General features: G+C 43.0%; 1 protein-coding gene across 1 annotated transcript; it reads left to right on the forward strand.

Moving 5' to 3' along the window:
* Window positions 1-26,331: 26,331 nt before the first annotated feature.
* Window positions 26,332-41,691, forward strand: RAD21L1 (RAD21 cohesin complex component like 1). Its single transcript, XM_070940262.1, has 13 exons — window positions 26,332-26,475; window positions 27,169-27,298; window positions 27,814-27,913; window positions 29,441-29,544; window positions 29,722-29,886; window positions 30,520-30,618; window positions 30,702-30,824; window positions 33,363-33,592; window positions 35,975-36,056; window positions 36,685-36,806; window positions 37,805-37,897; window positions 39,269-39,346; window positions 41,503-41,691. The coding sequence occupies exons 1-13, from the start codon at window positions 26,332-26,334 to the stop codon at window positions 41,689-41,691; spliced, it is 1,659 nt and encodes a 552-aa protein (XP_070796363.1).
* Window positions 41,692-72,089: the final 30,398 nt, after the last annotated feature.

Below are 72,089 nucleotides of genomic sequence, written 5' to 3' on the forward strand. Positions count from 1 at the left end.
GAGTTGGGTTGGGGAAAAAAAGGACTGGCTCAAAGTTACCCAGCCCACTTTTGTGCCTAAGCCGGGACTAGAACTCACTGTCTCCTAGTGATTGGCTCAAAGTCATCCAGCCCACTTTTGTGCGTAAGGCGGGACTAGAACTCACTGTCTCCTGGTGATTGGCCCAAAGTCATCCAGCCCACTTTTGTGCCTAAGGCGGGACTAGAAGTCACCATCTCCTGGTGTTTGGCCAAAGGTCACCCAGCTGTCTTTCATGACTGCGGTCTCCTTGTGATTGGCCCAAAGTCACCCAGCTGACTTTCATGCCAGGCAGGACTAGAACTCACTGTCTCCTGGTGTTTGGCTCAAAGACACCCAACTGTCTTAATTATGCCACCTTGGCAGGATAAATTAATCTACAACTAATGTAAATAAATAAGAAATAAAACAAAATTAGTAGGCAAAGAGATGTTAGCTATGATGGAGACACCTCACCAGTTCCACTGTCCCACTGTCCATACGTCTGCTGCCCTAACCATGTATGAAAGATTCTTGGAAGCTTAAAAGTGATGAGGTCTCCTTTACTTTGGAGGGCAGCAAGGAGAAAATTCCACAGCATGGGAGCCACAGCAGAAAAGCCCCCCCCCCCCCCCCGCACACACACACACCCCACTCCATCCTGTGCATACGTGGCAGAGACTCGAAGACCAGCTGGCCGGCAGGAGGTACATGAGCACATGCGGCGGAGCTGAACTGGGGCGATGGCTTGCCACCTCTGGCATGCGTGCCATAGATTCTCTGTCTGCAGTAGCCTGCAATACTGCATTTTAATCATTGCACCACCGTGGCTCTTGAATTTTTTTAACGATTCTAAGCCCCACCCCAGAATTATCCTGGGGTTAAAATGGGCGGCCAATAAATTTTATAAGTAAATAAATGAAGAATGGCTGCAGGATTTGGGTTTGGCTAGTCTAGAGAAAAGAAGAATTAGGGGTGACATGACAGCAGTCTTCCAGTATTTGAGGGGCTGCCCCAAAGAAGAGGGGGTCAGTCTATTCTCCAAAGCACCAGAAGGCAGGACAAGAAGCAACGGAGGGAAAGTAATCAAGGAGAGAAGCAACCTGGAAATAAGGAGAAATTTCCCCACAGTGAGAACAATTAACCAGTGGAACAACTTGCCACTAAAAGTTGTGAATGCTCCAACACTGGAAGTTTTAAGAAGATGTTGGATAATCATTTGCCTGAAGTGGTGTAGGGTTTTCCCAGCTAAGCAGGAGGTTGGACTAGAAGACCTCCAAGGTCCCTTCCAACTCTGTTCTATTCTATCCTATCCTATCCTATCCTATCCTATCCTATCCTATCCTATCCTATTCCTATTCTATTCTATTCTATTCTATTCTATTCTATTCTATTCTATTCTATTCTAATTGCTTATTCTATTCTATTATTTCTTATTCTATTCTATTCCCTATTCCCTATTCTCTTCTTCTGTTCTAGTTCTAATTTTATTCTATTCTATTCTATTCTATTCTATTCTATTCTATTCTATTCTATTCTATTCTATTCCATTCCATTCCATTCCATTCCATTCCATTCCATTCCATTCCACATAAATGAAATACTGACTAAACAACTGCAGTGATTCAGTTACACAACTGTGGCAAGAAAGGTCATAAAATAGGGTAAAACTCACTTAACAATTGTCTTGCTTTGCAATGGAGGATTACCTGCACCCAGCTGATCTCTTAGCTGCAAACCAGGAAAAGCGGGGAGGCAGGGAACCCTGCGGGCCCCATCCCCGAGGGAGATACATCTGGTGGGACCCAGAAGAAGGAAGGGCCTTCTCTGTGGTGGCTCCCTCTCTCTGGAACATCCTCCCCACAGAGTTTAGAACCATCCCTACTCTAATACTCCTCTGGAAGGCACTGAAGATCTGGTTCTGCCAGCAGGCCTGGGGAACCCCGAGCAGGATGGAGCCCATTCAATGGCTCGTGTGATTGGCTGTCACTGGGGCACAGGGATGGGAGGTGGGGGGCTTATTTTGTTATATTGTACTATATTAATTTGTTTGATTCTCTCTTTTTTTAGTTTTTATTGTCTTAAATGTGGTTTTTATGTTCTGTAAGCAGCCTTGAGTCTCCATGGGCAAATAGGCAGCAAGATAGATAGATAGATAGATAGATAGATAGATAGATAGATAGATAGATAGATAGATAGATAGACAGATACATAGATGATAGATAGATAAGTAAGTAAGTAAACAAATAAATTAAGTGAATGAATGAAATGAATGAATAAATAAGTAAGTAACTAAGTAAGTAAGTAAATAAGTAAATAAATACATAAGTAAATAAGTAAATAAGTAAGTAAGTAAGTAAGTAAGTAAGTAAGTAAGTAAATAAGTAAATAAGTAAATAAGTAATAAATTAAATGAATGAATGGAATGAATGGATGGATGGATGGATGGATGGATGGATGGATGGATGAATAAATAAATAAATAAAGAGCCTTGGTGGTGCAGCAGACTAAAGCGCTGTTAACTAGCACCAGCTGCCCGCAATTACTGCAAGTTCGAATCTCACCAGGCTCAAGGTTGACTCAGCCTTCCATCCTTTCGAGGTAGGTAAAATGAGGACCCGAATTGCGAGGGCAATAAGATGACTTTGTATAAAAAAGAACACCGCTTAGGGGGGGCCGAAAGCCCTACTAAGCAGGTATATACAAAAGTATGAAGGCTATTGCTTAATGCATTGTAAGACGCCCTGAGTCTCCGGAGAAGGGCGGCATATAAATTGAACTAATAAATAAATAATAATAAATTAATAACACCCCTCCTCCTCAGAGAGAATGCATGAAACACCAAGACCTGTTAGGAGCTCTCCGTGGTCCTGAAAGCTCTTTGCATTGGAAACCCCCCCCCCCCATCCTTTTTCAACTCCACTCCGTCTGGTTGACATGTGATGTGGGATACAAACATTAGAGTCCAATTCCTCCAGGCTTGTAGCCAAGACCGGAAAGCTATAGCATAGCTTGACAGGTAAAATATAATTGTAATTACAGCCATTATTGTGAGAGCAACCAGCCAGTCTCTAGCTTTCAGTATTCCCGAGGGGAAAAGAGTTTTTGCAAAACCTTCCTCAATGAATCGGAGACACAGACAGAGACGAGATTGAGAATAGCCACTCCCTAGAATCTCCTAGGCATAACTTTAGTCTGGCAGGATTCTGTCTACCTACAGGAACTGTGGAATACCTGGTGCTCTCTGAGCTTGGTTCTTTGCTTGCAGACATTTCATGACCCAGCTAGGGAGCATCATCAGTTCCAGAAGGGTGTGGTATTTGTGGAGAGGAGGAGGAGGAGGAAGAGGAGGAGGAGGAGGAGGAGAATGACGATGACTGTGGGGTCCTTGGTGCTCTCTGAGCTTGGTAGTTTGCTTGTAGACATTTCATGACATTTCATTTCAAGAGCTTGGTGGCGCAGCAGACTAAAGTGCTGTTAAATAGCACCAGCTGCCTGCAATTACTGCAAGTTCAAATCTCACCAGGCTCAAGGTTGATTCAGCCTTCCATCCTTCTGAGGTAGTTAAAATGAGGACCCGGATTGTGGGGGCAATATTTATTTACTTACTTACTTACTTACTTACTTACTTACTTACTTACTTACTTACTTACTTATTTATTTATTTATTTATTTATTTATTTATTTATTTATTTATTTATTTTTATATGCCGCCCTTCTCCGGAGACTCAGGGCGGCTTACAATGCGCTAAGCAATAGCCTTCATCCTTTTGTATATTTTATACAAAGTCAGCTTATTACCCCCACAAACCGGGTCCTCATTTTACCCACCTTAGAAAGGATGGAAGGCTGAGTCGACCTTGAGCCTTGAGCCTGGTGAGAATTGAACTCGCAGTAATCGCAGGCAGCTGGATGTTAAATGCTGCCTTAGTAGGAGGCATTAGCCTCCTACGCCACTCAGGCTCCTGAGTGACTTTGTATAAAAAAGAACACCGCTTGGGGGGGAGGTCAAAAGCCCTACTAAGCAGGTATATACAAAAAGTATGAAGGCTATCGCTTAACGCATTGTAAGCCGCCCTGAGTCTCCGGAGAAGGGCGGCATATAAATCGAACCAATAAATAAATAAATAAATAAATAAATAAATAAATAAATAAATAAATAAATAAATAACCCAGCTAGGGAACATCATTAGTGCTTCTGACTCTGCCTAGATGATTTGAGCAATTAAAGAACTGAAGTATAGGTGAACCGTTTCAAGAATCTCTGTCGTCCGTGGGCTAGACCCAACGACATCCTTCCCAACTGTGTCCCTTGGGGGATGAAAGCAGCTGAGGCCTATAGGACTTCTCTTTCTGAGACGAGGCTTCCTGTCTATCGATCCCCTTTGAGTGTTTGTATCTTGTGTTAGACACAAGACAGGACAGATGGAGAATTTTGATGGGTTATCCACTCGCCCTCCTACCTACCTGAGCTGACAATGGTAATCCGAATAAAAGGGTTGGAAGGGACCTTGGAGGTCTTCTAGTCCAACCCTCTGCCCATTTTCCTGGTTGGAATTGGGGTATGCCTAGTTTAAGGAAAAGAAGGACTAGGGGTGATGTGATAGCAATATTCCAGTATTTGAGGGGCTGCCCCAAAGAAGAGGGAGTCAAGCTATTCTCCAAAGTACTTGAAGGCAGGACAAGAAGCAATGGGTGGAAACTCATCAAGGAGAAGAAGCAACTTAGAACTAAGGAGAAACTTCCTAACAGTGAGGACAATTAACCAGTGGAACAGCTGGCCACCAGAAGTTGTGGGTGCTCCATCACTGGAGGTTTTTAAGAAGAGATTAGACAGCTACTTGACTGAAATGGTATAGGGTCTCCTGCTTGAACAGAGGGCTGGACTAGAAGACCTCCAAGATCCCTTCCAACTCTTGTTATTCTGTTTTTCCACTGCCTTTCCTAGGCAAGGAAGGAGCAGATACACCTTAACCCAACTCAACGCAAAGACCCCGCCTTTTGTAGAGCGGGCTTAAGATGCTGAGGACCGAGAGAAGAGGAGAAAAAGAGCCACCCACCTCTATCCTCCCACCCAGCCTGGCACAGAGGCAGCATCGAATGCCCAGTGGCTTGCCATCTGCTGCCTCTACACGCTGTCGGAGGGGACGGTTGCGTAGCTGCTCGCAAAGGCTTCGGATCAGCAACAGCAGGAGAAGGAGGAGGAGGAGGAGGAGGAGGAGGGAGCTGTGGTGGAAGAGAGGTGCCAGCTGGCATATTCCCAAGGCCTACCTGACGCACGCACTGCTGGAAAGGAGGGGGGGGGATGCTCCCCCGAGGCGGAACGCAGCTGGCGGGCGAGCCAGAGCCGCAGATCGAAAGTGCGCTGGCGTGGCTGAGGAGCGAGCTGGTAGGTCCGTCCTTCTCTTCCTTTCACCCAGGGTCTTCCCAGGGGGCCAACATATGGTACACATAGACGGGGGGGGGGGATGACCCCCTTGTCCTTCCCACCTAGCAGGGCCACTGCCCCTCCAGTGCCCCTGAGCAACAGGCAGGCCTGGGCAGAGGCAGCTGTTCAACAGGTGGCAGGATGGGAAATACGGTACCTCACCTGGGGAAGGTCCGGCCATCCCCAGCGCTTCCAAGCTTGCAGGGGGGGTCAAGAAGGGGCATTTCTCACCTTCAGGGGACGAATGCATCTCCCTTCTTTCTCCAGCCTGGCTTTGTTGCTCTTGGCAACAGCCGTTTTCTCTCTAAAGGATGGATCCCTTTTTGTAGCATTGCAATGAAGGGTTGAAGGGATCGTAAGGATTGTCCTTCCTTCCTCCTTCCATCCCTCTCTTCTTTTCCTTCCTCCCTCCCTCCCTTCTTCCTCTTCTTCTCTCCTGTCTTCCTTCCCTCTCTTCTTTTCCTTCCTCCCTCCCTCCCTTCTTCCTCTTTTTCTCTCCTGTCTTCCTTCCCTCTCTTCTTTTCCTTCCTCCCTCCCTCCCTTCTTCCTCTTCTTCTCTCCTGTCTTCCTTCCCTCTCTTCTTTTCCTTCCTCCCTCCCTCCCTTCTTCCTCTTTTTCTCTCCTGTCTTCCTTCCCTCTCTTCTTTTCCTTCCTCCCTCCCTTCTTCCTCTTCTTCTCTCCTGTCTTCCTTTCTTTCTTTCTTTCCTTCCTTCTTTCTTTCACTCCCTTCCACCTTCCTTCATACCATACTTACCTAACGTACCTACCTTCCTTCCTCCCTTTTCCTTCCTTCCTTCCCTCCCTCCCTTCTTCCTCTTCTTCTCTCCTGCCTTCCTGCCTCCCTTTCTTTCTTTCCTTCCTTCTTTCCTTCACTCCCTCCCACCTTCCTTCCTTCCTTCCTACTATACTTACCTAACCTACCTACCTTTCTTCCTCCCTTCTTTTCCTTCCTTCCTTCCTTCCCTCCCTCTCCTCCCTCCCTTCTTCCACTTCTTCTCTCCTGCCAATCTGCCTTCCTGCTTCCATTCTTTCTTTCCTTCCTTCTTTCCTTCCTTCCTTCCTTCCCTCCCTCCCACCTTCCTTCCTTCCTACCTACCATACCTACTGTACCTACCTTCCTTCCCTCCCTCTCTCTCCTCCCTCCCTTCTTCTTCTCTCCTGCCTTCCTGCCTCCCTTTCTTTCTTTCGTTCCTTCTTTCCTTCACTCCCTCCCACCTTCCTTCCTTCCTACTATACTTACCTAACGTACCTACCTTCCTTCCTCCCTTCTTTTCCTTCCTTCCTTCCCTTCCTCTCCTCCCTCCCTTCTTCCACTTCTTCTCTCCTGCCAATCTGCCTTCCTGCCTCCATTCTTTCTTTCCTTCCTTCTTTCCTTCCTTCCTTCCCTCCCTCCCGCCTTCCTTCCTTCCTACCTACCTACCATACCTACTGTACCTATCTTCCTTCCCTCCCTCTCTCTCTCCTCCCTCCCTTCCTCTTCTCTCCTTCCTTCCTTCCTTCCTTCTTTCTTTCTTCCACCTGACCTGAAAAGTAGGCACTCCTGAAAATGAATGATCTGTAACCAGCTTTCTTTTCCCTCCCCATTTCTTCCCATTTAATGGCATGGCAATATCCCGGCACAGCTACCGGTAATTGCTGTGATTTCTCTTCTGAGAATGGTGGGTGGTTTCCATGGGGCTTTGAAGAGAGGGGGCGGGGCGGGGGGGGGGGGGAGAAGGATGTCCTTGCACAGAGATGCAGCCTGCAGGGGTCCTGCTGCATACACCCCCTGCAGCATCTGGCGTCTGGCCAGGAAAGGGGCCAGATCCTGTCAAGTTGCTTGGTCTACTTACACTTCAATCCAAGGAGTCAAAGGGGCAACATTTTAGCTTCAGAAGAGCCTCACGAAGAAGAGCTTCCGTTTTATTGAACTGCTTCCCTCCCTCCCTCCATTCCTTCCATCTTTATTCTTTCTTTCTTTCTTTCTCTACTTCCATCCATCTTTATCTTTTTATCCTTCTCTTCCTTCTTTTTCTTTCTTTCTCTACTTCCTTCCTTTCATCTTTCTTTCTCTACTTCCTTCCATCCGTCTTTTTATATTCTCCAATTCCTTCTTTCTTTCACTTTCCTTCCTTCCTTTCATCTTTCTTTTTCCTTTTTCCTTTCTTTATTTCTCTACTTCCTTCCATCTTTTTTTCTCTACTTCCATCCATCTTTATCTTTATATCCTTCGGTTCCTTCTTTTTCTTTCTTTCTCTACTGCCTTCCTTCATTTTCTTTTCTTTCTCCCTTCCTTCCTTTCTTTTTCTCTACTTCCATCCATCTTTATCTTTTTATCCTTCTCTTCCTTCTTTTTCTTTCTTTCTCTACTTCCTTCCTTTCACCTTTCTTTCTCTACTTCCTTCCATCCATCTTTTTATATTCTCCAATTCCTTCTATCCTTCTTTCTTTCACTTTCCATCCTTCCTTTCATCTTTCTTTTTCCTTTTTCCTTTCTTTCTTTCTCTACTTCCTTCCTTTTTTTTTCTCTACTTCCATCCATCTTTATCTTTATATCCTTCGGTTCCTTCTATCTTTTTTTTCTTTCTCTACTGCCTTCCTTCTTTTTCTTTTTTTTTCTCCCTTCCTTCCTTCCTTTCTTTTTTTTCTCTACCTCCATCCATCTTTATCTTTATATCCTTCGGTTCCTCCTACCTTTTTTCTTTCTTTCTCTACTTCCTTTCTTTCATCTTTCTTTCTTTCCTTTTTTCTTTTCTCTCTCTACTTCCTTCCTTCCTCTTTCTTTCTTTTTCTCTTCCTTTCTTTTTCTCTTTCTCTCTTTCTTTCTTTCTTTCTTTCTTTCTTTCTTTCTTTTTTTTCTTTCCCAGCCTGTAAAGGAATACACTTTGGGGAAATAGGGAGAGAGGGTTAAAGCATCAGTTCAAATTAACAGATAAGATTTTAACTACTTTTTATCCACACCTTCTTGCTGGCTTTATTCCTGCAATATACCTAAGCAGCTGAATACTGTTGTTATTGCTGTTACTATTCACACTTATACCTCTCCTTTCTGCTCATAAATCTCATTCAACGAGATTTAGCTGCCTTTATTTGCAATTAACTTGTTTGTTTGTTTGAATTTATAAACTATGCAACCCCAATGGATTCTTGGTTTACTTTTTGTGTCTGCAAATGTTATGTGTGTGTGTGTGAACCCAGCCAAATTGGTTCAACATATTGGGCCAATCCTGAAGCTGGATTAAAGATGAAAGTTCATCTTTATCCAAGTTAAGCATTTGGGGTACCACTTCCTCACCAATAGTCTGTGAACAGAAGCCCAGAATATAACTTTCTGGGTTGCATAATTGAACAGTGTTCGTATAGTTCTCTGCATTTTTTTTTAAAAAAGTATTGTTTTATTGTTGGCCTTAATGCAGTGTTTCTCAACCTTGGAAGCTTGAAGATGGGTGGACTTCAACTCCCAGAATCCCCCAGCCAGCGCTGCTGGCTGGGGGATTCTGGGAGTTGAAGTCCACCCATCTTCAAGCTTCCAAGGTTGAGAAACACTGCCTTAATGGGACAGTTTACCTATCTGGAATATAAAATAGCCAAATACAGGTAGTCCTTCACTTACAACAGTTCATTTAGTGACCAAAGTTACAACGGCACCAAAAAATGTGGCTTAGGACCATTTTTCACCCTTTTTCACCCTTACGACCATTGCTGCATCCCCAGTGATCAAAATTCAGACGCTTGACAACTGACTCACATTTATGACATGTTGCTCCCCTTTTGCGACTCGTGCAAAGTCAACGGGGAAGCCAGGTTCGCTTAACAACCGTGTGATTCACTTAACAACGGTGGCAAGCAAAGTCATAAAATGGAGGGCAAAGCTTGCTTAACAACTGTCTCACTTAGCAACAGAAATTTTGGGCTCGCTTGTGGTTGTAAGTCGAGGACTGCCTGTATAGAAGCCCACCTCTTCTGTAGCCAAATGGGAGTCTGTAGAGGTTCTCCGTCATCCAGGTCCCAGTTGTCTCAAAGATGCTTTTTTTCAAGAGGCAACTGGACTTTACTTGTTTTTTCTTTGAAGACGTTTCGCTTCTCATCCAAGGAGCTTCTTCAGCTCTGACTGAATGCTTGGAGGATGGAAGGATTTTTTTTTTATTTTTTTTTTAACATAAATATAAAATACATCTTTTCAAAACGAAGCATTGATCCGATCATAAATTGGTTACAAATCACTAACAAATCTTAATTTTCAATTAAGACAACTTAATATTTTACTCTATTTCCCTAAATTCTGTCTATTTAACAATGCCATTATCTCAAAAACCCGTTACTTAAATCTTTAAATCCTAACCGAATATCATTTCATTTTTCTTTTTCCTTTTACTTAGATGAATGTATTTTAAAAAATATAAACCATTACAATTACTATAAGCCTTTAAACAATATTTTAACTATTGCTCCCAACAGAATCACCTTCATTGCTGTTTATCCCAACATGATCATCCTAATTTTATTTATTAATCCCAACATAATCATCTTATTTTTACCACTACTCCTAACACAATCATCAATTATTTTAACTGTTTATCCCAACACATCATCTTCAGAGGATAGAAGGATTGATACTCCTTGCAGACTGCTGGTCATTTGCATCCTTTTAGAGGGTCGTTGAGGCCCCTTGGAGGTTTATCTGTGTCCTCTGGGTCACCTGAGTGGTGCAAATGGTTCCTGTAGTCTGCAATTTTTCCTCTGGAAATCCGTTCCCACTCCCACACCACTCCAAGGGTGTTCATCCCAAATTTTAGCTATACAATTTGCAAGACTATACAAGTCTTCAAAAGAAAAAAGAAAAAAGAAAGTCCAGTTGCCTCCTGAAAAAAAGCTTTGGTAGAGCTTTGGTAGTACAGTGGTCTAAAGCACCCTGTTATTAAGACCAGCTGCCTGCAATTACTGCAGGTTCGAATCTCGCCAAGGCTCAAGGTTGACTCAGCCTCCCATCCTTTCTAAGGTAGGTGAAATGAGGACCCAGTTTGTGGGGGAAATAAGCTGACTTTGTATAAATATACAAAAGGATGAAGGCTATTGCTGAGCGCATTGTAAGCCGCCCTGAGTCTCCGGAGAAGGGCGGCATATAAATCAAATTAAAAAAAAAAAAAAAGCACCTTTGGGACAACCATAACCTGGATGACAGAGAATTCTCACAGACTTTTAGCTATACAATTTGGGATGAACCCCCTTGGAATGGTGTGGAAGCAGGAATGGATTTCCAGAGAAAACAATTGCAGACTACAGGAACTGTTTGCACCACTCAGGTGACCCTGAGGACACAGGTAAACCTCCAAGTGGCCTCAATGACCCTCTAAAAGGATGCAAATGACCGACTGTCTGCAAGGAGTAGCAATCCTTCCATTCCTCATCATTCAGTCAGAGGTGAAGAAGCTTCTTGGATGAGAAGCGAAACGTCTTCAAAAGAAAAAAAAACAAGAAAAGTCCAGTTGCCTCCTGAAAAAAAGCACCTTTGGGACAGCCAAATGGAGATTTCTAACATTCTTTAGCTGCATTCACACATGTCAGATGCATCAAAAGTTAATTCCACAAGTGATAACCTTGGTTGGAGTAGGGCACCAACGCAACCCATTTCCTTAGTTCATGGACCCTTATATTGTGCGAACTGCAAAAACCGATTGATTTGATAACCAGGTTAAGAGTGTTGTGTGAATGCATCCTCTCTCTCTCTCTCTCTCTCTCTCTCTCTCTCTCTCTCTCTCGTCTGCTCCCTCTTTCAGCAGGAAATGCAGCTGCAGGACCAGCAACTGCTGGAGAAGCTGAGGAAACTACACACCACGTTGTGGGAGCTGAAACTGGTCTGCGTAGACTGGCAGAGTGCCAATCCCAGCAGGAACGGGTTCGGAGCCAGAGCCCGCTCGAGTTCAGAAGACATGGGGGATGCCCTTCCTCCTAGAAGGTCCCTCAAAATACAGGCAAACCGGAGAAATTCTCTCCCGTGACCAGCGTGGAACTCTGTGGAAGCACCTTGGTCTCTTACAACGAACTTCAACCAGACAAGTATCCGTTCCAGTTTTTCTCAACCTTGGAAGCTTGAAGATGAGTGGACTTCAACTCCCAGAATTCCCCCAGCCAGCCATGCACCATGACCTCTTGAAGATGGGTGGAGTTCAACTCCAAATAGCCATGCAGCTTGGCTGTCACCGTCTCAGCACTGACATATAAATAAAGGGAGAAGCCTGAACTTTTGCCTGCTAAATCCCTTTGAAGATCGGTCTCCTCGGAGATGGGGAGGGGGGAGACATTCCTGTGATCTGACGAAGAAGGAATCAGGAAAGTGACTTGGAAGATAGCCAATGAGAAGCAGAGAATTGAGGATCGGAAAGGGAGGGATTGGGGGGCAAAGGTCAGTACTGACCACGAAAGAGCCAGGATCAGATTGCTGCGCTCAAATAAAGAGAAAATTTCCTTCCTTCTTGAAGATGTGTGGACTTCAACTCCCACAATTCCCCCAACCAGCCATGCAGCTTGGCCTCTTGAAGTTGGGTGGACTTCAGTTCCCAGAATTCCTCAGCCAGCCAATCATGTTTCCACACATCAGCAAGCCAGCAATGCATTGTGGCTACTTGAAGATGGATGGACTTCAACTCCCAGAATTCCCCCAACCAGCCATGCACCATGGCCTCTTGAAGATGGGTGGACTTCAGTTCCCAGAATTCCCCAGTCAGCCATGCACCATGGCCTCTTGAAGATGGGTGGACTTCAGTTCCCAGAATTCCTCAGCCAGCCAGTTATGGTCCCACACATCAGAAAGATCCCAAGGGAGAGAAACACTTTGTGCCTACAAAGAAAAAAGTATTTGCACATAATAGTTCCTGCAACCAGGATTCATTTGTTCAACAAGTTGCCCTTCATTCTCCAAACAAAAGGCAGAAGAACTGGTCTCCTCCTCTTATGTCTGTATATGTGATGGACACATATCAATATGAGCATCCAGATATTTTATTTACAAAATAAAATTACTTGCCAATTTGAGCGAGGTAAATTGCAATTTTAAACATGTGAACCTGCAAGCAGCAAGTTTTGTCTGTATATTTGTCTGTGTATGTCTGACAATTCCTAACACAGAGGCTCAGACGTTTTTAAAAGATGGCTGCAATCCAAAAAGGCAAAGTAACAGGAGGAGGGAGGGAGGGAGGAAGTTCAGGGAGGGAGAGAGGAAGGAAGGGAGGGAGGGAAGATGGAGGGAAGGAGGAAGGGAGGGAGGGAGTTCAGGGAAGGAAGGATGAAGGGAGGAAGGGAGGAGGGAGGGAGAAAGGGAGAAAGGGAGAGAGAGAGGAAGGAAGGGAGGGAGGGAAGATGGAGGGAAGGAGGAAGGGAGGAAGGAAGGAGGGAAGGGAGAAGAGGGAGGGAGGAAGGTCAGGGAAGGAAGGATGAAGGGAGGAGGGAGGGAGGAAGTTCAGGGAGGGAGGGAGAAAGGGAGGGAGAGAGGAAGGAAGGGAGGGAGGGAAGATGGAGGGAAGGAGGAAAGGAGGGAGGAAGGAAGGAGGGAAGGGAGAAGAGGGATGGAGGAAGTTCAGGGAAGGAAGGATGAAGGGAGGGAGGAGGGAGGGAAGAAGTTCAGGGAGGGAGGGAGAGAGGGAGGGAGAGAGGGAGGGAGAGAGGGAGGGAGAGAGGAAGGAAGGAAGATAGAAGAGGGAGAAAGGGAGGGAGAGAGGAAGGAAGGGAGGGAAGATGGAGGGAGGAAGTTCAGGGAGGGAGGGAGGGAGGGAGGGAGGGAGGGAGGGAGGAAGGAAGGAAGGAAGGAAGGAAGGAAGGAAGGAAGGAAGGAAGGAAGGAATTAAAGGTTTATCTAATTCAGAATAAAAGGTCCCTCAAAAAAAAATCTCACAGGTTGAGCAATTTCTGTACAGCATCTCTATTTTATTACATCTAATTAATATCTTGCACTGGTATCTATCCAAACCACTCACTTTATTCGAATAGATGACTCAGCTCACATTAAGCCTTAAGCGTAGTAGCTAAGTAGAATAATGTTTGCCAGATGTCACCTTAGATGTGTTGCTTTAGATATCCCATCATTCTCGAATAGCTCGGCCGACGCAGCCTGGAAAATCATATCTGAGTGGGCAAGTTTGGGGAATTTTTACAATTTTTGACACAAGCCTCTTTCAGACGCAGGGAGAAATTTGACGCTCTGAATAGGAAAAGTCAGACCCACTAAGCAGATACCTCTGAAGTCTAAGAAGGATAACCATTGGTCTTCTCTTCCCCAGCTAACCCTGGTTAGTGGACACTGCATGGCCTGAGATTTTGACAAAACAGGTAAGAGAGTAACAGAGTTGGAAGGGAACTTTGAGGTCTTCTAATCCAACCTCTTGCTTGAGCAAGAGTCCCCTATACCCATGATGGCGAATTTATGGCACGCATGCCACAAGTGGCACGTGTAGCCATATCAGTGGGCACCCCAGCTCAGCTCTGGCACTGGCCAGCTGATTTTTGGGCCTTCTGGACCCACCAAAAGTAGGGAAACAGGCTGTTTCCTGCCTCCGGAAGGCCTGGGGGGGTGGGGGAGGCCCGTTTTTCTTTCTCACCTGTCTCCAGATCCTCTCTATGCGTCTGGGAAGGGCGAAAACAGCCTTCCCCACCACCTCGGAGGCCCTCCGGAGGCCCGAAAACACCCATTTCCCAACTTCCAGTTGGACAGGAAGTGACTTTTTTGCTGTCTCCAGCCTCCAGAGACTCCTAGAGAGGAGGTGGGGAAGTCTGTTTTCACCCTCTCCAGACGCATAGAGAGGATCTGGAGACAGGTGACAAAGAAAAACGGGCCTACCGGGCCGTCGTGTGCCAGGAGTGGGGGAAGGGGGGTCACGCACGCATGCGTGGGGCGCATAGAATTATGGGCGTAGGCACGTGTGCACGCGAACCTCCCCCACCCTTCCCTTCCTGGCATGCAATGGCAAAAAGATTAGCCATCACTGCTCTATACCATTCTGGATAAATGGTTGTCCGATCAAATGACACCTAAACGCAAGACAAGAAGCAATGGATGGAAACTGATCAAGGAGAGATGCAATCAAGAAATAAGGAGGAATTTCCTGACAGGGAGAACAATTAACCAGTGGAACAACTTGCCTCCAGAAGTTGCAAATGCTCCGACACTGGAAGTTTTTAAGAAGAGATTAGACAGCTACTTATCTGAAATATTATAGGTTCTCCTGCTTGAACGAGGAGGGGGGCTGGATGAAGAATGAAGGAAGGAAAATAAAAGAAGTTGGAGGTAGTTAACCTTGAAAAAAAAACAATTTGGGAACATAGGACAGCCCTCTTGAATCTTGAAAGGATGGGATCTTGAAATGATGCCTTTCTGGAAGTTTCTGTGGAATCTTAAAAGGAAGGAATCTTGAAGGAATGAAATCTTGAGAGGATTTTTAAAAGATGGAGTCTTGAAAGAATCTTGAAAGGATGATTTTCTGGAATCTTGGGTAGATTATTGAAGAGAAGTAATCTTGAAAGGAAGGAAGGAATCGAAAGGAAGGAATCTTGAAAGAATGACATCTTGAAAGAATCTTGAAAGGATGATTTTCTGGAATCTTGGGTAGATTATTGAAGAGAAGTAATCTTGAAAGGAAGGAAGGAATCGAAAGGAAGGAATCTTGAAAGAATGACATCTTGAAAGAATCTTGAAAGGATGATTTTCTGGAATCTTGGGTAGATTATTGAAGAGAAGTAATCTTGAAAGGAAGGAAGGAATCGAAAGGAAGGAATCTTGAAAGAATGACATCTTGAAAGAATCTTGAAAGGATGATTTTCTGGAATCTTGGGTAGATTATTGAAGAGAAGTAATCTTGAAAGGAAGGAAGGAATCGAAAGGAAGGAATCTTGAAAGAATGACATCTTGAAAGAATCTTGAAAGGATGATTTTCTGGAATCTTGGATAGATCATTGAAAGGATGGAATTTTGAGAGAATGGAATCTTGAAAAAACAAAATCTTGAAAGGAATTTTGAAAGGTTGGAATCTTGAAAGGATGCTTTTCTGGAATCTTGGGTGGATTTTTGAAAGGAAGGACTCTTGAAAGTGTCCTTGAAAGGGTAGAATCTTGAAAAAATGCTTGAAAGGATGCTTTCTTGGAATTTTGGATGCAATCTTGAAAGGAAGGAAACTTGAAAGGAATCTTGAAAAGATATCTCCCTCCCCCAAGAGCGCACAAAAGGTGTGTTTCTGGATGCAATTCAGGGTGCTGCTTGTCATCTTTAAAGCCATTTTTGTGGTCCCCTGAGGGACCATTTCTATCCATCCAGTCTGGTCTGTACGCTTCCCACTTTCTTCTGCTGCTGTTGTTGCTTTTCCTTCTGTAAAAAAAATCAAACAAAAAAACTCAGCCAAGGAGCACCTGGCAGGGCTGACCAAGTGAATTATTTTGAATGAACTATTTTAAGTGCCTGTAAAAAGAGCCTGTAGTACAGTGGACTAAGCACTGTTATTAACACCAGCTGCTTGCAATTACTGCAAGTTCGAATCTCACCAGGCTCAAGGTTGACTCAAGGTTGACTCAGCCTTCCATCCTTTCTAAGGTAGGTAAATTGAGGACCCAGATTGTGGGGGCAATAAGCTGACTTTGTATAAATATACAAAAGTATGAAGGCTATTGCTTAACGCACTGTAAGCCGCCCTGAGTCTCCGGAGAAGGGCGGCATATAAATTAAAGGAAAAAAAAAAGTGAACTATTTTAAATACTGAACTGCAAACTAGGGCTTACAAAACATTTGCCAGACCAATTCTCGAATACAGCTCATCTGTCTGGAACCTGCACTGCATATCGGACATAAATACAATCAAGAGAGTCCAGAGATATTTCACGAAAAGAGTCCTCCACTCCTCTGCTCGCAACAAGATACCTTATGCCACCAGACTCGAAATTTTGGGCTTAGACAACTTAGAACTTTGCCAACTTCAGTCTGACCTAAGCATAGTACATAAAATTATCTACCTGTCAATGAATACTTCAGCTTCAACCACAACAATACACGAGCAAATAATAGATACAAACTCAAGGTAAACCGCTCCAAACTCAATTGCAGAAAATACGACTTCAGCAACAGAGTGGTCAATGCCTGGAATGCACTACCTGACTCTGTAGTTTCTTCCCCAAACCCCCAAAACTTTAACCTTAGACTGTCTACTGTAGACCTCCTCACCCCATTCCTAAGAGGTCTTTAAGGGGCATGCATAAGTGCACAAGCGTGCCTTCCGTCCCTGTCCTAATGCCCCCTTTTATTCGTATCCATTTCATGCAATCATAATTATGTTTACACTTGTATCTGTTATCAAATACATGCTTGACGAAATAAATAATATAAATAAAAAAAAATAAAAATTAAATAAGTGGAGATGACCCAGAGCTGGCAGCTCAGTCAGTCTCCCTGCTGCCCTCTGGACTCTGCACGTCGGTAATTACACTCCTGGAGCGTCACACGGGCCATGCCAGCTCTCCACCTCTGCCAGGAAAACGTCACCCGGCACTGAGCATCTGACTTTCATGGCGGAGGCACCAGCTGCTCCAGGCTTTTTCTCTTCTCTTCTCTTCTCTTCTGCTGATGCGACGTCGAAGCCGCAGCTGCCTTTCCACTCGGCTGAACTGCTCTGACCTCATTCCTCAGTCTGCAGACTGCCAAGTCCGATGCCCAGCAGGGAGATTTCCATGAGTCAAGCAACCCCCAGAAACAGCCATAAAATTACAGGGTACAATGAGGAATGAAGCCAGGGAGGACTGGCTGGCTGGAGAAGGGAGCCCAAGTGAGAATAACAGAATAACAGAGTTTGAAGGGACCTTGGATGTTTTCTATTAAAACTGCCCAGAATAACATTGGGCTCCAGCTACCAGCCCTGGACGACATCTTCGAATCTCGCTGTTTGAGGAAGTTGCATAACATTCTCAGAGACTCTTCCCAGCCTGCTTACCATCGTTTTGGACTGTTGCCTTCTGGATACAGAACAATTAAAACTTGGACCACACGTTTTCCGAATAGTTTTTATCCCAGAGCAATAATGGCACTCAACTATGAACTAAAGGGCCACCATCCGTGAGCTGTTGGACAGCATTACTTGGTCTGTTGTGTGGATGTTTGGGTGGTTTACGGGTGGGGAATTGTGGTGGGTGGGAGTGTGTTTGGGGATTGTTATGTGTGTTGGACCTGGTCTTTGGGTGTTAAGTGAATTTCGTTATATGGGTATACTGTGTATACATGTACAATGACAATAAAGTTATTATTATTATTCTAGTCCAACCTTCCACCCAAGCAGGAGACCCCACACCATTTCTGACAGATGGCAGTCCAGTCTCTTCTTGAAAGCCTCCAGGGATGAAGCTCCCACAACTTCCGAAGGCGACTTTGTTCCATCGGTTGATTGTTCTCACTGTCAGAAAAATTCTCCTTATTTCTAGGTTGAATCTCTCCTTCATCACTGTCCATCCATTATTCCTTGTCCAGCCTTCAGGTGCTTTGTAGAATAGGTTGACCCTCTCTTTAACAGATTAACAGAGTTGGAAGGGATCTTGGAGGCCCTCTAGTCCAACCCACCCCCACCCAAGCAGGAGACAATTACTGACTGATGGCAGTCCAATCTCTTCTCGAAAGCCTCCAGTGATGAAGGCAAGTGGTTCCACTGGTTAATTGTTCTCCCTATCAGAAAATTTCTCCTTATTTCCAGGTTGAATCTCTCCTTGATCAGTTTCCATCCATTATTCCTTATCTGGCCTTCGGGTGCCTTGGAAAATAGGTAGGAGAATGTCATGGACAGCTGAGTATCTATGGAGATTCTCAGTCCAGAGATCCTATACCATTTCAGACAGATGACTGTCCAATTTCTTCTTAAGAACCGCCAATGTTGGAGCACCCATAACTTCTGGAGGCAGGTCGTTCCACTGGTTAATTACCCTGTCAGGAAATTTCTGAATTGCTTCTCTCCATGATGAGTTTCCATCCGTTTCTTGTCCTGCCTTTGGGTGCTTTGGAGAATAGATTGACTCCCTCGTCTTTGTAGGAACCCCCCAGATATTGAAATACTGATGATTGATGCAGACTTTTAAAAACCACTTTCTAGAACAAACTGCACAATCATTCTCTACATCCAGGCTGTTAAAATAAGCAAAACATCAGTAAACAGCAATTATCCTAAATCAGGCCCATTTAACAATATTGGTGTGATCAAAGACCACTGTTGTTTATTTATTAGATTTTTTTATCCTGCTTTTCTTGCCTCATAAGTGTTGTGGTCCACCAACAGCCTCCGGAGCTGGCAGCGGAGTCAAACAGTGAGGAAGCTAGGGTGGACAATGGGCCAGTCCTGGAGTCAGGGGAAGTCCCGGACAAGAGCTCTGCGCTGGAGGCAGAGATGGGACCAGGGCCATCTGGGAGCGATGCGCAGACTCCAGAGCCTCCAGAGGCAGACAACAGAAAGGCAGAGGAACAGGAGGAGCCTGTTCCTAGTGCACGCATGCGAAGAGCTGCCAAAAGGCAAGAGCAGCTGAAGAAAAAAGGACGACTCAGGAGTAAGGCCAAGAGATGATTGGCCCCTCCCATAAGGCTTAAAAGAGCAGCAACCAGCCGTTGGGTTCTTTGTAGAAAAGCAATGTTGATTCCCGTGCTTCTTGTCAGCATCTCTTGAACTTTGTGGGGTTTTTGCCAAGAAAAGCCTTTGGCCGGTTGCCAAAGACATCAAAGGTTGGTGATAAGGCCGACGGACTGGTTATTAAGAATTTTGTGTGGGTTTTTTTTGGGGGGGGGGAAGAATTTTGTTTTGGACTAAGCTGAGAATGAATTAATTCTCAGCTGTTTTAATAAAATAAGTTTGTTGAGGGCTGCAATTGTGTTTGATAATTACTACTTGGGCCTTGATCACAACAATAAGTAACTCAAGGCAGTGGACATACATAATACTCCTTCCTCCTCCTATTTGCCCCACGGCAAAGACAACCCTGTGAGGTGGGTTGGTCTGAGAGAGAGGGAGTGGCCCAAAGTCACCCAGTTGGCTTTCATGTCTAAGGTAGGGCTAGAACTCACCGTCTCCTGGTGATTGGCCCAAAGTCACCCAGCCCGCTTTTGTTAGCCATGAATGCCAACTGGGTAATTTTGGAACAATCCCCAGGAGACAGTGAGTTCTAGTCCCACTTTAGGCATGAGAGCCAACTGGGTAACTTTGGAACAATCACCAGGAGACAGTGAGTTCTAGTCCCACCTTAGGCATGAGAGCCAACTGGGTAATTTTGGAACAATCCCCAGGAGACAGTGAGTTCTAGTCCCGCCTTAGGCATGAGAGCCAACTGGGTAACTTTGGAACAATCACCAGGAGATGATGAGTTCTAGTTCTGCCCTAGCCATGAAAGCCAGATGGATGACTTAGATCAGTCACTGTCTCAGCCCAACCCATCTCATTGGGTTGTTGTTGTAGGAGAGATAGGAAGAAGAAGGCTTACGTATTATGTATGTTCACCGTCCAGTAATAATAAAAGAGGAATATAAATAAATAACAAAATAAATAAATGGTATAGATTCTCCTGCCTGAGCAGGGGGCTGGACTAGAAGGCCTCCAAGGTCTTTCTGTTCTGTTCTGTTCTACTCTACTCTACTCTACTCTACTCAGTTCAAATCTTTATTGTCAGTGCACAACATATGTACAATGAGATTGGTTGAGCTCCCTCAGTGCACCCCCCAACACAGAACAACTCAGTGAAGGCAGAAAATCCCTAACCCAATAAATCATATTAACAAAACACCCAGTCCTATTGCATTCCATTCCATTCCATTCCCTATTCTATTCTATTCTATTCTATTCCTATTTCTATTTCTATTCTATCCAATCCTATCCTATCCTATCCTATCCTATCCCATCCCATCCCAATATTCTATTCTATTCTATTCTATTCTATTCTATTCTATTCTATTCTATTCTATTCTATTCTATTCTATTCTACTCTACTCTACTCTACTCTACTCTACTCTATTCTATTCTAATATTCTGTTCTGTTCTATTTCTATTCTATTCCATCCTAATATTCTATTCTATTCTATTCTTCTATTCAAATAATTCTCTCAACACTGTCAAACTATTTACTAAGTCTGCACTACTATTAATCTTCTCATCGTTCCCACCACCCATCTCGTCCCACTTATGACTGCAGGACTGTAACCTTGTTGCTGGTATCCTTATGATTTATATTGATACTGTTTCCCGATTGCTTATTTGTTCCCTATAACTATCATTAAGTGTTGTACCTTATGATTCTTGATGAACGTATCTTTTCTTTTTATGTACTCGGAGAGCGTATGCACCAAAGACAAATTCCTTGTGTGTCCAATCACACTTGGCCAATAAAATTCCATTCCATTCCATTCCATTCTTCTATTCTATTCTATTCTATTCTATTCTATTCTATTCTATTCTATTCTATTCTATTCTATTCTATTCCATTCTTTCTGAATTCTATTCTATTCCATTCTATTCTATTCTATTCTATTCTATTCTATTCTATTCTATTCTATTCTATTCTATTCTATTCTATTCTATTCTATTCCATTCTTTCTGAATTCTATTCTATTCTATTCTATTCTATTCTATTCTATTCTATTCTATTCTATTCTATTCTATTCTATTCTATTCTATTCTAATTTCAGTCTTCCTTATTTGCATAATGAACGTTATTCTTAACAATAGCCACAAAGTAAACTACTAACTACAAAAATGAGATTGTAATACACTTGGAGTTGGATGACGTCATCAGGCTCCGCCCACCCCCACCTCCCCTTCGAACATGACAGTCCGAGGCTCCACCTTCCTGCCCCTCCCTTCTTCCTTTCATCCGGCCCGTCCTTCCCTCTTTCTCCTTTCCCTCGGCTCGCCTCAGCAATCATCTGCGCGTGCGCGTCGGATACGCGGCTCTCGGTCTAGCGCGCGGAAATGGGGGGGGTGGAGCCGGCGGGGGAAAAAAAATATAGATTAATCCAGCGCGCGCAGGCGCGCTTGGTTTTTTAGAAACACGCATGCGCTCTTTGCTTGCGCTTTTGGGCGGGAAGATTCCGGAGGTGAGAGATGGCTTTGTAAACGCCTGAGGAGAATGTGCATGCTTAAGTCTACAAACTTAATTAAATCCTGTTTTTTGTTTTTTTCTCCTCACATAGAAGCGCCTTCTCTTCCTTTTTTTGCTCCTGAAGGATTACGAAACGAATCACCTCAGCAAATGCCTTAATCCGATTTTTATAGCCGAGAGAGGAGGGGAAAAACACTTTCCTAATTGGCAAATAAGGAAAGGAAGGGGGGGAAAAAAACACACCATCCCTCAGGCTTCCTTCCGCAGCTTTTCTATCCGGTTGCCCGGCTGAGGATAATGGGATATGCAGTCCCCTGTGGAAGTTTTATTTTCTCATTTTTTTTCCTCACAAGTTGCCCCCTTTTTTTAGTGCCTCAATCACAGAGATTGGTTTTATAGTGTGGGTAAATTTATAAAATCACCCCAAGAGTTGTCAGTGAGATGGGTGACAAATTTATAATTGTACATTATAAAAATAATAAACATAAATTTAATAAGTAATCCTAGGGCTGGAAGGGACCTCAGAGGTCTTCTAGTCCAACCCCCTGCCTCAAGCAGGAATCTTCATTCCATCTGAAAATAAATGGTGGTCCGATCTTTCCTTGAAAACTTCCAACAAATGAACAGCCATTTGTTATGTTATACATTAGGAATGTTCTTTAGTTAGAATCATGGAATCTTAGGGCTAGGAGGGACTTTAGAGGTCTTCTAGTCCAGGGGTCACCAACCTTTCGGACCTCAGGGACCACTAAATTCATAATTTTAAATCCCGCGGACCGCTAATATGATCTGCCTAATGACCGGCTGGATGGGCGTGGCTAGGTGGTCATGTGACTGGATGGGTGTGGCCAACTTGATGTCACTCACATCAAGTGAGTGGGCGAGGGGCACCTCGCCAGCCTCTACTCGCCCCTTCCCTGCCAGCCACTCCTCACCTGCCCGCCTGGGCTCCTTAGGGCCCCAACAGGAAGCAGTTGTTGGAGCCTAAGCAGCCATCACAAGAAAGAGTTGGCAAAACAGCTGGCTCAGTTCAAGTTGGATCTGACCGAGAAGGAGGCTCAGCAGAAGTACGTCATTGAGGACTCCGAACATAAACTTTTCAAGCAGAGGGAAGACCTCCGGGAGTGCAAGGCCAGGTACCGGTGCCTGGAGGCTCAGTGGGCTGAGATGGTCAGCCAGTTCTAGGTCATGATACAGTCCCACTGGAACAAGGCCCTCTGGCTCTTCGCCACCAGCGGCACTTTCCTCCAGCCTTTGTCCAAAGCCCTGCATCAGGCTGAAGCAGAAGTTGGAATTTCTGCCCCCCTCCGACCTACACAAGAAGACCCCGAAGGGGGGGACTCTCTGCAGTAACACAAACATTCATTGCACATATCTTGCCCAGGGGCCATAGTTTGAGGACCCATGATATAGTGCAATATAAAAAATGCAAATAATTTTTCTGCAGACCACCAAAATTTTCTCACGGACCACCAGTGGTCCACGGACCACCAGTTGGTGACCGTTGTTCTAGTCCAACCCCCTGCCTCAAGCAGGAGATGGGCACAGTGTTAAAAATGACAGAATGATTGGTTTGAATCCAAGGCAAATCATTCAACATCACAGTAATCCGAGCATATTGCCCTACCGCTGATTCATATTGCAAAATTCAAGCTTAAATTGAAAAAAGTTGGGAAAACCAGTAGGCCTTTATGCATGGAGGTGATGAATAGATTTAAGAAATTAGATCTGATAGACAAGGTGCTTGAAGAACTATGGATGGAGGTTTGTAACTTTGTACAGGAGGTGGTAAAACAATCCCAAAGAAAAAGAAATGAAAGAAAGCGAAGTGGCTGTTTGATGAGGCTTTACAAATAGCTGAGGAAAGAAGGAAAGCAAAAGATGAGAGAAAGGGAAAACTATGCCCAACTGAATGCAGATTTCCAAAGAATAGCAAGGAGAGATAAGAAGGCCTCAAATGGCAATGCAAAGAAAGAAAGGAAAATAATAGATTGGGAAAGACTAGAGATCTCTTTTTAAAAAATTGGAGACACCAAGGAAACATTTCGTGCAAAGATGGGCATTATAAAGGATAAAAATGGTAGGGACCTAACAAAAATAAAAGAAATTAAGAAGAGATGGCAAAAATACACAGAAGAACTATGTGAGAATGATCTTAATGTTCCTGATAACCACGGTGGTGTGATCACTGAACTCAAGCTAGATATCCTGGAGTATGAAGTCAACTGAACCTTAGGAAGCATTGCCAACAACAAAGCTAGCAGAGGTGATGGTATTGCAGCTGAGCTATTTAAAATCCTAAAAGATGATGCTTTAAAAGTGCTGCACTCAATATGCCAGCAAATTTGGAAAACATAACAGGAGCCAGGGGATTGGAAAAAGCAATTTATAATCCCCAAAAGGACAAAGCCAAAGAATACCCAAACTACCGTACAATTGTGCTAATTTCACTTGCTGTCAATATTGCACTCAAAATCCTGCAAGTTAGGCTTCAGTAGTATGAGAGCCGAGAACTACCAGAAGTACAAACTGGATTTCAAAGAGTCAGAGGAACTAGAGATTAAAGTGACAACATTTGCTGGATTATGGAGAAAGCAAAGAAGTGCCAGAAAAACTATTCTGCTTCATTGACTATGCTAAAGCTTTTTTTATGTGGATCGCAACAAATTGTGGAAAGTTCTTAAAGGGATGGGAGTGCCAAACCACCTTACCTGTCTCCTGAAAAAACATGCAGGCGGGTCAAGAAGCAACATTTAGAATTGGACATGGAAGAACTGATTGGTTCAAAACAGGGAAAGGAGTACGAGAAGGCTGATATATTGTCATCCTTCTTATTTAGCTTATATGTAGAGTACATCATGCAAAATACCAGGCTGGATAAATTATAAACTGGAATTAAGATTGCCAGGAGAAATAACAACCTAAGCAGATGGTACCATTTTGATGGCAGAAAGTGAAGAAGAACTAAAGAGCCTCTCGACAGTGAAAAAGGAGAGTGCAAAAGTTGGTTTGAACTTCAACATTAAAAAAAAAAGCCTAAGATGACATCTGGTCCCATCTCATCCTGGCAAACAGAAGGAAAAGAAATAGAAGCAGTGACAGATTTTATTTTCTTATGCTCCAAGATCACTACAGACAGCAACTGCAGCCATGAATTAAAAGAGGCTTGCTCCTTGGGAGGAAAGCTAGGGCAAACCTAGACAGCATATTAAAAAGCAGAGACATCACCTTGCCAACAAAGGTCAGTATGGTCAAAGCTATGGTTTTCCCAATAGTAATGGATGACCATGAGAGCTGAACCATAAGGAAGACTGAGCACCAAAGAATTGATGTTTCTGAATTATGGTTCTAGAGAAGACTCTTGAGAGTCCCTTGGACTACAAGGAGAATAAATCAGTCAATCTGAAAATAATTCAACTCTGTTTTTTGGAAGGACAGATACTGAAGCTGAAGCTCAATTCTTTGGCCACCAAATGAGAAGAGAGGGCTCCTTGGAAAAGACCCTGATGTTGAAAAAGATTGAAGGCAAAAGGAGAGGGGATGGCAGAAGAGGAGATGGTTAGATAGTGTCATGAATGAACATGAATTTGAGCAAATGCCAGGAGACAGTGGAGGACAAGGGAGCCTGCCATGCTATGGTCCATGGGGTTGCAAGAGTTGGACACACCTTGGCAACTAAACAACACCTCACAAGGAGCAACTGTCCAGGGTAGAAGTGGGCAATTTCATGATATGTCCTTTTTCCAGAGAGAATTTGCTAGCCAGAATTCACCTATGTCCACTGCAATGCTCTCTCCACTCATCTGGGGATATCTAATTTGCCTTGAAGCCCCACCAGAAGTTCAGTCCTTCCTGGAAGTTGTGGTGATCTTTTATGCAAATATATTTGAATTATTAACAAGGATCACAGACTAAAGAACAGCTTGTTAACAGACCTGATCTTTGAAAGATGTAATGGTGCTCCTATTCTGAGACCATCCCTTGATTCAGCCATCTTAAACAACTATCAACTAAGCTCCAACTTTTCCTGTTGAAAAGTGCTAGAGAAGCTTAATATGTTCAGAAATATGTGTCTTCTCTAGAAATTTCTTTTCTTCTTTTTATCTCACCCCAAATAGGTAGCTCTTTTTTTTTAATTTACTTGTATGTTGTATAAAGTAACCTCTCATGAAAGCTTTGCTTGCATCCCAAACCATTCTTATATCTGTACCTTTAAGATAATTATTCTTAAAAAACCTCTCCCAGAAAAGTATTTCATTTCTTGTGTGTATTTTCTTTGTGGTTTCTAAAAACAAATGTTTGCACACCCTCATATGTTTGATTATTGTAGCTACTTGCTTACTTAATACCACATGAATAAAATTGGACTCACTTATATTTCAAATAGACTAAAATTTATTGAGAAAACAACAATTTTCTTATTTTTGCAACAAAAGCAAGGAAAACAACATTGTTTCAATATATTCACTTTGCCAAAATTAATTATGTATTTCAGTAACAATATTAGTTTGATTTGGAAACTGTTTCAGTACATAAATGTTGCATGAAGACAAATTAATTATAACATATACAGATTATGTATTGTAAACGCAAGTAGCCAATAGTACTTTAAGCAATTACCTAGACTGTACACAAGTCATGCATTTGTTTAAAAGAACTTGCAAGCATGAAAACATGAAAATACAAATGAAAGGGTTTCTCCTTTTTTGTAAGTCATTTATTTCAAATTAAGATTGCCATTTTTTTATTTTAGCTTTGAAAAATTACAAAACTATGTATTCAACATTTAAAATATTTTCTTCCCTCTAGCCTGCCAAGTTAAGGAATACATTTCTGGCAAAATGTTCTACATGCAGCTGCTTATAAATAAGCGTGGGCCTTTGTCCAAGATATGGCTGGCTGCTCACTGGGATAAGAAAGTCACAAAGGCTCATATATTTGAATGCAATTTAGAAGCTACCATTGAAAAAATGCTCTCCCCTAAGGTATGGCTCTCATAAAATGTCACCAAAAATAATGTCTCCTATTTTTATTCAGCACTGGGTGTGGCATTATAAATTAAGTTCTTATAGCAAGACCTTGAAGATCTAGATATGTTTAGTCTTTCAGAAAAAACAAAACTAAAAAGGGTTGTTACACCAAAGAAAGTCAAGAACTCTTATCACCTCAGTATGTAACATATAGAATAATGTTTTCAAGTTACAGGAAGGCAGATTCTAATTTAAGATCAAGTAACAGTTCCTAACAATAGGAGCAGTTCAGTGGTAGAACCAATTATCCAGAGTGTTGGTAGGCTGAGAGAATAATTGCCCTAAAAGTCACCCATCTTCTGATAATTGGTCCAAAGTCACCCAGCCAGCATTCATGCCTAAGGTGGGACTAGAACTCCAAGTCTCTTGGTGATTGGCCCAAAGTCACCTAGCTGTCTTTCATGCGTAAGGCGGGACTAGAACTCCAAGTCTCCTGGTCATTGGCCCAAAATCATTCAGCTGGCTTTCATGCCTAAGCACAACATGATTAACCCAGTATTTTCTGAAAGTGATGCCCTCTCTTCCCATTTGGATACCATTAGCTACTCTCTTGGACTGGTTTTAAGAAAAATGAGAACCAGAAAAATTACTCTTAATTCCATTGTGATCTTTTCCATAAATAATACCAACTTTCCTCCCCCCCCCCAGTTTAAAATTGCTCTTCGTACCTTGGGACACCTTTTGCTAGGAGTGGTGAGGATTTATCACAGAAAGACCAAGTATCTTTTGACAGACTGCAGTGAAGCCCTACTTAAAATGCAATCAACTTTTCAACCAGGTATGATTTTCCTCTACTTGTTATTAACAAGCAGCTTATTAATGGTAAAGAAAGGGCTTTAATTTTCAAAAACAAAACAAGTGGTTCTTCAGAATTCAGGAGATACTTGAAAGGCAGTCTCAAGATCATAATAAAGCTGGAAGGAACCTTGGAGGTCTTCTAGTCCAACCCCCTGCTCAAGCAGGAGACCCTATACCATTTCAAACAAGTAGTGGATCATAAACTACTTCATTTAGAGATTGCAATTCTAAAAACCAAAGTAGAAGTAATTTCCAAAGACTTATTTCTGAATAGAATTGCCCTAGCAGCAGAATATTTTTGTAATTGTAATGGTATTATTCAATTGACAAATGAAGTAATATTTTCTATCATATAATTAATGACCACCAGGTAAAAATAAAAAAAATGTGAATACATTTGCTGGATGCCTTCAAATACCTGCCCATTTTTATCTTGCAGGATATATAAAGCTACATCATCCCACAGTTAATCTTACGTTATGTATTTTTCTTTAGGGCTTGTTGACCTTCCAAAAGGAAATTCTGAGGCTAATTATGATGCCATCACGCTTCCTGAAGAGTTTTATGATTTTGACACCCAACTTCCAGACACGAAGTAAATATTTTCCAACATTTGTTTATTGCTAAGAATAGAGCAAGTGAAAAGGGAGTGAATTCCTTCTGAATTCCCTTTTCTCAGGGACGGTGAATCACTCAAAACTTTATAGCAATAGCACTTTGATCATTTAGACTCACTGCCCAGAGACCAGATGCGTCACACACTGGCCACGCCCATCCCCAATTTAGCAAAGGGGGGGGAAGTTGCGATACATCATGTGACAACAACATGTCATCGCGAGTTTGACATCTCTGACTTAGACTTACATACTGCTTCACAGTGCTTTACAGCCCTCCCTAAGCAGTTTACAGAGTCAGCATATTTCCCCCCAACAATCTGGGTCCTCATTTTACCAACCTCGGAAGGACGGAAGGCTGAGTCAACCTTGAGCCTGGTGAGATTTGAACTGCCAAATTTCAGGCAGCCGGCGGTCAGCAGAAGTAGCCTGCAGTACTCCACTCTAACCACTGCGCCACTGCAGCTCTTGCCTACTTCTGCATAATACATGTGGAGGAACAAAAACACAATCCTTTTTCTCTGCTACAGGAAGTCATCTAGTGTCCACTCAATGTTACATTGAAAAAAGTGACCATTTTTCTCACGATCATTGCAGCATCCCCCATTTTCATGTGATCCAATATTTGGCAACTGACTCATGATGGTTGCAGTGTCCTGGGGTCATGTGATCACCTTTGGCCATCTTCTTGCAAGCAAAGTCAATGGGGAAGCCAGATTCACTTAACAACGTTGTTACTAATTTAACTACTGTAGAGATCCACTTAACGATTGTGGCAAGAAAGTTTGTAAAATAGGGCAAAATTCACTTAACAATTGTCTCAGCAAAAAAAATTTGGGGCTCAATTGTGGTTGTATGTTGAGAACTACCTGTACTGCCCTACAGGTCCTTCCCCATTATAAATTTTATTTTTATGGTGATGAATTTGAACTATTGTCTCTCCTTGCCTGTCAAATCCACAATTCTATATAGCTATAGTTCATCTAGTGGTGGTGCAGTGGTTAGAGTGCAGTACTGCAGTACTACTTCTGCTGACTGCCGGCTGCCAGCAGTTTGACAGTCCGAATCTCACCAGGCTCAAGGTTGACTCAGCCTTCCATCCTTCCGAGGTCGGTAAAATGAGGACCCAGATCATTGGGGGCAAATATGCTAACTCTGTAAACCGCTTTGAGAGGGCTGTAAAGCACTATATAAAGCTAAGTGCTATCAGTTATTATGGTCGTAAGTCAAGGACTACCTGTACATTGTTAGTTTCTAATTCTTGAACTGTATTTTTGGGATGAAGACAGATGAATGTAGTAACTGAAGCAGCCCTTGTTGCTAAATCTGTGCTACTAACCATTTCTTAATCCCTTTATGGAGTAGTAAGTGAAAGGCGGTAGAAGTGCAATTTCATTAGGATCAAATATATTAAAATATGATATGTTTTGTGAATTAGGACATTATGGTCCAGTTATGTAGCATTTCCTAAAGCTCTTTCTTCAGTTCATTTTCTTCTTTTCCAATAGTGCCATTGAGGTCGCCCAACATTTTACACTGCACCAGAGCAAAACTGAGGACATCACATTGACAGAATTTTATGGGCTGAATGTTCTCCATAGGGGCAATTTTGGTGAGGTTGCAACTCTTTTTCCCCTTGTAAATCAAAATACAAAAGGTTTTTATTTTATTTTCAAAAGTTGCTTTCTGGATTCAGTTTTTATAAGCAACTGATTTTAACTCGCTGCAAAGTATTTGCATGTCCGAGATATATATACATAGCTGAGTTATTCGTATGTGTTTCTCACAGATGAAGACATTGAAATTCCAAGACACGCTAGCTTTTTCAGTGACAGCTTCATAAACAGCTCCAACAGCCTCTTGGCTGATCACAGTTCTTCGAATTTAACTGGAGACAAAATTGCATTAGAGTATGATGGATTTGGAGATGAAGGAGCTGGAAGAGATATGATTGGTAGGTATAAACAAAATCCAGTCTAACTATAGCTGACCAATAGATTTTCTAAGATGTGCATAAGTTACCCAAAAAGTTTAGTAGCCTGGTTATGTTCTAGTAAAGCTTTTGCTTTTTCCTACATAGTCCTCGACTTACGACCGCAACTGAGCCCCACGTTTCTGTTGCTAAGCCAGGCAGTTGGTAAATGAGTTGTGCTCCATTTTACGTCCTTTTGCCATGGTTGTTAAGCAAATTGTTGCAGATGTTAAGTGAGTCATGTGATCGTCAAGCAAATCTGGCTTCCCCCATTGATTTTGCTTGTCGGAAGCCGACTGGGAAGGTCGCAAACGTTGATCACATGACCTGGGATAGTGCAACTGTCATAAATACACGCCAGTTGCCAAGTGCCTGAATTCTGATCACGTGACCATGGGAATGCAGCCACAGTCATACAGTAAAAGTGTGGGAACTGGTCATAAATTGCTTTTTTTCAGTGCCATTGTAACTTCAAACAATTACTAAGCGAATGGTTGAAAGTCAAGGACTACCTATATAAAATATGTACATAAATATGTACATAAAAAGAGGGTTTTTTTAAAAAAAAATGATATACTATAATTATTTATTATATACTATAATTATTTTCTTAAGATGATGTTCTTGGAACTGACCAGAATGGCCTCCTTGCAATATTTGACATGGAAGAGGAACTTCCTTTACCCCCCAAAGATCCAGTTGATAACAGAAAAGGTGAGTTCATTTTAAACTGTTTTACTAGTGTGAATAATGCTTCTAGAAATTACTCCTAACTCTGTGATTATCTGAATCGGCAGGCCCTACTTTGGATCCAAACAAGGCTGTATCTAAACATGAAACAAGACATCACCAACTTGATGAAACAACGTTATTGTGCAGTGAGGAAGAGGGCTTTGTTCTTTATCCTATTGTTGATCCAGGTTAGAATTGTTTGTTTCTGTCAGGAATAAAAATGCAATATAGAAGTGATGACACATCCAGAAAAGCATTTCATGGAAACATTTTTTTTTTCAATAGAAGTGGTCTTCTTAGTCTTCTTTATTTTCTAAAAAGGATTGTCCTTGATATGTTACATTCATTTGTTTATTTATTCATAGGATTTGCCTACTGCCTGAAACCAAATTCTAAGCAGCTTACAGAAATTACAAAACACAGTTCAAAATAAAATATAATTAATTACAACAGTAAATCTAAATCTAATTTGCCCGTTTTCAGCTCCTAAAGTAAGCCAGCTGAAGAAACAGACTTACTGGGAATCTGTTTTATTGTTAAGAGTATATCAGAACCTTGAAAACCTAACAGACATTCTCTCTCCTTCACCAACCCCTAACCCATACGCCTTATACCAAAGTGTCTATGGAGATTCTCAGTCATCTAGGTCATGGTTGTCCCAAAGGTGCTTTTTTCAAGAAACATCTGGACTTTCTGGTTATCCTTTGGAGACGTTTCACTCCTCATCCAAAGAGTTTCTTCAGCTCTGACTGGAGGGTGGGGAAGGGAAGGATTTATATTCCTTGCAGACAGCCGGTCATTTGCATCCTTTTAGAGAGCCGTTGAGGCCACTTGGAGGTTTGTCTGGGTCCCCAGGGTCACCTGAGTGGTGCAAACGGGTGTGGAGCCTTCTTGGAACTGTTGAAAGGACCATGTTGTAGACGGGAGCTAGACGATGTTGTATCCCTCCCCCTCTGTTGAGAGAGGGCTGTTCAATTTGGACACAGATGGCCTCTTTGACACCCTCTTCCAAACCAGCGGTCCTCTCTGTCCAAAATGTGGACTTTGCTGTCTTCAAAAGACTGGCCTTTGTCTTTTAAATGCAGATGGATGGCTGAATCTTCTACTAGATAAAAGAATGCAAACAACCAGGTGTCAGTCAGAGCTGAAGAAGCTTCTTGGATGAGAAGCGAAATGTCTTCAAAAAGAAAAACCAGGAAAGTCCCTGGTTTTGGGGACCTTATAGCAAAGAGAAATAAAGCAGAGTAATCTTGAGTTTCTTTCCTACTCTCTCTTCCCTTTAACAGCTCAGTTGGTGTTTATGTAATGGGTGTTGAATTCCTCCTACAGGTAGGTAGTCTATCTATAGGTAGTCCTCAACTTATGACCACAATTTAGCCCAAGCTTTTCCTTGCTAATCTACAGTTAAGTGAGTCACATGGTTGTTAAGTGAATCTGGCTTCCCGATTGACTTCGCTGGTCAGAAGATCGCAAAAGGGGATCACCCGACGCCGGGACATTACAATCGTCATAAATATGAGTCAATTGCCAAGCATCTGAATTTTGATCATGAGGCCATGGGGATGCTGCAAAAAGCATGTCAAAAACGGTCATAAATCAATTTTCACTGCCATTTTAATTTTGAATAGTCACTAAATGAATGATTGTAAATGGAGGACAACCTGTATATGCCGGTACTCCTCTATCTAATTTAAATGCTACCAGCTGGACTTGCCCACTCAGGTAGGTGCAGAACACTATAGCACCTTGCCCCAACTCCCAACCTTTGCAGGAAACCCAAAAGGATACTATGTTGAGTAACTGGAAATGGAAAGAGGATAAAAATAGTCTCACCATCTCCATTTAAGCTCGACCCCAAGTCTTTCATGAAGAGTGACCAGTGTGGTTTACCTCAGGAATCCCCAAACCTCGGTCCATGGACTGGCACCAGGCCGGGTATGCCAGAAACTGGGCTACGCAAACAAGCAAAGCCCCATCTTGTGGGATACAGACAGCACATGAAACCATGACCTCTCCAGAACGCAGAAAAATCTCTCCCCAGGGAACCCCACCCTGTCGCCCCAAAGGCTTGGGGGCCATTGGTTTAACCTCATGCCCAGATCTGAACCTACCAAAGAGGTCTAGATCAGTGTCTGCCCCTCATCCACTTTTTTTTTTTTTTGAGTTTTATATTTTAACCTTGTCCTGAACAAAATAAATATAGGTAAAGGTAAAGGTTCCCCTCGCGCATATATCCTAGTTGTTCCCAACTCTAGGGGGCGGTGCTCATCTCCATTTCAAAGTCGAAGAGCCAGCGCTGTCCGAAGACATCTCCACAGTCATGTGGCCGGCATGACTCAACGCCAAAGGCGCACGGAACGCTGTTCCTTTCCCACCAAAGGTGGTCCCTATTTTTTCTACTTGCATTTTTTACCTGCTTTCAAACTGCTACGTTGGCAGAAGCTGGGACAAGTCACAGGAGCTCACCCCGTTACGCGGCACTCGGGATTCGAACCACTGAACTGCCGACCTTTCAATCGACAAGCTCAGCGTCTTAGCCACTGAGCCACCGCGTCCCTTTTTATGTATGTATATGTATGTAAAAAAAAGGTGGAAGGTTCTTTGCAATACCAACATTTTATTAGCCCTGCAAAGATAAATATGGATTAGTACGATGTGATAATTATCTGCTTAGCACTCCCTGGTTGGCATGTAACATGCCCTTTGTGTATGTCTCTTGTATGTAGCTCTCCTAAAGAAACAAAAAAGTAAAAAGAAAAGGAAGTTACTCATTGACCCGGTGAAGCAGCTCAGCAAAGCTACCATGCAAAAGCAGCTTACAAATTACGAGGATACGCTAGCCGCCTTGCATATTGCACCTCCAACCAAGAAGCTGATGGTTTTACAAGAGTTGGGCAGCGTAGACAAACTTCTGACCAGACCCACCCAGCCTTTCTTTAGTGAAGATCTGCAGAGGGTAACAATTTAGGGCCTTATATGTTATTTTCATTATTGCTATATAACACAAAGTAGGCATATGTAAGCCTTTACCATCCTAGATGGTTTCATAGATTTAAATGATGGGTGGAGGGCAGGTGAAGACCAAGTGAAGAGTTTCTCATAATGATGGCTATTTGGTTCTTTTGTGCCTTCAACACTCTTTTTGACTCCTGGTAACTGCCTGATCTAGTTCCTGTAGGGTTTTGGAAACCTTTCTCCAACGTAGTTTGCCATTGCCTCCTTCCTAGGGCTGAGAGAAAGGGTTTGGCCCAAGATCACCCAGGTGGCTTTATGTCTAAGGCAGGACTAGAACTCGGAGTCACCCAGTTTTTAGCCTGATGCCTTAACCGCTACATCAAACTGACTCTTCAGTTGCAGGGGAGTCAGAATTAAGAGTGAGTTCTTAAGGGTTACTTATGGGATTTCCTGGGCATCTAATTAGATACTGTAGAGCAGTGGTCCCCAACCTTTTTATCGCCGCGGACCAATCAGCCTTTGATAATTTTACCGTGGCCCGCTGAGCGTGCACCGGGGTGGGGGCTTTGGGCCACACGTGCGTACCTGCGCGGGGCTCTCTTCCCTGGAGCCTTTGCGCACGGCCCAGGAGCTTTTGCGCACGGCCCAGGAGCTTTTGCGCACGGCCCAGGAGCCTTTGCGCTGCAGCGTTCATGTCCCCCGGCCGCTGCGCGGCCCGGTGCCAGGTACTCCATGGCCCGGCACCAGTCCGCGGACCGGGGGTTGGGGACCACTGCTGTAGAGGCCTTTAATTTTATACACCACCATTTTTATGTCCTTGAAGTATTGCCAAATATTGGGCCTCTGCTTAGAAATTTATGTCAAATTCAGGGGTCTCCAAACATGACAATTTTAAGACTTGTGGACTGGGAAATTGTATCCTTCCTTTCCTTCCTTCCTTCCTTCTTCCTTCCTTCCTTTGCCTTTTTGCATTACAGCCATCTTTTAAAAACATCTGAGACTGTGTGTTAGGAGTTGTCTGACATACAGATACACACAAATATACACACACACCATTTGCTGCTTGCAGGTTCACACGTTTAAAATTGCAGTTTACGTAGCTCAAATTGGCTGGGGAATTCTGGGAGTTGAAGTCCACGAGTCTTAAAGTTGCCACAGTTGGAGACCCCTGATGTAATTGATGAATACTAATAGTGAAAGTTAGTGTTTAATGATCAGGACTGGTGATTGTCCTTTGCTGGAAGAGCAATTAAAGCCTCACTAGATGTGAATACATCAGTAAATGTAAAAGTGAAATATCCAACAATATGGCCACTCCATCGTAATTCAGGTAGGTGGTCTATGTTTCAGGCTTTAATGCCTAGTTTAACTTCACACATATCAAATATGACTGTTAGATGTATAACCTGCCTTTTATTCAGGAGTTCAAGGCGGTATATATTGTGCTGTCTTTTTCTATTTTTCTCTAAGATAGCATCGATGATGTAGGTTTAGCTAAGAACAATGATTGGCCCAAAGTCACCCAGGGAACTTTCATGTCTGAGGGTACAATTAAAATGCCTGTAGTGCTCAACGTATGACCAAAATTGAGTCCAAAACTTCTGTTGCTAAGCGAGGCAGTTCTTATGATTTTTTTACCCCATTTTACGACTTTTCTTGCCACCATTATTAAGTCAATCACTGCAGTTGTTAAGTCAGTCCCATGGTTGTTAAGTGAATCTGGCTTCCCCACTGACTTTTCTTGTCCCAAAATGTGATCACATGACTCCAGAACACTGCAACTGTCACAAATATGAGTCAGTTGCCAAGTGTCTGAATTTTTATTACCTAATCTTGGGGATGCTGCAACAATCATAACTATGAAAAATGATCACCAGTCAATTTTTTTCAGTGCCCTTGTAATTTCAAATGGTCACTAAATGAACTGTTGTAAGTCGAGGCCTTCCTGTATAATCCTTTTTCCAAACGATATCATGTTGACACACCAGGAAATGATTGGCTATTTTTTTCCTTCCTGTTTTAGTATAGTCTTGGCACTTGACATGCTTTTTCCAGCATAGTCAATGGTTATAGTCCAGCAGCAACTATAATGAAACCTAATTGATAGATTCCCGGGGCAAAACTGTTTCTAAATTGATCCAGCTGAACAGAGGGATCACTTTGTAGAGCAATAAAGAGCTTCTTGGCAAGATTAAAAAACAGATTGCAGTTTACGTGAAGGCTCACATTTGAAATAGCTTGACAGCTATATACCTAGACGTTATATTTAATTATGAATTAAACATTGCTCGGTAGCTGTAGAAAGCTTTCTGTAGCAACAAAAAGCTTAAGCAAAATAAGACTTATCAAATTACCTCGAGTTAATTTGTGGGTTTTTTTGCAGCTGTTTGCTAAATGTCTCAAGATTAGAAGAAAAAAATGGGAACAAAAGACTGAAGAAAGAAGCAAACAACAAAATGCCCAAGGCAGGAGTCTATATTTTTTTCCCCTTACAATTCTTTAATATCATTACAGATAGTCCTCGACTTATGACCCCAATTAAGTCCCAAATTTCCATTGCTAACCATTTTTGCAGTTGTTAAGCAACCACAGCAGTCATAAGTGCAAGCCCATTGTTTGCTGTGAGATCGGTTTTGCCAAAAATGGAAGTAAGCACCAGTTTTCCACAAAAGTATCATAAAATGTTGTTGAGTGACCGCAGGATATTGCAAACAGTCATAAATGTGGCTGTGCTGCCAAGGTTCCAAAATATGGTCACATGACCATGAGGAGTGGGGGGCAACCATCAGAATTTTGGATTCGGTTATAAATTCTCATTTTCAGATAGATTATAACTTCAGTCGCTAAGTGATCTGTCTTAAATCGAGGACTAGATGAAGTGGCACCTCATTGCTTCATGAAAAAAAAATCTTAAATGTTTGACTAGAATATGGTGAACTGCAATTTGGACACATTGGAAATTTCAAATTTCAAATTTTAAAACTTAAATAGTATAAACTGAGATTATATGCAAATGATTATTTATTGGTAATGGCAATTAATTGATAAGTACCTTGGACAAGAATTAACTACTTTCTCTTATTATCAATATAGAACTATCAGTAGCAGAAAGCTTAAATATACAGCAGGACATCCCCAAAAATTATCCCCCAAAAGAATCTGTGTTACAAAGTAGCAGAAATGAAAGGGGTGACAATACATTTTTTATAACTATGGTAAGTACTTTCAGAACAAATTAAGCTTTAATATGTTTAGGCAATAGGTGTATTTTGTTCCATCAAAATGGGTAAACTGGACTTCTTACAAAGTTGACAAATTACAGTTTAATCCTCCTAAACCTTCTAAAATGTTCATATTTAACATCACAGAACTCTAAAATTCCATCACACTCTTGAACAGGAGTGAGACGGATATATTTTTGACTTTCCAAACTTCATTCCTATTTGGTTCCTACTTATTCCTATTTGGTTAGTATTTTTACAAATATTAGCCAAATCCTTCTTTACTTAACTTTTAGAGATCACAAGCTTAACTGGGTACTGTCACTTAATTGAGCAGTTATTTATATTTACTTATTAAAGTATCTATTTCTAGCTCTTCTCATATCAAAGCATAATTCATGATGACTTAACAGCATTGAAATTCATAACAAGTTTGAGCCACAGTTAAAATGTAAATTTGGTAAAGAGACAGTTCATAAATATTATGGGCTATATAATTTCATTCACAAATGCCCAAATAAATGGGATTTATATCCCGATTTGCCTCCAGGCCTGATTACATGGCTCTTCCAGCCCTGTTTTATCATGATGTTAATCCTCTGGTTGGATTAAAAGATAAAGTTTGATCTCAAATTATCCAGTGAAGTGATAAGCTATCCAGTTGAATGGGGATTTTATAGCTTCAGTTCAACACTCAGTATACTGAAGGGGGGGGGGTGAAGGATCTCAGAAAAAAAAAAGAAGTCATAATATTCTGTGTTTCTAATTAAGAATTGCCTGAAACAGAATTGTTTGCAATAGGGTAGGTTGTCATGTTTTCCACCTGCAGCTTCCATTATTTTCTCATTTCTTTTTTTGTGTGAAGTATAAAATACAGCAGAGAAATACAGACTCCATTTTAACTATTCATTTTCTGCAGAATAATAAACACAGGAGCAGAACAGAGCTGACGCAGATTTGTTTCCCCCCCCCCACTCTTCCTTTAATACCAGGAATCAGTTAATGATGTGTCTGCTTTGTCCGATGACCTTTTACCATCTTCAGTACAACAAGAATTCGAAAACGGGCAAGCTGTCTTGGAAAATGTAATGTTTACAATCATCTAAACTTCAATACTGAATAGTGACCATGTAGCACTTGTGGAACAATATGAATCTGGACAATGGATCCTTTTCTGAATGGGGAAAAAAAAATTCAAAGATCTTTCCATTCCAGCTAGTTCTCGATTTACAGCCGTTCATTCAGTGGCCGTTGGAAGTAAAGACGGCACTAGATGAATGGTGGTTAAGATCGGTCCTTAGAGTTCTGGCAATCCCAGCATCCCCCCCCCGCCCCCGCAGTCACATGATTGCAATCTGGATATTTGGTAACCCGTTCCCAGAACCAATCGCCAAGCGCCCCCGTGATCGCAAGATCACAATTTGCAACTTTCCATGCCGGCTTCCCCAGAAACTCAAAAGGAGATGCCAGCAGGGAAGATCACAAATCGCTGGGGTAAGCCTCCCCTACCTACATACCTCTCCCCAGCCCTTCTTTCCATCCATCACTAAGCTTAACACTCCATGCACTCCCAGTTGCTATCGTCAATCCCACCGTTAGGCGATGCAACTTCCTGATCCACTTCCCACAACCAAAGTCAGTAAGGAAGCTAATAGGAAGTTGCATGACCCAGGTCCACAGGACAGGTGATTGCTGCTAAATGGGGGAAAAAGTGAGGGTGGGGAAGGATGTACTGGAGTGCACAAGAGAGGTGCAAGGGTGTGTGTACAAAGGTGCAAGGGTATGTGTGAGAGGTACTGCATAGTAAGGTGAGGATAAGATGAGGGGTGCAGGTTGGGAAGGGAGCATAGTAATGCATAAGAGTCACCATGTGGGTCAGGGAGCGTGCATGAGAAGTGCAGCATAAGGAGGGTGGCCGAGAGGCGCCATGGGGTAAACTCAGTTTTCATCCATTAGGAAAAGTTTCCTTTGGAGGTATGTTTTCTTAGAAAGTTTTATGTTTCTGATGCTTTCTTTTAATGAGTTTTTTTGCTCACCTGGTAATATCAGTAGAATAATAAATTTTTAATTTGTACTTTTGATTTGAATTCGATGTGCATTATTCTTTGCTCAGTGTGTGGTGCAATTTATTTCATTTTTTAAAAAGTCCTTTAAGAATAATCAGAGTTTTTAAAAATTAAATAACGTCTCTGATAGTTCTATGCTCTATGGGCAGTTTTACTGATACATTTAATCAACTTTATTAAAGAATGGCAAATTTAGGTACGTGGTCTGGTTTGCCAAATCAATTATGTAGAACAAATGTTCCTAGTGAAATTTCCTAGAGAAGATGATAACTAGAAGACAAGGCTTGGGAAGTCATATATGAGCTATGTCTATTCTTTATTTTTATGCTGCCTTTTATCTTCATTCAGGTGAATTTTATCAATAAGTAATTGTTTTGATCTGCGATATAGGGATCCCAGACAAGTAATTTGGACAATGAAGAACAAAGGAGAAGTAAGAGAACATTAAAGCTATTAAATACTTTCCGGGTAAGATATTACCAAACATAATAAACCTTTCTTCATGTTATTTAATCACTAAAATGGCCTGATAACTCCAGTTTAAAAGGATGTGAAACTGTTTTTTTTTAAATATAATAGTAACATATAGAAAACAAACAGAAAAAAACAAACATATGTTGATTAAGAATGAAGGAAAAACTCTAAATATACTAGGGTGATTAAAGCAAATTAAATGTGAGTTGGGAAAAGGCAGAAAGAATGACAGAAAAGACCTATATAATATCCATGGACATATTAATATAAATACATTCGATATCTAAACACATGATTAAATCTAAAACTATCTAAAACTTCTCATTTTAGGCCATGAAGAATTAAAAAAAAAAACAGATGCATACCCTGAATCTATTCCTTGAAATCAAGAGGATATTTGTCATATTTGCCATTCTATTTCTGTAAAATCATCCTCTTTGCTGTGCCCCAGGCTCAAGCCAAAGCTCTTCATGAAATGGCAGATAGCGTGTTTTAGCAATATAATCCAACCTCATGTTAAAGTCTTTATCATTTTACCCAGGCCGTAATTCTAGCCAGCTCTTATTCCTAAACTGCCAGTGACTCATCCTTATCCTGCGTTTTCTGGACTGAAAATCAAGAGGGCAAAAAGAATACTTTATCCTTATGCCAGCTGACTTGCGCTACTTTTTCCCCAATATTCAGTTGAAATGATGTGCGGATCTCTTCAGATATTCATACAAGTGGTCCTCAACTTACGACCACAATTGAGCCCAAAATTTCCGTTGCAAAGCCAGACAAGTTGTTAAGTGAGTTTTGCTCAGTGGAACAACTTGCCTGCAGAAGTTGTGAATGCCCCAACACTGGACATTTTTAAGAAGATGTTGGATAACCATTTGTCTGAAGTGGTGTAGGGTTTCCCGCCTGGGCAGGGGGTTGGACTAGAAGACCTCCAAGGTCCCTTCCAACTCTGTTATTCTATTCTATTCTATTCTATTCTATTCTATTCTATTCTATTCTATTCTATCACTTCTTGTGTCCTTTTGACAAGCAAAGTCAAGGTGGAAGCCAGATTCACTTTGCAGCCAAGTTACTAACTTGACAATTGCAGTGAGTCACTTAACAAGAAAGGTCATATACAATGAGGTAAAAGACACTTAACAACTGTCTTGCTTAGCAACAGAAATTTTGGGCCACATTGTGGTCGTAAGTCTAGCTAGCACTACCTGTATATAAGAAGCCCCATAAACTACTTAATACAATTAGGACAAAAATTTTAAAACATGAAGCATTATAAATTAAAACATTCCAATTGATATCAGACTGGACCAACGCATAACCAGGATGGAGATGGATCATCTAATCTATTAGCCACTTTTGCCTCTGGGCTCTAAATCAATTGGCAGAGCCAGAACTTCAGGCCATTCCAGAAGGACAAGAGGGTGGGAGCAGATTTAGCCAGTGGATTGCCCCTTGTGGCTACATGCTTGACAAAGTAGGATTAACAGATTAAGAGAGTTGGAAGGGACCTTGTAGGTCATCTAGTCCAACCCCCCCACCCAAGCAGGAAACCCTACACCATTTCTGACAGATGGCAGTCCAGTTTTTTCTTGAAAGCCTCCAGTGATGAAGCTCCCACAACTTCTGAATAACCGAATAATAACAAATTAACAGAGTTGGAAGGGACCTTGTAGGTCATCTAGTCCAACCCCCCGCCCAAGCAGGAGACCCTACACCATTTCGGACAGATGGCAGTCCAGTTTTTTCTTGAAAGCCTCCAGTGATGAAGCTCCCACAACTTCTGAAGGCAACTTCTGTTCCTTCGGTTGATTGCTCTCACTGTCAGAAAATTTCTCCTTATTTCCAGATTCAATCTCTCCTTGATCAGTTTCCATCCATGATTTCTTGTCTGGCCTTCATCAATTCTGCACATTTGTTCTTCCACCTTAGACTCTCTATCCCATTTTCCTATCGACAGTTCTTGGTCCGTATGAACCGCCAAAGGCAGACAGCCTCTCTCATAAAGCTGCTTTGTGGTCCATTCCAGATACAGAATTAGCCTCCGCTCATAATACATCCATCTCATTCATTTATTCATTCATTCATTCATTCATTCATTCATTCATTCATTTATTTATTTATTTATTTATTTATTTATTTCTCCCCTGCAGCACTTCGAACAACAAGGAGCAAAATCGTTCAGCTTTCTCTCCCTCTGCAAGGACCAGAACAAGAAAGAAGTGGCAGAGAACTTCTACAGCTTGCTGGTTCTCCAGAAAGAACAAACGATTGAGCTGGCCCAGTCAGCTCCTTACGCTGATATTATAGTGACCGCGGGACCCAGGTTTCGTACTCTCTGAAGGCCAGAGAAGGCCCCTCGAAACACAGATTGGAAACTGACTGTTCCCTTTAAGCAAAATTCAGCCTCCCTTTTCTGAGTCAAGTAGAGACAACTAGCAACAATTAAGATATAATGTAAGTAGCCTGCCTAGCAGTCAAGCTGCAAGCTGAAAGTTAAGAAAAGGATGGTTTTTAATCAGTATTAAAAGTTACACCGGCTACTTGTTTCTTCACATTAAGTTTGCTTATTTTTGGTTCTTCATGCTTATTTACCGAGATGCCTGCTTTCAGGCATTCCCTGGAAGGGATAGATACGGAGCAAGGATGCTGTCTCCAAAGTTCCACTTTTTCAAGCCAAAAATAATAGAGGTGGGGCGCCAGTTCTCCCCTTCTCTTCATCTTGGACCTTATCTGAATCTCCTGGCTGGCTCTTTTCTTCTTATCTAAAAAATAATAAAATGAAATAATTTGCCCATCAGAAAGCATTGGAGGGAGTAAGAATACGATGAAATAATGTGGAAAAGTTGTTAAGCTGTGTCTAATTACGATATTTATCCATGCTGGTTTAAACTATGGATTTTATTGTACCTTATTTTGTTCTTGAAAGCTTTGGACTATAATGTGGTCTTAATTTAATTTATTAAATCTCTTAAACACCACAGAGAAGCACAGTGTTTTTTTAAATAAAAGGTTAATTTGGTCATTATAAGAACTGTAGGACAAGTTTCAACTGCTGCTGTATCCATGCCTAATTCTGTCCAGCCTCTGTTTAAAGAATCCAAGGGAAGAAGAGTCTGCAACATCCTAAGGCAATCTGTTCTACTGTTGAACAGCTGACGCGTTAGAAAGATGGAAAGGATCTGTCTCAAAATCAGATCTCATTGCTCCTGTTTTCATATCTAATTTGGAATGACCCTAGATCTAGTTTCACTTGACTCCACATAAGAAAATCAGCCCTAAAATGAAATGTCCAAAAGGAACTTTTTTAAAATTCCACCAAAGGCTCTTGAACTGAAACCTTTTGTCTGTGGAGATTCTCAGTCATCCAGATCATGGTTGTCCCAAAGGTGCTTTTTCAAAAGGCAATTCGACTTCGTTTTTTCCTTGAAGACGTTTCGCTTCTCATCCAAGAAACTTCTTCGATTGGTGGAGGATGGGAAGATTCTGCATTCTTTCTGAGAGCTGTTGAGGCAGCTTAGAGGTTTATCTGTGACACTACCTCTCTCCTGTTTACAACATGGTCCCTTCAGCAGTTCCAAGAAGGCTCCACGCCCATTTGCACTATTCAGGTGACCCTGAGGACACAGATAAACTTCCAAGTGGCCTCAATGACTCTCAGAGAGAGTACTAATAACCAGATGACTGCAAGGAATGATAAATCCTTCTATCCTCCACCGTTCAGTCAGAACTGAAGAAGCTTCTTGGATGAGAAATGAAACGCCTTCAAGGAAAAAAACAGTCCAGTTGCCTTCTGAAAAAGCATCTTTGGGACACTTTGAATGTGTATGTGTGTTTGCATGCACACGTAACACCAAACTTACCCTATAGAATCATTTTTTTTCTTGTTTAAAGTTTGAGGGAAAAGAATACAGAATAATCCAGAAGTAACTCATATACCCCACATCTACCCCAAAGGGATGCTATTTATTTTAGTTACTATGCTGATAATTTTTTAACGTGTCTAAGCTTTTCATAATGCAGGATCCATTCAATAAACCAAAGCAAAACAGAATAGCCTGGTTTAATGCAGGGGTCTCCAACCTTGGCAACTTTAAGACTTGTGGACTTCCAACTTTATTTATTTATTGCTTTAACTGCTTCATCATTGCATTCTTTACCATTAGGTCCTTTTGGGGGTGGGATGGATCTCGAGTCTTTACGTTTGTTGTTTACAAAATTATAGAAGGCGCAGTTGGATTTCGTGTGCAGGAGGTTCTCTTCTTGTTTGGTGTGGTAATTGGTGCTTTCCGTCTGTCAACTTGCAAAGCTTTCAAGTTGCCATGAGCAGGAGGGAGGGAGAACTGAAGTGCATTCCATACATTCTTTCTGACCGCAATCAGAAGGAGGGTGTTAGGTTTCACAGCCAGCCAAAGTGGTTAATTGGAGAATGTGATTTATGACATGGCCAGAGAGGAGGGGAGAGACAGGGCCATAGGGGAACGTAAATCTACGTAGGATCAGTCCTAACTGCATCCCAGTATTGCCGGAATGTTGCTCCTAATAAATGACTATATTTCCTTTGAAGTTTGGATCATGGCTCATGAATTAATTAGGGCATCTTTCGGAAACTTGACACCGTCTTCATTTGGTGGCATATATTTTTGTAGCGACTTTTAAAGTTAGCTAACGTTAATTAAAATGTTAACGTTAATTAAAAGAAGGAAAACAAAATTCCCTCTCCCAATCCAGCTTTTCTTTCTACAACAAACTGCCGACGCTCTTAAGATTTTGGATGTATTGCTCAAAGATGCAGCACAACTGGTTTTTCTTTCCAGCAATATTTTGCTGAAGCTCTTGGAATATAGTTCTTAGGAGACTATTAAAGGGAAATCGCACCTTTCTTTCCAGACTAAACTTACTTGCCTCCACTTGGCAGCACAGAAAGCTGTTTTAAACTGAAACGCGTGAACGGTCCAGTTAGCTCAATTTTGCCCGGGGGATACCAGGCCATGGTATTACTGAGCTCGGAAGGCTCTATTGGGATCCAGCATTCGCCCCTTCCTCCTTTTCTTTTTTCCTCTCAATTTTTAAGAAGAAGCAGGCATGCCGAGAAGCAAGGTATCCATCTCAGCAAATGCCTAAATTTCCAAGTTGGTCTTAGGACTCCACTGAGACCCATCATCATCCTGGTGAAATAAAATCGCCAGCCTCATTATTGGAATGTGAGCTCACAGGCCCCGTTAAAGCAGCCAATTTAAAAGGAACCACAGCAGATTTCGACATTCCCAAGTGTGCCCCATTAAACGGCATCTAACCAGCCGTTTGGTTTCCCAAACTTTGCAGGAAAAATTACCGAGCTGTTTTTGTGAGCTTCCAGGCATAGCCCTAAATGCTTTTATTTCGATATCTTTTTTTGCAATATGTAAACACAGAATTTTTACTGGGGACAATGGCAGGGGAACGGAGCATTCCAGCTGGCTGTTGGAGAGCAATCCGAGGAGGAGGAGGAAGCCCCTGCCGTGAAGGGTTAATACCACTTTATAAGGCCTTGGTAAGGCCACACTTGGAATACTGCATCCACTTTTGGTCCCCATGATGTAAAAAAGATGTTGAGACTCTAGAAAGAGTGCAGAGAAGAGCAACAAAGATGATTAGGGGACTGGAGGATAAAACATATTAAGATAAGGTGGCCAGATTTTAACATTGGTAAAGAGGGACATTGTGGGCGTGGCTTATTTTGTGGGCATGGCTAGCTGGTCATGTGACTGGGTGGGCGTGGCTAGCTGGTCATGTGACCGGGTGGCCATGGCTATGTGTATAGGGACTACTCAGAGGGCTGAAAAGTCATTTCTGACAGGTCCTCACACTTTTGACTGGTCCTCACACTTATGACCATCCTCACATTTATGCCCATGCAGCATCCTTAACAACCATGTCACTCATTTCACAACTGCTTCTCTTCACCATGGTGACAAGATAGGGCAAAAACGTAAAATGTGAGGACAGTCGTAAGTTCGAGGACTGGTCAAAAGTGTGAGGACCAGTCAAAAATAACTTTTTCAGCCCTCTGAGTAGTCCATATGCACAAAAGGACTAACCAGAGGGCTGAAAAAATCATTTCTGACAGGTCCTCGCACTTTTGACTGGTCCTCACACTTATGACCATCCTCACATTTATGCCCGTGCAGCATTCTTAACAACCATGTCACTCATTTCACAACTGCTTCTCTTCACCATGGTGACAAGATAGGGGAAAAACGTAAAATGTGAGGACAGTCGTAAGTTCGAGGACTGGTCAAAAGTGTGAGGACCAGTCAAAAATAACTTTTTCAGCCCTCTGAGTAGTCCATATGCACAAAAGGACTAACCAGAGGGCTGAAAAAAGTCATTTCTGACAGGTCCTCGCACTTTTGACTGGTCCTCACACTTATGACCATCCTCACATTTATGCCCATGCAGCATCCTTAACAACCATGTCACTCATTTCACAACTGCTTCTCTTCACCATGGTGATAAGATAGGGCAAAAAACATAAAATGTGAAGACAGTCGTAAGTTCGATGACTGGTCAAAAGTGCGAGGACCAGTCAAAAATAACTTTTTCAGCCCTCTGAGTAGTCCATATGCATAAAAGGATACAGCAATAGAGAGGGATGAAGGAAGGGAAGGGAAATTAGAGTAGGAGTGAGGGTAAGAGGGGGAGGAAGAGAGGAGAAGGAGAAAGGAAGAGGAAGTAGGGAGGAGAAGAAGAGGGGGGGAAGAGAAAGTAAGAAGGAAAGAAAAGAGAGAGGTGGTAGGTTTGAGGAGAAAGATTGCTGTACAATAAAAAAGATGAAAGGGAAGAAAGCCAACCCCAAACAAATATAAAGATATTAAGATAAAGAATGAATTGTTAAACTTTAAAGAATAAAAGGGAACAAATATGAATAAATAGCAGTAATTAGAAACACACATACAAACATACAATTTATTTTCTTTGAACAGAGTATTTGGCCGGTTCACAAATTTAAACAGTGTTTAGTCACTTCAATTAAATTTACAATTTCTATATTTCCTTTTTGCCATATTTATTCCTCATCTATTTTTTTTAAAAAACCAATATTACCCTTCATCCTCATCTCTAATCTTAATCAAATTCAATTTTTCCCTTCTATTCTATATTATACCCCTTTCCATTGTCATCTATTTTTATATCCATCCTCACATTGTTTAATTATGTAATTATGTAATACAGTTGTTTAATACAAATTCAACATTTTAATATAAATCAATTAGTTATAAAACTATCTTTTTTGTATATTAATCAATATGAACATGAATATTCCAATTATTTCCATGCAATCCAATTTCTTACAAATCAATTAATTATATTTACCAATAATAATAAACCAAATAATTTCCCCCCTATATTCCTCTGAACCACAACTTAAACATTTCTGCTTTCAACACAATATACAATTAATAGTATCTCAATTATTATAATTCCCTAGTTAAATACAGCTTTTTTTTCTTTTGTGTTTTAAAATCTTGAACTCTCCTCCTAAATTTCCCATTGTTTGTAGTTTTTCACCTACCTTTTTTGGGGAGGAAAAATAAAAATAAAAATAAATCTCTCTCTGCCTCATTTTGTCACGTTCCACCAAAGATCCTGGTTTCGGTTTCGTTTCTGCAGCTTAGCTAGGGGGAAAAAAAACTGCTTCAGGAACTCTTTACACTGATTGCCTGTAGGGCGGCCCTTTGAAGCCCCGGGCAAGAGTTTAAACAGTTTTTTTTTCTTCTAGCCATCAGCTGGGGCTCAAGAGGCAGCGGGACTGAGGAGGCAGAACGAAAAATCGGGACTTTTTTGAAACGCCGCGGGACGCGGGACAAATTGCTAAAAAGCGGGACGTCTGGTCACCTTATATTAAGAACGGTTGCAGGAACTGGGTATGTCTAGTTTAATGAAAAGAAGGACTAGAGGTGACATGATAGCAGTCTTCCAATATCTCAGGGGCTGCCTGAAAGAAGAAGGAGTCAAGCTATTCTCCAAAGCACCTGAAGGCAGGACAAGAAGCAACGGGTGGAAACTAATCAAGGAGAGAAGCAACCTGGAACTAAGGAGAAATTTTCTGACAGTGAGAACAATTAACCAGTGGAACGACTTGCCTCCAGAAGTTGTGGATGCTCCAACACTGGAAGTTTTTAAGAAGAGCTTGGATAACCATTTGTCTGAAATGGTATAGTGTTTCCTGCCTAAGCAGGGAGTTGGACTAGAAGACCTCCAAGGTCCCTTCTAACTCTGTTATTCTATTCTATTCTTCCTGCTTAGATCCAGTCTCAAAAGTTGGAAGCGAGTAAATAGCAGAGGGACTGTCAACTGTCATAGTATCCTCAGAGTGAGGTGATAAATATTTAATTTAATTTATCACATTTCTATGCCGCCCAACTCCCAAGGGACTCTGGGCGGCTTACAGCAAAAATAATGTGAACAATGAACATAGAAAAATTATTTAAAAACATTATAAAAACATTTTAAAAACATTAAAAGCCCATGCACACCATTCATGGCCGGATCTCGCAAGATCGCAAGAGCGAGATCAACGGCCCCAGGCCTGCCAGAAAAGCCAGGTCTTCACCACTTTCCGGAAGGCCAATAGGGTGGGGGTGGTCCGGACCTCAGGAGGTAACTGGTTCCAGAGAGCTGGGGCAGCCACAGAGAAGGCCCTCCCCTGCGGGCCCGCCAGCCGGCATTGTTTAGCTGACAGGACCCGGAGGAGACCAACTCTGGGATCTTACTGGTCGCTGGGAGCTACGCAGCAGAAGGCGGTCTCGAAGATAGCCTGGCCCTGAGCCATGTAGGGCTTTAAAGGTAATAACCAACACCTTGAATTGTGCCCGGAGACCAATAGGGAGCCAGTGCAGCTCGCGGAGAATTGGTGTAATGTGGGTGTATCTAGGTGCACCCACAACAGCTCTCGCAGCTGCATTTTGGACCCACTGTAGTCTCCGAACGCTCTTCAAGGGTAGCCCCATGTAGAGCGCGTTGCAATAATCTAGCCGTGAGGTGACAAAGACATGAGTGACTGTGATCCAAGTAGGGTTGCAATTGGAGCACCAGGCGAACCTGTGCAAAGGTCTGCAAGGAACATAAATCCTTCCCTTCCCCACCATCCAGTCAGAGCTGAAGAAGCTTCTTGGATGAGAACTGAAACGTCTTCAAAGAAAAAGCAGGAAGTCCAGTTGCCTCTTGAAAAAAGCACCTTCGGGACAACCATGACTTGGATGACAGAGAATCTCCATAGACATTTCAAAATTTGGGTGTATTTATGACAGTTGCAGCATCCCAGGGGTCACGTGATCACCGTTTGCAACCTTCCCAGCTGGCTTCTTCCGAAAAGCAAACTCAACAGGAGAAGCTGGATTTGCTTAACGACCATCTGATTTGCTCAATGACTGCAGTGATTTACTTAAACCTGGCAAAAAAAGATTGTAAAATTGGGTGTGACCTCGCTTAACATCCTCCTTGCCTAGCAACATTAATTGTGATCCCAATTGTCATAAGTCAAGGACGACGTGTATACCGAGACATTCCACTTAGCCATCCTCAACAGCCGTGTTTCACCCTTCATTAACCATATCCACTAATATTTGATTAGCTTTTATTTTTCCTCCAAAGAGCATGACAACAGCGTAATAATAAATGAGTAAAGGAAAGGGGAGAATTCACACTGTGATGAGAGAAAGCTATCTAATAAAACATTTAAGAGGAGAGAACATTATTACTGCTAAGCAGGTGATGTAAACCTCCAGGGAATAGCACACAATGAGGAAAAAGACATCCCTGAATTTAGAAATGGAAGTGTTAGAGAACCATAGAATGAAACTCTTTTCACCAAACTACTACTACTAATAATAATAATAATAATTTTATTTCTATACCGCCTTTCTCCCGAAGGACTCAGGGCGGTGTACAGCCTATTTAAAAACACAAGACAAAACAACGGTTAAAAATTTAAAATGATTAAATAGATTTGGCTCAATTTAAAACCCCAGAAATTTAAAATACCCCAATTTAAAATTATTATATTGATAGCCCGGCCTGGCGGAACAACAGGGTCTTCTACTAGGAGTTAAAGGTAAACGTACAGAATAACAAGAATTGGAAGGGACCTTGGAGGTCTTGTAGTCCAACCCCCTGCTTAGGCAGGAAACCCTACACCACTTCAGACAAATGGTTATCCAACATCTTCTTAAAAACTTCCAATGTTGGAGCATTCACAACTTCTGGAGGCAAGTTGTTCCACTGGTTAATTGTTCCAACTGTCAGAAAATTTCTCCTCAGTTCCAGGTTGCTTCTCTCCTTGATTAGTTTCCATCCATCACTTCTTGTCCTGCCTTCAGGTGCTTTGGAGAATAATTTGACCCCCTCTTCTTTGGGTCAGCCCCTCAAATATTGAAAGACTGTTATCATGTCACCTCTAGTCCTTCTTTTCATTAAACTAGACAGACCCAATTCCTGCAACCGTTCATCATGTGTTTTAGCTATCGTGCGGTTTCCAAAATAACATCATATTTTATTACTTTTATTTTAATAAATGTATAAGGCACCCAACTCTGTGCCAGCTCTGGCAATTTATAAATTTGAATAAAGAAATAAACTTTGTTTTCCCGTTTGCAGGGTCTCCTGTATGATCCGGTACTACAAAGTCTAAGATCTCCAAGTGTAGCTCCTTCACTACAGGGAACTGTTGATGAATATAGGTAGTCTTTGACTTACGACCACAATTGAACCCAAAATTTCTGTTGCTGAGCCAAACAGTCATTAAGTGAGTTTTGCCCCATTTTTCGATCTTTCCTACCACCGTTGTTAAGTGAATCACTTCAGTCGTTAACATGGATGTTGTTACAAGCATCATAAATACATTCCATTGCCAAGTATTTGAATTTTGATCACGGGACCATGGGCATGTTAAAACAGTCATGAAAAATGATCGTAAGTCAATTTTTTTCAGTGCCTTTGTAATTTTGAACCGTCATTACCGAATGGTTGTAAGTCGAGAACTGCCTGTATTTGAAGATGCGGTGATATTCTGAACATTTCATGACCCAACTAGGTAACATCATCAGTGCTAGAAGTGAATGGAGTTTCTGTATTGGAGGTGGAGAAGGACTGTGGACTCCTAATGGTTTCTGCATTTGGTTGATTTTTTTTGCAGATGTTTCATGACCCAACTAACATGATATGGCCCTTTTATTGTTTCCTAATATGATTTGATTGCTTATTGGTACCCTATGACCATCATTAAGTGTTGTACCTTATGATTCTTGATGAACATATCTTGTCTTTTATGTACACTGAGAGCATATGCACCAAAGACAAATTCTTTGTGTGTCCAATCGCACTTGGCCAATAAAGAAGAAAGAAGAATGCCTGCCTGCCTACCTACCTATCTACCTCTGTTTCCATCCATCCATCTATCAAATTTATATGCTGCCCATCACGCAGTTTGAGGTGACTCTGGGCAGCTTACAATATAATATTTTTTAAAAAGTAGAGATATAAAAACAATTATAAAAATAAAATGATTACAATAACAAAAGATTAATACAGACTGAATAGTATATGTATGTATATTTATGTATATATATATGTGTGTGTATAAATTTTATATATAAATCTTATATATATATATATATATATATATATATATATATATATATATATGCATATTCTTTCTAGCCAGGTTTTACCTACGTAAACTAAGTTGTTCTACAGCCCTGGTTCTGTGAAATCTCATTCACAAGTTTCTGGGCCTTTTTTCTGCTGACAAACTGCAACTCTGTGTTGCTCTCTGGGAGCAGTTTGTCAGCAGAAAAAAGGCCCAGAAACTTGTGAATGAGTTTCACAGAACCAGGGCTATAGAACAACTTAGTTTACGTAGGTAAAACCTGGCTAGAAAGAATATGCACATAAAAGCCTACGAAAAAGGAAAAAAGACATAGATAGATAGATAGATAGATAGATAGATAGATAGATAGATAGATAGATAGATATGTTTTCTGAGGTTTTTGCGGGTGTTTGTATGTAGGTCTGTAGGTATGACCTAGGTATGTAGGTCTTTGGTTATTCGGGTTATTCAGGTGGCACGGCCACGAACACGAAGCCAAACAACAGCAACACAGCTCACCAGCTCAAATCCCCCTGCTACTCCTACTAACCCGAGCACAACCAAGCCCCCACCTAAACAGAACACACACCCAGCCAATCAGAGCACAGCCAACCCCTCATCCAATCAGAGCACAGCCAAACCCCCAACCAATCAGAACACACCTCCGCCCAATCAGAACACAGCTAAGCTCCCACCCAATCAGTTCACACCCCCACTGGCAGTTAAAAGGAAGAAACAGCTGCGATCACACACATTGCTCCTAGAAGCACGAAGCCGAAAACACCAGCCTGAAGATGAGACTTCGTCGAAACGTTGCCAAGACACCTCCAATTTTATGCGGGAGAAAACCCGACTACATAGACCTACATATATATATCTTATATATATATTAATATATATCTTACTTATAAGTAAGCTTTTAAAAATGTCTTTTAGCTTTGCCTATTTTAATTTTTTTAAAAAATGTTTAAAATTATTCATTGTTCGTATTCCGACCCTTCTTACGGTGGTCTATGATCCTAATAATGATTTGATTGATATGACCAAGTAAATTACTTGCTTGGCTCTGCAGGGAAGCTGGCAGGAGAAGTCAGAAGGTGCAGCTGTATGAGAGTCAAGCCGAATTGCCAGCTGTCCGCCTGAGACAATTCATTAGCTTGCTGTTGTCTTCCATTAGACAATATCAAGATAAAACGTCTTTGACCTTCTGCTCAACCCAACTTGCCTTATGAAATATCACTTCCAATTATTTCCCATCAACCCCACTAACTCACCCAATTTCCAATGAATTGTAATAAAGCATTAAGTCATTAGAACGCTTTTGGACAAAGAAAACGGATAGAGGAAGGCAGAAATATCCTTAGAAACAGAAATACAGGTGGTCCTCGAATTACGACTGCCATTGAGCCCAAAATTTCCGTTGCTAAGTGAGACACTTGTTAAGTGAGTTTTGCCCCTTTTTATGACCTTTCTTGCCACAATTTTTAAGTGAATCACCGCAGTTGTTAAGTTATTAGCACGGTCGTCGTTAAGCGAATCTAGCTTCCCCATTGACTTTGCTTGCCGGAAGGTCACAAAAGAGGATCACATGACCCCAGGACACTACAACTGTCATAAGTATGAGTCAGTTGTGCCAAGTATGTGAATTTTGATCACATGACTATGGGGATGCTGCAATGGTCAAAAATGTGAAAAATGATCATACGTCACTTTTTTCCGTGCTATTGTAACTTCAAACGGTCACTAAATGAACTGTTGTAAGTTGAAGACTACCTGTATCTTTTAAAACATTGATCTGTATTCACTCCAGAAATTGCTTTGGATTTTTAATGTGACAGTGCAGGGGGAAATGTGAAATACATAGGATAAGTCATTATTAGCTATTAACTATAAAACATTTCAATACAAATAAAATAATTATTAATCATAGTTATCACATTCATCCAGATTATATATTTCTAATAGTAATATATATTTATATCAAATAATCTTTTTATTATTTCATATTGTTTAAACATACATAATACTATCGCTATTCAATTTCTAAACCTCTCTCTTACCATTACACTTACCTTATCCTATAAAAATATGTATACTAATATTCCTCCTTTCTCTTACTTCTGTCTTTATTCTAACTTTTATTCAGGTGACCATTATATTAAAAGACGTTCCCTTTGTATTACAATACTACCCATCATTATTTCATTGTTCAATATTTAAATATGCAATTCTAATACCAATCACAACATTATGCCAAATCCATTCTAAACACCTATGCAACCAAACCGTAATAATAATAATTTACTAAACGTATATGCTGCCTAGTGGTGAAATCCAAATTTTTTTACTACCGGTTCTCTGGGCATGGCTTAGTGGGCATGGCAGGGGAAGGATACTGCAAAATCTCCATTCCCACCCCACTCCAGAATAGAATATAGAATAGAATAGAATTTTTATTGGCCAAGTATGATTGGACACACAAGGAATTTGTCTTGGTGCATATGATCTCAGTGTACATAAAAGATACGTTCATCAAGAATCATAAGGTACAACACTTAATGATGGTCATAGGGTACAAATAAGCAATCAGGAAACAATATCAATATAAATCGTAAGGATACCATCAACAAGGTTACAATCATACAGTGATAAGTGGAAGTAGACGGGTGATGGGAACGATGAGAAGATTAATAGTAGTGCAGACTTAGTAAAGGGGAAGGATACTGCAAAATCCCCATTCCCACCCCACTCTGGGGCCAGCCAGAGATGGTATTTGCTGGTTCTCCGAACTACTCAAAATTTCCGCTTCAGAACCTGCTGGATTTCACCCAATGCTGCCCCAACTCTCAACAACTCTGGACAGCTCCTAATCAAACCCCCCAAAAATTGACAATAAAACATTTTTTTTTAAAAAAAAAAGGAAAATAGATGGGAATTGCAATGAAATAATTCCATTCACGAAGGGGGGAAAAACCCCCATTTTTATTTTTATTTTTTGCTAGTGGCTTGAACACTGTTGCGCCTTTAACCACAGACCTGCAGAAATGAAGGGTTTTTTTTTACACACACACACACACACACACACACACACACACACAAAATTGATGCAAAACACTTTCACCCTTGCTGGGCTGCTCCATGCAAAGCTGAGGACGGAAGTGAGCAGCGGGGCTCATTTAAAGGTACAGCAGAGGTGAGAAGTCCGATCCAGTTGGGATCCCCTTGGAACCGGCTTTGTGGACGGCGGTCTCTTTAAGAAGGAGTCACGGAGCCAAAGTACGCAGCTGCCTGGGCAAAGCCACCCTCCTCCTCCTCCTCCTCCTCCCCCCCACCCTTCTGGGCCCCAGACAGCGAGAAGACCTCATCTTGGCTGCCTCTCCTCCAAGCCCCCCCCTCCCCTAAAACTCAGCACCATGGAAGGGGACAGCAGAGGAGGTGAAGATGTCATCATGTTGGTCCTTTGATTAAGGATGCTCTTTGGTGATGGGGGAGGAAGGGGGGGAGTGAAGGGCTGGGGGGGGAACCAGGAAGAGCACCTGAAGGGCTGGGGGGGGGAACCAGGAAGAGCATCCTTCATCCCTCCGCCAGCTGCATCCGTCTCTCTCTCTCTCTCTCTTTCTCATCCCCGCCTTTTCTCTTGTCTTCCTCGGCTGTCGACAGGGCGCTGACCGAGCTGGCAAGCATCAGCCCGCCTCCTATGAGCACTGCAGTGGGGTTGCACGCTGACACCCCCCACCCCACCCACACCTCCGTCTCTCTTCCTCTGTCTCCCCGGCTTTCTAAGAGGTCCCCGAGCCAAGATCTGTTTCGGGGAATCGTCCCTGCCATCTCTTCTCTGGCTGGCCTCTCTCAGGTGAGTACCACCACCGTCATCATCACCACCACCGGTGCAAGCGGTCCTGAGGGGGGAAGGGATTAAAATTGCACGGGTGGGAGAAGTTGGGACTTGTGCAAGTGTGCAAAGAGCCAGGTTTGGTTGATTTTCGGGGGCGGGGGGCATCCGGCTGTCAGGGATCACAGCCCGGAGGGCATCAGCATGACTCACGCCTTCCACCGGCCTTTTGGAGAAAAAAAACCCAATAAGGTGATTCATGAAAGGAAGATGGTTTGCTTGCAAAAAATCCCCCCCCTCCAAAAAATAGAGATTTTTGCAAGCAGGAAAAGTGACTCTGGCGGATGGTGGGGTGGGGATTTTGCAGGGTCGTGCATGGATCTCTGGATCAGGAAAATCAATAAATTGTTAAACCTTTCCCTGGTTAGAAAGGTGGATGGGTGGCTGAGAAATCTTCATCATCCTTGCATAGAACATCCATAGATATCTTGGTTTGGTTTACGTGGCTCGTAAACGGACCACGATGCAGGTCCAAGCAGGGTTTCAAACAGGCCAGAGCGTCTCTTAAAATTTTTGCTGAAAAATGCATTTTTGAGGTCATGGCTGCAGTCTCTTTAAAATGAGGCCGAACCACCGAAATTTGTCCTTCTGGCCTTAATTCTCCTTTTCTCCATTCAAGGTCATTTAGTAGATGTTGTTCTCCTATCTTTTAGAATAACCTTGCTTAGTTCTGGTTTAAAGGGGCGTGAAACTGATTTGTTTAAAAAAGCAGTGACTTCGTTGGGAATTGGTGTGGCATTTTAAAGAATATTTTTTTTCTCCGATCTTTCCCCTGGGGTGGACACCCCAAAATCTTTCAGTCTTAGGCCTGACGTTTGCATCATGTTCTCGGCAGTTTTCCCAGGCTTGATTTATAATGGTGGATTTATTTTCTCCCTTTGGAAAACCTTTAATTTTGTCTTTTGTTTTAAGCACTGTTCCCAGTTGAGCAGGCCCTCCTTGGATCCAAAGGTGGCATTTTGTCCGCTGTAAACAACCAAATCCTCTATCTTATGACTTTCTGAGTCATCAGTAGGTCTTTAGCATCCCTGAAGAGGTTAGAATAGATTCTTTCAAATATAATTAACACCGTGGCCGCCTTGTTATGTAGGAGATTTCCTTCCCACACCCTTGTCAAAGGATGCAAGCTTGGCGGTTTTCTGATGATAACCGTAGCTGTACCTTAAGTGATCACATGAGAATAACACAATAACAGAGTGGGAAGGGACCTTGGAGATCTTCTAGTCCAGCCCCCGGTTCATGCAGGAGACCCTTACAGAATTACAGAATAACAAGAGTTGGGAGGGAAGAAGGGAGGGAGGGATGGAGAAAGGGAGAAGGAAGGAAAATAAGGAAGGGAGGGTGCTTCTAAACACAACATTATTTGTTGGTCCTTGGTGATCTCTGAGCTTGGTTGTTTTCTTGCAAGCATTTCATGACCCAACTGGGTAACATCATCAGTGCTTAGAAGAGAGCGGAGGTTAACCTCTATTTATATACAAGCGGTTTGTCCTGGCAGTGTTTTTGGAAGTATGTTTTTTTTTCCCCCCTGGTTCCTTCACTAGGATACTGCTTCCTCCTTGGTTATTTGTCTGGTGTTAATCCATGCTTATCTGGGTTTCTCTTTCTGTGGAGTCCTTGGTAACTCTCTGAGCCTGGCTGTTTTCTTGCAGACTTGCAGTTGTGTTAGAGCTACAAATATTCTCTCCTATCGGTACAGCGATACTTGCGTTGTGAGTCACACAAGCGTATTTTTGCTAGCAAGCAGCCCCTTGTAAAACCAAGACTGGATTACTGTGTGACGCAGTGGAGGCTCAGCAAAACTTGGAAGAAATGCACCGATTCGCTCAAGATCTCATCAAATCATCCTGTTAGGGCTTGGGAAAATTTTCACAGGTTATCCGAATGGTACAAAAATCAAAAAGCAATGTTGCACATCCATTTCCCAATAGAGAAGGTTGGAAATGGAGCTGAGTGGCACAATGACTCTCTGGCAGCCCCAGTCAAGAATTCAACCACCTGATTAAACTTTCTGCCTATCAAAGTTCTTCTCGACCGACTAAGCTAACATTGGTTTAGTTCACATTCCTTGTTTTGTTCTCTCTGTTTTTTTAACCTGGAGGAGCCACAAACCTTTAACTGGGTCTCTCTTGAGCTGATTGTTAATGCTTCAGTGCTGGACTTGCCAACTCACCTGGAAGGCAACTCTACCTATAGGCTAAAATACCTGGTCTGTTTGTTACTTTGTCCTCCAGGATCAAACCTTCTTCTTAAATTTTGTATAATTGAGGCACCATAAATCTCTCAATAATAAACAAATGGAACCTGAGCAAAGGATTTAACATTGTGGCTTGAGGATTCGCTGCTTTTAAAAATAGAAACTGGTCAAGAGAAGGAAGGAAAGAAGGAGGGAAGAGAGGAAGGAAGGAGGGAGGGAAGGAGGAAGGGAGGAAGGAAGGGGAGAAAGGAAAGGAGGGAGGGAGGGAGGGAAGAAGGAAGGGGGGAGGGAGGGAGGAAGGGAGGGAAGAAGGGAAGAAAGGAGGGAGAGGAAGGAAGCAAGGAAAAGGATGGAAGAGTGGGGGAACGGAGGAGGGGTGAGGAGAAGGAAGGAAAGAAGGAGAGCACGGAAAAGTAAAGAAGGGAGGGAGGGAAGGAAGGGAAGAAGGGAAAGAAGGAGGGAGAGAGGAAGGGAGGGAGGAAAGGAAGGAAAGGAAGGAAGGAAGGGGTAGCAAGGAAAAGGAAGGAAGAGAGGGAGGGAAGGAGGAAGGGAAGGAGGGGAGAGGAGAAGGAAGGAAGGAGAAAAAGAATGGAAAAGAGAGGGAGGGAAGGAAGAGTGAGGAAAAGGAAGGAAGAGAGGGAAGGAAGGAGGGAGGGAGGAAGGAGAGAAAGGGAGGGAGGAGGGAGGAGGAAGGAAGGGAAGGGAAGGAAGGAAGGAGAGGAAGGAAGCAAGGAAGCAAGGAAGCAAGGAAAAGGATGGAAGAGAGGGGGGACGGAGGAGGGGGTGAGGAGAAGAAAGAAGGAGAGCACAGAAAAGTAAAAGGAGGGAGGGAAGGAAGGAAGGAAGGGAAGAAGAGAAAGAAGGAGGGAGAGAGGAAAGGAGGGAAGGAAGGAAGGAAGGAAGGAAAGGAGAGCAAGGAAAAGGAAGGAAGTGAGGGAGAGAAGGAAGGGTGAGGAAAAGGAAGGAAGGAAATAGGAAGGGAAGGAAGAAAGGATAGAAAGAAGGGAAGGAAGGCTATAGAAATTTATAGAGAGGAGCCCAGTAGGACAACCGCACATTGCCGCTTGAGCTGGTCCAAACCACACAAACTAATTGTGACACACAACCAGTGGCAGTTGCGTGAATACGGAGGACGACACATGTATCCCTGCCCTTGAAAAATGCTTAGTAGCCCAGGCACGTTCTGAGTTAAGCTGCACACCAACCAACCAAAGTTAGTTAGCGGAGGGAGCGCACACCGGATGCGATGCCTGAGAGATAAGCAGGCCAAAGATCAGGCCAACCAAGAGTGCCAGTTCTCCTGGCACCCCAGAGGCACCCCAGACACAGCCAAGTGACATCACCCCACCAAGTTTACTCAATGAACACGAATCGCTCAACGCTCCGGTCGGCTGGCGCCTTAGAAGAACAGTTTAAAAATGACTGATTGCTTTTTAAACAGGTTTTGAAAGTTTGGTAGTGGTTGTTACATTTTTATTTTATTTTATTTTTTTGTAGATGTGAGAAGAGTGGTATCCAACGGTGGGTCCTTGATGCTCTCTGGGCATGGTTCTTTTCTTGCAGACCTTTTATGACCCAGCTAGATTGCATCATCAGTGCTAGAAAAGAGTGGAGTTTGCATATACTGCAGTGGTGAAATCCAATTTTTTTTTACTACCGGTTCTGTGGGCTTGGCTTGGTGGGCATGGCAGGGGAAGGATACTGCAAAATCTCCATTCCCTCCCCACTTCTGGGGGAAGGATATTGCAAAATCTCCATTCCCACTCCACTCTGGGGCCAGCCAGAGGTGGTATTTGCCGGTTCTCCGAACTACTCAAAATTTCCGCTACCGGTTCTCCAGAACCTGTCAGAACCTGCTGGATTTCACCCCTGATATACTGGTATATAAACAGAGAACAAACCCCACTCCTTTCCAGTACTGATGATATTACCTAGTTGGGTAATAAGATGTCTACAAGAAAACAACCAAGCTCAGAGAGTACCAAGGATCCCACAGTCGTTGCCCTCCTTCTCCTTCTCTGCAAATCCCCCTCCCTTCTAGCACTGGTGATATTACCTAGTTTGGTAATGAAACATCTGCAAGAAAACAATTAAGACCACCTAGGACCCCCTTAATTCAATCCTGAGCTACAAATATTCTCTTCTATCAGAGTGGTACCTAAATTTGACAAATAAATAAATATACAAACATGCAAACAAACTTAGATTACCACAGGGTACTTTCTGCAGAGGTTCAGAAGAACTTCAGTACAGATAGTCCTCGACTGACAACCACAACAGAGCCTCAAAATGTATGTTGCTAAGTGAGGCATTGGTTAAGTGAGTTTTGCCCCATGTTACGACTTTTCTTGCCACCGTTGTTAAGGAGAATCGTGGCATTGCTAAATCGTTGCTAAATGAACTGTTATAAGTCAAGGACTACCTGTATAACATCTTTGGCAGCTGCTCTTCTCTTCCCATTTCTGCTACCATTGTCTGAAAATGTTACTGCAATGAAGCTCAGGCTGACTGACAGTTGCAAGGATCAAAATCCTCCTAAGAGACCGATATCTTGCTATTTTCATTTCATTCCGTAAAATGAGTAGAAGCTGAGGGCATTTTGGACTCTTCTTCATTATACCTCGCGCAGAAATCTTTTTTTTTTTCAAACCAAAACTGTCATCCTAGAGGGAATCCGTTGACAGGTAGGAGATAGAATATAGTGAAAATTAAATGCTGTCCTTCTTGCGTCTCCGACTGAAATAAAAACAGCCAGATCTCCAAGGCTTCATGCTGGGAATCTGAGCCATGGGCAAATACAGGAGCAAAATAAAGCTGGAATTTTCTGCATCCTTCCTACAGTGTCAATTGTAGATTTCTATGGAGATTCTCAGTCATCCAGGTCTTGGTTGTCCCAATGGTGCTTTTTTCAAGAGGCAACTGGACTTTCTGGTTTTTCTTTGAAGACAGATCTGTTACATTGGGGAAACAAAACAGCCATTTCACAAACGCATGGCGCAACATAGGAGAACAAACCCATCAGGACAAGATTCAGCAGTCCATCTGCACTTAAAAGACAAAGGTCCCTCTTTTGAAGACAGTAAAGTCCACATTTTAGATGGAGAGGACGGCTGACTTGAAAGAGGGGTCAAAGAGGACATCTATGTCAAAATTGAACAGCCCCCCCCAACAGAGGGGGAGGGATACAACATCATCTATCTCCAGTCTCCGACAGAGTCCTTTCAGCAATTCCAGGAAGGCTCCACACCCATTTACACTATTCAGGTGACTCAGTGGTGAAATCCAAATTTTTTTATTACCGGTTCTGTGGGCGTGGCTTGGTGGGCATGGTGTGGCTTGGCGGGCATGGCTTGGTGGGCATGGCAAAGGAAGGATACTGCAAAATCTCCATTCCCACCCCAGGGGAATGGATACAGAGGTGGGTTTCAGCAGGTTCTGACCAGTTCTGGAGAACCGGTAGCGGAAATTTTGAGTCATTTGGAGAACCGGTAGTAAAAATTCTGACTGGACCCATCCCCATCTATTCTCTGCCTCCCATGTCCCAGCTGATTGGGAGGAAATGGAGATTTTGCAGTATTCTTCCCCTGGAGTGGGGTGAGAATGGAGATTTTACAGTATCCTTCCCCTGCCACGCCCACTAAGCCATGCCACACTCACCAAACCACACCCACAGAACCGGTAGTAAAAATTTTTGAAACCGACCACTGGAAGGATACTGCAAAATCCCCATTCCCTCCCCACTCCAGGGGGAAGGATACTGCAAAATCTCCATTCCCACCCCACTCTGAGTCCAGCCAGAGGTGATATTTGCCAGTTCTCCGAATTGTTCAAAATTTCCACTATCGGTTCTCCAGAACCTGTCAGAACCTGCTGGATTTCACCCCTGAGGTGACCCTGAGGACACAGATAAACCCCCAAGTGGCCTCAACGACCCTCTAAAAGGATGCAAATGACCAGCTGTCTGCAAGGAATAGAAATCCTTCCATTCCCCACCATCCACTCAGAGCGGAAGAAGCTTCTTGGATGAGAAGTGAAACGTCTTCAAAGAAAACGTCGGCCAAACAGTGTCGACTGGTGGCCCCCAGGGGGAGATCCTTCTCTGTGGGGGCACCTACCATCTGGAACGAGCTCCCCCCAGAGATACGGAGGATCCCGGACCTGCACACGTTTCGTCGTGCTCTCAAAACTTTTTTATTTCAGCAGGCTGGCCTGGCCTAACTCTCCTCTTTTAAATTTTTAATTCGTGTGATTTTATAAATTGGGTGTTTTAATCTGTGTTTCGGCCAAAATATTTAATAATTTTAAGGGATTTTTTTTTAATATTTGTATTATCTGTATTTTATCTTGGCTGTTCACTGCCCTGAGTCCTTCGGGAGTAGGGCGGTATAGAAATTTGATTAATAAATAAATAAATTAAATAATAAAAACCAGAAAGACCAATTGCCTCCTGAAAAAGCACTTTTGTAAATTGGATTGGACAAAGGGCAGCTTGTTTTAAGAAAATGTGTGTCACACTTAGCTTTCTCCTTCATATCCTTTTCCAGATTTTTAGTTTCAAAAAGGCCCTTCCATTCCATGCGAACCCAACTTGTAAAGCTCATCTCTGTTTTATGGATTTGATGCTTCTGGAAATCATCGGTGAGATTTCCTGAAGATGTAGAAGGTTGCCTGGGTTAGTACGTAGGTTGGAGAGCAAACATAACCAAGTTGCTCTTGACTTGTGCTAAATCGTGGATTGTTTTTCCAGCACATCAGTGAAAGGTTTTCCGAGCTTTTAAATCATTTAAATCTGAGATTTGGGACCTCGGACCTTCTGCCTGTCCTTCACAAAGTGCTTGAGATAAGATCCAGGGACGTCAGGATCTACCATGTCAGAGTTGCCTGTCAGTCTTTCTAAAATAAACAAATTCAAGATGATATAAGATGTCCTGCCATGGCCAGGCAGTTGGACTAAAAGATATTTAAGGTCACTTCCAGCCTTTGGATTTGATTCTGTTCTGTTCTGTTCTGTTCTGTTCTGTTCTGTTCTGTTCTGTTCTGTTCTTATTCTATTCTATTCTATTCTATTCTATTCCATTCCATTCCATTCCATTCAATCCCATCCCATCCCATCCCATCCCATCCCATCCCATCCCATCCCATCCCATCCTATTCTATTCTATTCTATTCTATTCTATTCTATTCTATTCTATTCTATTCTATTCTATTCCATTCCATTCCATTCCATTCCATTCCATTCCATTCCATTCCATTCAATCCCATTCCATCCCATCCCATCCCATCCCATCCCATCCTATTCTATTCTATTCTATTCTATTCTATTCTATTCTATTCTATTCTATCCCATCCCATCCCATCCCATCCCATTCCATTTTGCATTTTATTCTATTCTATTCTATTCTATTCTATTCTATTCTATTCTATTCTATTCTATTCTATTCTATTCTATTCTATTCTATTCTAGTCTGCATTCTATTCTATTCTATTCTATTCTATTCTATTCTATTCTATTCTATTCTATTCTATTCTATTCTATTCTATCCTTCCTTGGACTTTGCAGAAAACTGCCCACTTCAGATGTGTTTCTATCCATGGGTAGGAAAGCTTGAAATGACCCGTTGTTGCTTCTAGCAGCACAGAGAGTTCGATTGTTTGACAGTTGACCGAGCTTCCTATCTGAGAGGCATCAAATACAAACATCTCCTGTCAAATTTACAACGCAGAAGGGAAGCCTCAAATGTATGTGATCCTGGGGTTATGCACTAAGCAGGGGTGGGCAAATGTGGCTCTTTTACAACCTGTGGATTTCAACTCCCAGAATTCCTGAGCTTGGCTGTCTCAGGAATTCTGGGAGTTGAAGTCCACAGGTTGTAAAAGAGCCACATTTGCCCACCCCTGCACTAAGGTATCTTGGATTCAGCTCTCTTGCCTTCAGATGTCCTGGTTTTTGGTCTGGCGTAGATTAATCAGGCTCTAGGCTGGTGACTTCAGGCCAATTGCTAAGAGATGTTGAATTCTAGTCCTGCCTTGGGCCTGAAAGCTGGTTGAGTGACTTTGGACCAATCACCAGGCGACAGTAAATTCTAGTCCTGCCTTACATACAAAAGCCAGCTGTATGACTTTGGGCCAATCACCAGGAGACGGTGAGTTCTAGTCCCACCTTAGGCATGAAAGCTGACTGGGTGACTTTGAGACAATCACCAGGAGACGGTGAATTCTAGTCCTGCCTTGGGCCTGAAAGCCGGCTGGGTGATTGGGCCAATCACCAGAAGACAGTGAATTCTAGTCCTGCTTTAGGCAGGAAAGCCAGCTGGGTGACTTTGGGCCAATCACCAGGAGACAGTGAGTTCTAGTCCCGCTTTAGGCAGGAAAGCCAGCTAGGTGACTTTGGGCCAATCACCAGGAGACGGTGAGTTCTAGTCCCGCCCTAGACATGAAATCTGACTGGATGACTTTGAGCCAATCACCAGGAGACAGTGAATTCTAGTTTTGCTTTAGGCAGGAAAGCCAGCTAGGTGACTTTGGGCCAATCACCAGGAGACGGTGAGTTCTAGTCCCGTCCTAGGCATGAAACCTGACTGGGTGACTTTGAGCCAATCACCAGAAGTCAGTGAGTTCTAGTCCAATCTTAGGCCTGAAAACCAGCTGAGTAACCTTGAGCCAACCACCAGGAGACAGTGAGTTCTAGTCCTGCCTTAGACATGAAAGGCAACTAGGTGACTTTGGGCCAGTCTCTCTCTCAGCCCAACCCACCTCACAGGTTTGTTGTTATGGGGAAAAAATAGGAAGAAGAAGGACTATTAAGCAAAACACTCACTGTCCCAAGTTGCTTTTTAAAGCATTAAAGGTGGGGTTGAAATTAAATAATAAATGTGAAGCGTGCCAAGAATGGAGAATGGTATCTGGAGTGACTTTGGATCAGAGCCCAGCTGTGGTTTCTGCAAATGATCTCCTGCTGCAGAGGCATCTTCAGCCGATGACCCTTTGGCAAATTTTCCTAACTGTTCCCTTACACATTACATAAGAGCTTCTTCTCTGCCACCCATAGTAGTCATTTTCCTTTCCTCCCACACACGCAGATCCCCCCCGGAGGATTAAAGGCCTTGTGCTGAATTTCCTCTGGCTTGGATCAGCCTAGACGAGAGGCACATTTATGCCTGCATCATTCTGAATTTTTATACGTAGATCTGGTGGCACCCTCAGCCCATCTTTCAATTATTTTATTTATTTATTTATTTTTAATTTGATTTATATGCCGCCCTTCTCCGGAGACTCAGGGTGGCTTACAATGCGTTAAGCAATAGCCTTCATCCTTTTGTATATTTATACAAAGTCAGCTTATTGCCCCCACAAACTGGGTCCTCATTTCACCTACCTTAGAAAGGATGGAAGGCTGAGTCAACCTTGAGCCTTGGCGAGATTCGAACTTGCAGTAATTGCAGGCAGCTGGTCTTAATAACCAGCTTAATAACAGGGTGCCTTAGACCACTGTACTACCAAGGCTTTGATTTTATTTATTTATTTATTTTTATTAAATTTATATGCCGCCCTCTTCCCGTAGGACTCAGGGCGGTGTACAGAATTAAAACATATAACAATAAAAAACCCTAAAAGCAGCCAATATAAAACCCCAACAAAATAAAATCTCGTAGCAGATCAGGGAATTCGCTGAAACAGCCATGTCTTCAGGGCGGTGTGGAAAGTGCGGAGGTCGGGGACCATCCGGAGCCCGATGGGTAATTCATTCCAGAGGGTCGGTGCAGCCACTGAGAACGCCTTCATCCTGGGGGCCACCAGCCGACATTGTCTGGCTGATGGTACCCAGAGGAAGGCAGCCCTATATGACAGCACAGGGCGGTGGGAAGCCGGTAGGAGGTGGTCCTGCAAGTATCTTGGGCCCATGCCATTTTCATCCCACCTAGATGATTGTTTATAAATAACTCAAAGTGGTGAACATATCTTCCTCCTCCTGTTTTCCCCACAACGGCAACCCTGTGAGGTAGGCTGGGCTGATAGAGGGAATGGCCCAAAGTCACCCAGGCGCTTTTCATGCCTAAGGCGGGACTAGAACTCACCGTCTCCTGGTGATTGGCCCAGAATCACTCAGTTGGCTTTCATGCCTAAGGCAAGGACTAGAACTCACCGTCTCCCAGTGATTGGCCCAAAGACACCCAGCTGGCTGGTTAAGGCAGGACTAGAACTCACTGTCTCCTAGTGATCAGCCCAAAGTCACCCAGTTGGCTTTCATACCTAAGGCAGGACTAGAACTCACCGTCTCCTGGTGATCAGCCTAAAGTCACCCAGTTGGCTTTCATACCTAAGGCAGGACTAGAACTCACCGTCTCCTGGTGATCGGCCTAAAGTCATCCAGTTGGGTTTTGTGCCTAAGGCAGGACTAGAACTCACCGTCTCCTGGTGATCGGCCCTAAAGTCATCCAGTTGGGTTTTGTGCCTAAGGCAGGACTAGAACTCACCGTCTCCTGGTGATCGGCCTAAAGTCATCCAGTTGGGTTTTGTGCCTAAGGCAGGACTAGAACTCACTGTCTCCTGGTGATTGGCCCAAAGACACTCAGCTGGCTGGTTAAGGCAGGACTAGAACTCACTGTCTCCTGGTGATCAGCCCAAAGTCACCCAGTTGGCTTTCATGCCTAAGGCAGGACTAGAACTCACCGTCTCCTAGTGATCAGCTTAAAGTCACCCAGTTGGGTTTCGTGCCTAAGGCAGGACTAGAATTCACTGTCTCCTGGTGATTGGCCCAAAGACACTCAGCTGGCTGGTTAAGGCAGGACTAGAACTCACTGTCTCCTGGTGATCAGCCCAAAGTCACTCAGTTGGCTTTCATGCCTAAGGCAGGACTAGAACTCACCGTCTCCTAGTGATCGGCCTAAAGTCACCCAGTTGGGTTTTGTGCCTAAGGCAGGACTAGAACTCACTGTCTCCTGGTGAGCGGCCCAAAGACACTCAGCTGGCTTTCATGTCTAAGGCAGGACTAGAACTCACTGTCTCCTGGTGATCAGCCCAAAGTCACCCAGTTGGCTTTCGTGCCTAAGGCAGGACTAGAACTCACCGTCTCCTGGTGATCGCCTAAAGTCATCCAGTTGGGTTTTGTGCCTAAGGCAGGACTAGAACTCACTGTCTCCTGGTGATTGGCCCAAAGACACTCAGCTGGCTGGTTAAGGCAGGACTAGAACTCACTGTCTCCTGGTGATCAGCCCAAAGTCACTCAGTTGGCTTTCATGCCTAAGGCAGGACTAGAACTCACCGTCTCCTAGTGATCGGCCTAAAGTCACCCAGTTGGGTTTCGTGCCTAAGGCAGGACTAGAACTCACCGTCTCCTGGTGATCGGCCTAAAGTCATCCAGTTGGGTTTTGTGCCTAAGGCAGGACTAGAACTCACTGTCTCCTGGTGATCAGCCCAAAGTCACCCAGTTGGCTTTCATGCCTAAGGCAGGACTAGAACTCACCGTCTCCTAGTGATCAGCTTAAAGTCACCCAGTTGGGTTTCGTGCCTAAGGCAGGACTAGAATTCACTGTCTCCTGGTGATCGGCCTAAAGTCATCCAGTTGGCTTTCGTGCCTAAGGCAGGACTAGAACTCACCGTCTCCTGGTGATCGGCCTAAAGTCATCCAGTTGGGTTTTGTGCCTAAGGCAGGACTAGAACTCACCGTCTCCCAGTGATTGGCCCAAAGACACTCAGCTGGCTGGTTAAGGCAGGACTAGAACTCACTGTCTCCTGGTGATCAGCCCAAAGTCACCCAGTTGGCTTTCATGCCTAAGGCAGGACTAGAACTCACCGTCTCCTAGTGATCAGCTTAAAGTCACCCAGTTGGGTTTCGTGCCTAAGGCAGGACTAGAATTCACTGTCTCCTGGTGATCAGCCCAAAGTCACCCAGTTGGCTTTCGTGCCTAAGGCAGGACTAGAACTCACCGTCTCCTGGTGATCGGCCTAAAGTCATCCAGTTGGGTTTCGTGCCTAAGGCAGGACTAGAACTCACTGTCTCCTGGTGATCAGCCCAAAGTCACCCAGTTGGCTTTCATGCCTAAGGCAGGACTAGAACTCACCGTCTCCTAGTGATCAGCTTAAAGTCACCCAGTTGGGTTTCGTGCCTAAGGCAGGACTAGAATTCACTGTCTCCTGGTGATTGGCCCAAAGACACTCAGCTGGCTGGTTAAGGCAGGACTAGAACTCACTGTCTCCTGGTGATCAGCCCAAAGTCACCCAGTTGGCTTTCATGCCTAAGGCAGGACTAGAACTCACCGTCTCCTAGTGATCGGCCTAAAGTCACCCAGTTGGCTTTCATGCCTAAGGCAGGACTAGAACTCACCGTCTCCTAGTGATCAGCTTAAAGTCACCCAGTTGGGTTTCGTGCCTAAGGCAGGACTAGAATTCACTGTCTCCTGGTGATTGGCCCAAAGACACTCAGCTGGCTGGTTAAGGCAGGACTAGAACTCACTGTCTCCTGGTGATCAGCCCAAAGTCACTCAGTTGGCTTTCATGCCTAAGGCAGGACTAGAACTCACCGTCTCCTAGTGATCGGCCTAAAGTCACCCAGTTGGGTTTCGTGCCCAAGGCAGGACTAGAACTCACCGTCTCCTGGTGATCGGCCTAAAGTCACCCAGTTGGGTTTTGTGCCTAAGGCAGAACTAGAACTCACCATCTCCTGGTGATCGGCCTAAAGTCACCCAGTTGGGTTTCGTGCCTAAGGCAGGACTAGAACTCACCGTCTCCTGGTGATCAGCCTAAAGTCACCCAGTTGGGTTTCGTGCCTAAGGCAGGACTAGAACTCACCGTCTCCTGGTGATCGGCCTAAAGTCACCCAGTTGGCTTTCGTGCCTAAGGCAGGACTAGAACTCACCGTCTCCTGGTGATCAGCCTAAAGTCACCCAGTTGGGTTTTGTGCCTAAGGCAGGACTAGAACTCACCGTCTCCTGGTGATCAGCCTAAAGTCACCCAATTGGGTTTTGTGCCTAAGGCAGGACTAGAACTCACCGTCTCCTGGTGATCAGCCTAAAGTCACCCAGTTGGGTTTTGTGCCTAAGGCAGAACTAGAACTCACCGTCTCCTGGTGATTGTCTCAAAGTCATCCAGACAACTTTCATGCCTAAGGCAGGACTAGAACTCACCGTCTCCTGGTGATCAGCCTAAAGTCACCCAGAGGACTTTCATGTCCTTGTGCCTTAACCAACAGACCCCAATTGCCTTCATCCATCTTTGGTGCAGTTGTTATTTTGATGTGTTCCTTTGATCACCTTGTTGGTTCATGTTCAGCTTCCTGTGGATGATGAGGGCCCATTCTCTCTCTGACGTAGCTCTTCCAAGTCACCATTCCTTGTTCATCTTGTAAGCATATCCTATAATTCCCCTCCACCTAATTATATATCTTTCATTGTTGAAGGGGCATCTTGTTCCTCTTAGCTCAATCTGCCAGCCTTTTGCAGAGTAGATCACAATCGCATTCACTCATTCTGGATGTTCCTCAAATGCACCAATTTTGTATCATTATCTTTTCTTTTCTTTTTGCAATTATTAGATTTTTAAATAAAAAAGATAAAAACTAACAGAAACTAATCTTGAAGATAAAAGGGAGGGAGGGAGGGAAGAAGGAAGGAAGGAAGGAAGGAAGGAAGGAAGGAAGGAAGGAAGGAAGGAAGGAAGGAAGGAAGGAAGGAAGGAAGGAAGGAAGGAAGGAAGGAAGGAAGGGTGAGGAAAAGAAGGAAGAGAGGGGGGAAGGAGGAAGGAAGGAAAAGAGGGAGAGAAGGAAGGGAAAAAGGAAGGAGGAAGGAAAGAAGAGGGAGGAAAAAGAAGGAAGAGAGGGAGGGGAAGGAGAGGGAAGAAAGGGAAGGAAGGAAAAGAGGGAGGGAAGGAAGAGCGAGGAAAAAAGGAAAAGAGGGAAGGAAGGAAGGAGGGGGAAAGGAAGGAGGAAGGAAAGAAGAAAGAGGAAAAGAAGAAAGAGGGAGGGGAGGGAGGAGGAAGGAAGGAAAAGAGGGAGGGAAGGAAGGGGAAAAGGATGGAGGAACGAAGGAAGAGTGAGGAAAAAGAAGGAAGCGAGGGAGGGAGATTGAGAAAGGAAGGAAGGAAAGAAAGAAAGAAGGAAGGACCAATTTCCAGCAAAAAAACATAAATCACCGATGCTGCAAACAGTCATAAACATGGTTGCTGAGTCTTCATAACGCAATCACTAGAGACTGTGGGAGAGTCCCTGACCGTTAGAACTTTGAACCTAGTTCATATGTCATAAATTGAGGACTATCCCGTAATCCCGTTGAATAAAAATGGGCCCAGGCTCGATTCCCGTGGCATCCCTCTCGTTATCACTCTCCAACCAGGGGTGAAATCCAGCAGGTTCTGACAGATTCTGGCGAACCGGTAGTGGAAGTTTTGAGCAGTTCAGAGAACCGGCAAATACCACCTCTGACTGGTCCCAGAGTGGGGTGGGAATGGAGATTTTGCAGTATCCTTCCCCCGCCATGCCCACCAAGCCACGCCCACAGAGCCGGTAGTAAAAAAAAAAATTGGATTTCACCAATGACCTCTCCAACGCAACATAAATGCATTCGGCCACTCTCTGAACATGGTTAGGCAACAAGCCATGGACTTCTATTGTGCATTCCCATCCAAACCACACTTTTAACAGTGTGTCGATGAGCCGAGGTGGCGCAGTGGTTAGGGTGCAGTACTGCAGCTACTTCAGCTGACTGATAGTTCAGCAGATCAGCGGATCAAATCTCACCGGCTGAAGGTTGACTCCGCCTTCCATCCTTCCGAGGTGGTTAAAATGAGGACCCAGACTGTTGGGGGGCAATATGCTATTTAGTAGACTGTCGATTGTTGTAAGCCGCCTAGAGTCCTCGGAGAGTGGGCGGCATAGAAATATGACTAATAAAATAAATAATAAAATAAAAACGTCCTTTGGGAAAATGCTCAAAAGGTTTTTGCTAAAATTAAACCTGATCTCCACTAAGTTGTCATCTTGTCAACGAAGGAAGAGGAGATTTGACTCAGATCGCCTATTTTGGAGAACGTCGTGCTGACTCTCCGCCATCTAGCCATCATCGAGGGGCTAGCGGTGAACTCATACATCCGTAGCCTTGACAAACAATTAGTGGGCTGCCCCCAAGCCAGCAGGACATGCAAATCAGCTCTTATGGTCCAACGAAATTGCTGCCTTCAAGATATTTTACATTTTTATATGCCCTTTTATTCTTACATCCTGCATGAGGCATCATAGGCCCTTGCTCAGTCCAAAAAAACCCCGCTTTCATTTTATTTATATATATATGCGTGAGAAAAACTCTTGATATTCTCACAAAAACCACTGTCACACTCTTCTGTTTTTCTACTATTTTGTACTTGTTTGGTTAAAAGGCTGTTTAGCTTCAGGAGTTGCAACATGAATGGTTTATCAATATAATCAGCTTAAAGCAGAGGTCTTCAAACTTGGCAGCTTTAAGCATAGCTTTAAGCATAGCTGGCTGGAGAATTCTGGGAGTTGAAGTCCACAAGTCTTAAAGCTGCCAAGTTTGAAGTCCTCTGCCTTTGTTGTGGCTCCGTTACCTGAGCCTGTGTCATCGGCAGGAGAGGACTCCGAGAGTGAAGGAGAGGAGTTGGCAAGGCCTCCCTCTCCAGGACCCTCCTCTCTGGCAATGCCTTCGGTGTCCGCCGAAGGGCAAGAGATGGGGCCGGGGCCAAGCACGTCCACGCAGCCACAGGTGGACAGTGATGAGGGTAATGAGTCTTGGCTGGATCCACGCCAGCGTCGCAGAGATAAGCGCACGCTACAGAAGAAAAGGCGTGCCTGAGATTAGGCTGAGTCACTGGACCACACCCCACAGGATATAAAAGGGAGTGTGGTGGCCAGTCGAACCTTGTGACAAACAAAGCTGAAAGCTTCCACGCCATTCTGCATTGCCGGACTTTTTGCTATAGATTTTGCTGGATTATCTCTGGACTTGATTGACTCCGTAATTATTGAGCTGTTTCTTTTGATGTACCAGAAGTGGGGAGAAGTTATCTCTCCTCTTTGTAAATAATAAACTCTTGGCAGGCAGCCACTAGGTTGTTGCCAAGTTCCGTTATCATAAGGAAAAGGATTTTGCCGGCTGGTTTGGTCTTTAACTCTTGAACGTCTGTTGGTGTGTGTGCGTGTGGTTGGGGACAGAACAGCCTTAAAGAAAGCAGAATTAATCTCTGTGGTTTTGTTTTTTTTTAATCGGAGTGCCATAATTACAATACAGGCAGTCCTCGACTTACAACCATCTGTTTAGCGAAAAGTTACAACGGCACTGAAAAAAAAAGTTGTGAGTTGTGGCCGTTTTTCCACCCTTACGACTGTTGCAAGCATCCCCCGTGCTCAAGAAAATGCAGATGTTTGGCAACTGACTCGTTGTTATGACGGTTGTAGTGTCCCGGGGGGGGTCACGTGACCCCCTTTTGTGACCTTGTGACAAGCAAAGTCAACGGGGAAGCCAAATTCACTTAACAACCGGGCTACTAACTTAACCACTGCAGTGATTCACTTAACAACAGTGGCAAGAAAAGTCGTAAATGCAGGGGGGAGAAATCACTTAACAATTGTCTCGCTTATCAATGGAAATTTGGGCTCAATTTTGGTCCTAAATCAAGTATGATGTCAGCACTTCAACCTGCATTTACTGTAGTGCTGACATAAGAAGGAGAAGAGGGGGCAGCTGGCAAGAGGACACTTGACATTTCACCTACTTATTTTCCTTGAAGATAATATCCCCTAGGAGATGAAATGGGAGGGGGGACATTCCTGGGAGCTGAAGTAGTAGATATGGGGAGAGTGATTTGGGAAGAGGGCCAATGAGACGCAGAGAATTGGGGAATGGAAAGGGAAGGTTTTGGGGTCAGGAAGTCAGTGTTGGCTACGCCACAATCGGGGACAGGTTGTCGTGCTTATTAAAATGAAAGATTTCTTCAAAGACTATTTGTTTGGAAATGCAATTTATTTTATTTGAGACGACATCGAAACCTGACATACATGTTCTTCACAAAGTGCTTG

This window comes from Pituophis catenifer, unplaced genomic scaffold, assembly GCF_029215685.1.
Source record: "Pituophis catenifer annectens isolate HBS135680 unplaced genomic scaffold, rPitCat1.0.hap2 SCAF_3, whole genome shotgun sequence".
In the NCBI taxonomy this organism is placed as follows: Eukaryota; Metazoa; Chordata; class Lepidosauria; order Squamata; family Colubridae; genus Pituophis; species Pituophis catenifer.

Coding starts and splice junctions, on each gene's coding strand:
- RAD21L1 (XM_070940262.1), top strand. CDS start 26,332: ATGTTCTACATGCAGCTGCTTATAAATAAGCGTGGGCCTTTGTCCAAG. Junction 26,476..27,168: donor AAAAAATGCTCTCCCCTAAG/GTATGGCTCTCA, acceptor CCCCCCCCCCAG/TTTAAAATTGCTCTTCGTAC. Junction 33,593..35,974: donor TTAGTGAAGATCTGCAGAGG/GTAACAATTTAG, acceptor GTTTTTTTGCAG/CTGTTTGCTAAATGTCTCAA.